The sequence below is a fragment of the Plecotus auritus genome (genome assembly GCF_963455305.1).
Source record: "Plecotus auritus genome assembly, chromosome: 10".
NCBI classification, from domain to species: domain Eukaryota; kingdom Metazoa; phylum Chordata; class Mammalia; order Chiroptera; family Vespertilionidae; genus Plecotus; species Plecotus auritus.
Window position 1 is genome coordinate 58,954,832 of NC_137785.1, and position 69,901 is coordinate 59,024,732.

At 60.1% G+C, this 69,901-nt stretch overlaps 1 protein-coding gene across 2 annotated transcripts; it reads right to left on the reverse strand.

The window, feature by feature from the left end:
• Positions 1-1,036: 1,036 nt before the first annotated feature.
• Positions 1,037-58,291, reverse strand: NKD1 (NKD inhibitor of WNT signaling pathway 1). Of its 2 annotated transcripts, none has more exons than XM_080643982.1 (10): positions 58,105-58,291; positions 57,942-57,974; positions 57,184-57,317; positions 21,753-21,819; positions 10,828-10,934; positions 8,055-8,150; positions 5,738-5,885; positions 5,235-5,319; positions 3,594-3,721; positions 1,037-2,617 (listed from the first exon to the last, which is right to left on the reverse strand). In XM_080643982.1, exons 1-10 carry the CDS (start codon positions 58,127-58,129, stop codon positions 2,025-2,027), a joined length of 1,416 nt encoding a protein of 471 aa, XP_080500108.1. In that variant the 5' UTR covers positions 58,130-58,291; the 3' UTR covers positions 1,037-2,024. The 2 variants fall into 2 exon arrangements, with proteins under 2 accessions (XP_080500108.1, XP_080500107.1); XM_080643981.1 differs by having other exon boundaries at positions 5,235-5,331; positions 58,105-58,285.
• Positions 58,292-69,901: the final 11,610 nt, after the last annotated feature.

Genomic DNA, 69,901 nt, shown 5'->3' on the forward strand with positions numbered 1-69,901 from the left:
ACACGGTGACAAAACACACTGGCAGGTCGGGGGGGGGGAGTCCTCCCTCCTCCCTCCTCCCGCCCTGCCTTGGTTACATTCCCATTAGTTTGTGTTGGACACTGACGTCAGAAGCCCAGACGCAGTAGTTAAGGGACCTCGGGGAAGACTGGAACCCCAGCTCTGCCACCTGCTGTGTGACCTCAGGTGAGTGACTCAGCCTCTCTGAGCTCCAGCTCCCCGAGCTTCCACGGGCTGGCTGCGAGGGCTGTCCTGAGGATGAACTGTGTTAATCCGTTCCCAGGCACACAGGTCACTAACCCAGTAATTTGGTGGCAACAAGTAAGCCCGGTATTTTCAAAAAGAACTCCTTACCGACCACATTGAACCCAAACCAGAGGCTGGGAAAGGGCGTGGCAGCGGGGCGACCAAGCATCAGACAGGCGGGCAGCTGGGCTCACTCCCCACTCCCTTCTCCGCCCTGGAAGGACCCCCGCCCGCCTGCAGAGGAACCCCCATCAGCAGCTCCCCCGCCCTCCAGCTCCCCAAGGCTTCAGCACAACAGGACGCAGGGCGGGCAGGAGAGGGAGGCCGGGATGGCAGGTCCCTGCAGGGTCCCCACAGGCTGGCGGCATCGCTCACAGCTCATTCAGGGGCCCCCCCCTTCTCCACCCCCTGCAGGGCTGGGAGTGACCCCCAGTGCTGACCTGGATCCCGCACTCTCGCCAGCTTTGCCCTCACTGGGTGGCCCTCTCCTTTATTAAACTTTCCTCAACTAGCGCCACGTGAGTTTCCCGATGGCTTGAGAGCGGTCCTTTTCCGGCCCCTCCAGGCCCCCATCAGACAAAAGCCAGGCCTGCAGAGCATGCTGCCCCGGCCAGCTCTGGCCACTGCCCCGCCTCGCTGCTCCTGCGTCCCAGCAGGCCTGTCCAAACCTGTCAGACCCCGAACCAAGAAGGGACCCCCCCGAGGACAGACGACCGGCTGTTCGCATCCGATGGGGCCCCAGCAGGAGGCACGCAGGGCCACGGCTGGGCTGGGGGGGGGAGTGGGGGTCTGGAGAAGTGAAGCAGGGACTCGGGCACACGGGGAAGGTACCTGAGAGTGTATATTTATAGAAAGATACATCGAAATGGACAGGTGGCGTCTAGCTATAGATACAGAGAGCCGGCAGGGAACCGCGTCGGGCCGCGTGGATGCTTGCCGAGGGTCGAACTCGAGGGTCCCGCATCTTCCCTCACCACCGGCGACACCCCGCTGCCCGGCCTGGGGAAGCCACGGTGGCTGCTGTGGCCGGTTCCCTCTCGGCGGTTTCCAGAGCGAGAAGTCTGGTTTCAGGGCGGCCTGGAACTGTGTGCGTATCTTTCTGAAGAAGCGAGGAGGAGGAGGGAGCGGAGACGCGTCTCTTCGGGCTGCGCGCGGCGGAGAAGACGGCCGCGTTCCGGGCGGGCGGGGCGTGATCCCACGGGAACGACCCCACGGAAAGGACAGCGAAGGCCTCTGGGTTGGGACCCACACACAGCAGCCGGGAAGGCAGGTGGCGCGGAGGTCCGCTGTCCGCAGAGATCCCCGGGGCGCGTTACCAACAGGCAAGGGCGGAAGAAAATCGGAATAACTCTAAGAGGTAGCAGCTGTGTATCTTCTGGGAGATTTCGAGGGTCTCTGGGATCCGGGCCCAGAAAGGGTGCTCTCTCTCCTGGGAGCGATGGGGGTGTGGCAGGGCTCTGGCCCAGGGGCTCCGGGGGAGGGGGGGGGAGGGGGCTGGGAAGGGCGTGGGCCTGCGAGAAACCACAGCTGGGAACCCGAGGGAGCCTCCAGGCCGCTTCCCAGCCCGGAGTCCCTCCTTGGGTGAGCGACGCAGTCCCCACGGCATATAAATAAAGGGTTAGTTCTGTGTGTCCATATATCGTCTACACGGAGGCTAGCTGAATATTAGTGGAGTAACAATAATTATTAATAACAATAGTCGTCATAATAACAATAATTAATAGAATAAGAATGCCTGGGGAGGGGGGGTCCTTCGCACGGCGGCGGCGGCCGGGGGCCTATGTCTGGTAGAAGTGGTGGTAATGGTGGTGGTGCTCGTGGTGGTGGTGATGCTCGTGTCTCTGGACCGCCTGGCCGGCCTGGCCGTCATGCGCCACCGCAGCCGGCGCGGGCAGCTCCCGCACGGGGTCCCGGCCCAGGACGGAGCCGCCGGCCAGCGGGGCCTGCAGCGCCCGGCACCCCTGCGGGCCGTCCTTGGCTCGGTGCCTGTGCTTCCTGTGCCCGAGGGGTGCCAGGGTGGGGAGGAGGCCTGGGCTGGCGGCCAGGTGGGCGGACGGGGACACGGCGGGGACGGCGGGTCCCGGAGGGGGTTTGCTTCTTGCCCCCCTGGCCGCGTGGCCCACGCCCACGTTCTTGCCCTGGGCCTTGGGGGACCTCACAAAGTGCTTGCTCCCGTCCTGGGCGCCCCGGAGCCGCTGCTGGACCTCCGGGACCTTGGCGAACGGGGTGTCAAGGCCGTGGGAGGAGCCTGGGTCTGCGCCTTGGGGCTTTCGGTGCGGGGCGTGGATGGCTTCTGGCTCGTGGGAGCGAGACCGCGTGGGGTTGGAGGTGCGGGGGGGCAGTTCTGACTTCTGGGCCACGGATGGGGCGCCTAGGAACCAAGGCAACAGATATGTCATGAGCACCTACTACGCGCGGCGCTGCACTGTGCCCCACAGATCACCTCCACCCCGGGTCGCGGAGACGGAGGAAGGCCGGCTGCTCTTTATCAGAGTCCCCGTCGTCCCCGCCTCCTCCCGGCCCCGGGGACAGCGCTCTGCAGTGGAACCCTGCCATCTGCTAGGAGGGAAGAACTGTGTCTGTGGGGGGTCGTTAAACAGAACTCCCCTCCCTAGAGAGAGCTGCAAAAGAGAGGGAGGCGGAGAGGGTGCCCAAGTGGGGTCGTGGGCATGAAGGAGACGTGCAGGCATGTCCCTCAACTTCCAAGGTAACCCCAGAAAACCAGCATGGAGGGGGTGGGGAGGGGCGGGGTGAAGTTACCTGAGCTCCGTTCTCATTGGTCTCAGCAAGAGCTGGGACGAAAGCTGGGGCAGCAGAGCTGATACAGACAGAGCTTAGGGAAGTGGGGTCCTCCCTGGGCGGAGAGGGGCGCAGGGCAGGAGGGCAGGGTGGGTGTGGGACGACTGGTCTTCACTGTGCTATAAGCTCTCAGATACTCTCTGATTTGGTTCACTTTGTGCAGGTGTTAATTATTTCTTTAAGTATATTTTTATTGATTTTTAGAGCGAGAGGAAGGGAGGGGGAGAGGGAGATAGAAACATCAATGAGAGAGGATCATGGATCGTGTGCCTCCTGCACCATCGGGGATCGAACCCACAACCTGGGCATGTGCCCTGACCGGGAATCAAACCAGCAACCTCTTGGTTCATGAGTCAATGCTCAGCCACCGAGCCACCCCAGCAGGGCATTACTTTACTTTTTTTTTAATGTTTTTAATGGCATTGCCTCCAGGAACATCTTGAACCTGTCCCATCCAAGCTCTGCCTTCCCCCAGCCCTGGGGGGACGGGACCCCTACCAGCCCGATGCACCTGCCGGCCTGGCCACGCCTCCCCTCAGCCCCCTTACCGGGCCCGAACTGGGACGTGTAGTTCTCTATCCCAGCGAGGTCTAAATAGTGGTTTCTCCTCTCAATGTTCTCATCCACGCAATGGTGGGAGCAGCCGGGCTGCTCCAGACGGCTGTCCCCCCGGAACCTGTCACAGGAAGGCAAGTGAGAGGCGGGTGCTGGCCAGGGCACTGCGGTGGGGAGGGGGCCCACAGCCTCCTGGGAAGCCACAGGACCAGTCCTCCTGGACCCTTTGCTGACTTCCCTCTGGTCCTGGGGACGGTTGAGGGAGGGAGCGGTGCATGGAGGCAGACCCTGCCTGGCCCCCCTGGGTTTTCTTGGAGGAACAGGCCCAAAGCAGGGGTCAGGGCTTACTGGTTGGACACTTAAGGATGCCCCAAAGCCAGGCTTCCAGCCACGCGTGCCTGCACAGACCCCAGACAGGTGGCCTAGCTCCCGCCTGGCTCCCCAGCGGGGTGGGGGGGGGGGCGGCAGAAGCCCTCCAGCCGGTGGACTTGAGGCTGGCACCTGCCCCAGAGCCCAGGGCCCAGAGGGGGCCTTCCCTGTGTGTGCATGGAAGGGCGGGGCGAGAGGCGCTGCCGGGGGCCACCTTCCTCCCACAGGGGGGTCCCCTCCCCTTGCAGGGCCTCCGTAATCTGCACGTACCCCCTCCTTGCCTCCCTCCCCCCAGCAGAGCCCCCCACCTGCAGCCAGCCCCGGTACCTGTGATCGTCAGCCCCTGCCCACATCACGCGGAGCCCCCTGCGTCCCCCTTCTCTCTGTGCCCTGTGCTGCTGCGCCTCAGAGTCCAGAACTTTCCTTCCATCTTCACTTAGGAATCAACATGCCTCCCGTCTCCGACAGCCCTGCCGCTTTACTGCACCGTGTGCCCCATGCTTTCTGAACAGCCCCCCTCTTCCTTCCCACCTCGCTTCCGTCCCTCCCGGAAGCTAAAGAACCAGGGGAAAGGGACCTGCAACCTCAGTGAAGGCCCTCATCCACAGTCCCGAAGTCCCAGTGCCCGCGAGCAAGGGTCTTCCCTAACCCACTGGGCAGCCACGCCTGCCCTAAACGAGGAGAGGGCAGCGATGGTCTCTATGCCACTTGGTGTGGGTACCCGTACATCTGCCCGCAGAAACACCCACGTGCAAAACCCCGAGGTGCCACCCACACCCCCAAAAGGAATATGCTGCGAGCACCTTTGCAAACCAGCAAACGCCAAACGCCAACCCTCTCTGGCCTAAAGCTTTTGGATAAAGCAATGTAGACCTATACTCAGTTCTTTTGTTACTTTTTTTAAAAAAAAATTTTATTGGTTTCAGAGAGGAAGGGAGAGGGAGAGAGAGATAGAAACATCAGTGATGAGAGAGAATCGTGGATCGGCTGCCTCCTGCACGCCCCACCCTGGGGATGGAGCCCGCACATGCCCGGGAATCGAAATGTGACCTCCTGGGTCAGAGGTCGATGCTCAGCCCCTGAGCCACGCCGGCCGGGCCGGACTCAGTTATTTTAAAAATCAAAGTTTGTGAGCCTGTCGTCTGAAATCGCTGCCCCCGAAGAGGGCGCAGACGCAAGCCTCCTGCTCGGGACCCCCCAGACGCAGGCACACAGTGGGTGCTCAGGTGCCCCGGGCGCCCGGCCCCCGCCCCCGCCCGCCGTACCTGAGCGGGGCTCGCTGCTTCTTGTCCCAGCTTCGCAGCTCCTCCGCCGGCTTCGTCTCCGCCCTGGGCCTGGTGCTCTGCAGGTCTGAATGCCGCCCTCCCAAGAAACAGCCCGATGAGCAGCTCCATCCTGCTCCCGACGGCCTCTGGGTCCCGCCCAGGTCTTCCAAGCTGCTGGCCCCAGCAGCTGCCCGACGGCTTGGTGGCCAGGCTTCTCAGAGCCAGGACCCAACAGAGGGGTCTCACAGCGACCCGACCCATCCTGCTCAGCTCCTCGCCACACTGCAGGGCTGGGCTCCACAGCCCGGCCCTCCCACCCCATCACCACACAGCCTCAGCCCTGGTGCCGGCCACACACGTGCCCAGCCGTGCTGTGCTCCCCCGGGCCTTCCACCTGGAATCCTTTCCCTATCCAAACCCTAACCCTTCAAGGACCCGCGACAACCCCACCTGCCCGCAGGGTAGCTAGCTCCCAGCGCCCGCGCCCGGGCCCCGCCCCTCACCGGGGTGGTTGAGAAGGATGCTCTTCTTGCCCTGGCTCCCGTCGGGGGCCACGGTGAGCTTCACCCGCAGCGTCTTGCTGGACGTCGGGGAGTGGTTGACGGAGGAGTCGACCACCTCGTAGATGGTGTGCAGCAGGCTGGTGATGTCCTGGGGGCGGGAGGGAAACAGAAGCCACGCGCGGCCTTAGCCACGGAGCGTCTGAAGCAGGGATGTGCGCTCTCCGGGCCACGGCCTCAGGGGGGCAGTTACCTGCCCAGAGACCCTGCCTGGACACACACAGACCCCTCAAGCACTGCCCTGGCCAGGCAGGGGTGCACCGGCCCCGCCCACAGTGGGTGGCCGCCCTAGGGCCATGCAGGCTAAGAGGCATCTCCGAGAAGCCAGACCCAGTCTCCTGTTAAATCTCCAGAACCTCTGATACTGGCAACTAATTTTTTTTTCAATTCCCCACTCCCCTCTTCCCCCTGCCCCTGCAGCCTGCATTCTACGTTGTCTCCGTGTCCGACCCCTCCAGGCAACACTTCTGAGCAGCATCACGGAGCATCTGTCCGGTAGTGACTGGCTATTGCCCTCAGCATCATGTCCTTGAGCAGGGGTGGGCAAACTTTTTAAACAGGGGGCCAGTTCACTGTCCCTCAGACCGTGGGAGGGCCGGACTATAGTTTAAAAAAAAAAACTATGAACAAATTCCTATGCGCACTGCGGGCCCGGGACGCGTCGGCTGCTAAGCAGGACAGGCAGCGGCCCCCGGCGGGCGGGATAAATGTCCTCGGCAGGCCACATGTGGCCCGCGGGCTGTAGTTTGAGGACGCCTGTCCTTGAGGCTTGTCACGGTGCAGCCAGCCGGCCCCGGAGCTCCTCCCTTTTTCAAGGCTGAGTAATATTCCACAGCAGGTACAGACCACAGTGGGTTTATCCACTGATCGGCCGACGGGCACTGGGCTGGTGTCCACGTTGGGGCTGTTGTGGATAATGGGGCTATGCACGTGGATGTGCAGCATCTCTTCAGGACCCTCCTTTTCAATGTCGGGGGACACATACTGAGAAGTGGGGGGCTGGAGCAGATGGGGTTCTGTGTATCATGGTTTGAGGACCCTCATGCTGCTTCTCTCAGCAGCTGCCCCGTTTGACGTCCCCAGCAACAGCGCCCAGGGTTCCAAGTTTGCCACTTCCCTGGCAACACTTACTTTATTTTCTCTCTTTTTTTTAAAAAAAAATACATATTTTTTTTATTGATTTCAGAGAGGAACGGAAAGAGAAAGAGAGAGAGAAACATTCACGATGACAGAGAATCATGGACCGGCTGCCTCCTGCACGCCCCCCACTGGGGATGGAGCCCGCAACCCAGGCACGTGCCCTGACCGGGAATCGAACTGAGATCTCCTGGTTCCTAGGTCGACGCTCAACCCCTGAGCCACGCCGGCCGGGCGGCACGTGCTGTTTTCTGTGTCTTCAGAGCAACCATCCTGGTGGTGTGAGGTGGGATCTCATGGCGGCTTCGACTTGCACTTCCCTGATGATCAGTGATGTTGAGCATCTGTTCATGGATTGGCCATTGGTACCTATTCTTTGGAGCAATGTCTATTCAAGGGCTTTGCCCATTTTTGATAGAATGACTTCGTGTTCTATGTTGAATTTCAGGCGTTCTCCATACACCGTATTCTGGCTGTCGTTCCCGTGTCAGATACACGATTTGCAAATGTTTCCTGCCTTTCCGCAGGCTGCCCTGCGCCCTGCGGGTCCTGTCCGTGGCTGCGTCACGGTTTACATTGCGATGGAGTCCCATTTCTCTACTTTTACTCTTCTTTTTTTAAATATATTTTATTGATTTTTCACAGAGAGGAAGGGAGAGGGATAGAGAGTTAGAAACATCGATGAGAGAGAAACATCGATCAGCTGCCTCCTGCACACCTCCCACTGGAGATGTGCCCGCAACCAGGGTACATGCCCTTGACCAGAATCGAACCCGGGACCCTTCAGTCCGCAGGCCGACGCTCTATCCACTGAGCCACACCGGTTCGGCCTACTTTCACTCTTCTTGCCGGATTTAATTTTTACCGAACCCTCTGCGGGGCGGGGCTAGACCAGCATTGTGGGAGCTGCCTGTTTGGGACAAGCCTCCTCCCAGAAGCCTCGGGGCTCAGCACCTGCCTAGCCTCGTTCCGCCACACCCGCTCCCTGCACCTCCTGTCTCAGCTCACCTGGAGGGACAGGCCCTGCCTTAGCAGAGGGGACGGGCAGAGTCGCCTGGCACAGGACCAGTGCCCTGTGCCCCAGCGCACGGCCCATGGCCAGAGGTCAGGCGGGCACACTCACCTCACGGGTGACCTTCCCGTTGTTGTCAAAGTCATACAGGGTGAAGGTCCACTCCTGCCGGCTGTCCTCCTCCACGGACACGTCACACTGCAGCTCCTGGACAGACAGACAGCACACGGTGCACTGTCACCCAGCGGCTGGGACACCTGGAGGCCAGGCCACAGGGCTGCCCGCCCCCCCTGCAGAGTAATGACCAAGATGCGACTGGCCAGGGAGAGCGGCCAGGCCGGGCGGGAGGTTTGGCCTGAGGAGAGACGCCCGCAGGGGTGCCAGACGGGCTCTGGGTCCTCACAGGCTAAGGGAACGCCGGGGCAGGGTCTGAGAGCAGGCTCTGCGGTCTTGGGAAGACTGAGCTTGGACCGAGGACTAGAAGCTACCCTTCCCATATGCCCACACACACATGCACATGCATACCCACACGTGTGCACACACATGTACATGTCTGCATGTGCCCGCACCTACACATGCATACCCACACATATGCACACACATGTACATGTCTGCATGTGCTCATATGTATCACACCTGCACCTACACATGCATACACGCACGTGTGCACACACATGTATATGTCTGCATGTGCTCACACCTGCACCCACACACGCATACCCAAATGTGTGCACACACCCGTACATGTCTGCATGTGCCCGCACCTACACATGCATACCCACATGTGTACACACATGTACATGTCTGCATGTGCTTATACATACCTACACATGTGCACACACTGCATGCACCTACACTCATGCACACCTATACACACGTGCAGCCCATGCACCCCTGCACGTGTGTGCACATATTCACATACACACACACCTGCACCTGCTTGCACACACACACACACAGGGCACTGTAACTGGGAAGCTGTGTCGCGGCTCCCAGGGTGGCCACGTGACCGGAAGGCTGGAGAAGGGTGGGCACAAAGAGCTAAAGGTCCAGTCACCTTCAGGTGGCAGCCCGTGTGCCCTCCACCTGGGCACGTCTGCCCTGCGCCTCAGCTTCCCCTGTGTAAGTTGTGGGAAAGGGCAGTGCCGCCCTCACAGCCGTGTCGGGAGCAGTCGCTGGCCTGCCCCCCCCACCCCCCGCCGCCCCTCGGTGCTCATCGTAGCTGTGGGGGACAGGACCCGACCTCCCTCCGCCAGCCCCTGGCTTCTGTGTCGAGGGCAGGCGGAAGGAAAAGCCAGCGACTGCATGCCCAGGGTCGGGGGCGAGTGGTGGGGGGTAATCCAGCCTCCATGCCCCTCCAGAGGACAAATCTGAGGGCACCCGTGGGACTGAGCCTCCGCTGCCCTAGCTGCGAGCCACCCCTTAACCTTCATTGGCTCCCCTCCTTCCCTGCTCCCTGGGATCACCCCCAGACCCTTGTCTCGGGTCTGCTTTGGGGGGACTGGAAACCAGTGCGGAGGCTGGTTGGCACCCAGAAAAGTCCAATGAGCGGCGGCAGCTACTCCTCGGTGTAAGGATCCCTAATACAGTGACGTCACAGTCTCTCCCGCCACCCGAGGTGTCTGACTGGGGACTCTGAGCCGGGCGTGGCGGGCTCTGGCACCGGCGGGAAGTGCAGGGGCCTGAACAGAGTTCTAGGAAGGACGGCTGACTGGGAAAGAGCGTCCGGAAAGGGCCTTTAAGATCCACAAGGTCCTATGAAAAGCAGCAGCGAGGCCAGACCACCCTGTTCCACGCCCTGCCCGGCCGGCGGGGCCTGCTGACAGGCTCAGGCCCCCAGACGGGTGGCACTGGCCCCAGGTCGCTGCAGAAAGCGTGGCCAGGCACCGCGCCCCGCCCCCAGCCTCCACAGCGCACGCCAGCTCCTCCCGCCGCTCTGGCAGCCACGCTGAGCTCAAAGCCGCTCTCCCCTCAGTTGTGACATGTCCGTCTGATACCTGCCAAGTGCCCGCTCTGCTCTCTGAGGAACTGCCTCAGGCGGCACAGTACTCACCCCGCACACACGTGCACTCACACACGCACACCTACAGACAGGCATGCACACACCTGCACACACACACATGCATGCCCACACAAATGCACACATGCGCACACACCCTACACACATGCACATGCACCTGCATGTACATATGCACAGGCTCACACATGCATGGCTGCACACATGTACACACATGCTCCCACACGCATGCATGTCCACACACTCACGCATGCACACATGGAGTTTAACTGACTCCCCCTCCCTGGCCCCTCGGATTAGCTCCAAAGGAAGCCGAGGTTTGAAGTTCAGAGACAGGTTAAGCAGCTATTGCCACCCCCCACCTCCTGGACTTCTCAGGGAGCCCTCCCCGTGGACCACGAACAGTCCCAGGCAGGCAGCCTGCCCCTCTCCAGAAACAGACCCCCCTCGGGCTCCCAAGGACGTGGGACGTCCAGGCCTGGGCCTTCCCTCTCCTGTCCACGCAGGAGGTGAGCGGCCTCCACATCTGGCCAGGCCTCAGCTTTCTCCTCGAAAAGCACCACCGAGCCCTAGCCAGTGTGGCTCAGCAGATAGAGCGTCGGCCTGCAGAATGAATGGTCCCAGGTTCAATTCCAGTCAAGGGCACGTGCCCGGGTTGCAGGCTCAGTCTCCAGTAGGAAGCGTGCGGGAGGCAGCCGATCCATGATTCTCTCTCATCAATGATGTTTCTCTCTCTCTCCTGCTCCCTTCCTCTCTGAAATCGATAACAATATATTTTTTAAAAAAGAAGAAGAATTAGAAGAAGAAAGCACCACCGAGAAGAGAAAGCCATTCTCTCCGGGCCCAGCGCCAGGAAGGGAAACTTACTTCCAATTTCAGCTGCTTCTTGGAGCCCGGACAGGATTCGCTCAGCTTCTCCATCCTCTTCTCATCGCCACTAGCCAGCCCGCTGGTCTTCTCGGGGGGCAGGGCCACTGTGGGGGAAGGCAAGGGAGGACGCGTGAGGCCTCGTGCTGGGGCCCTCCCTGCCCCCCATGTCCACCTCCTGGAGTCACAGTTGCTTTGCCCTCCAGGGCTGTCCACCTGCTCCAGGGGGGCCCCTTCCAGGGCACACCCATCCTCTGCCCATGGGGGACATGCTGCTTTCATGACCTGCAGCATCCTTTATTCACCCCCCGCCCCGCCCCCCGCAACACACACACACACACCGCTCCAGAGGGCGGGGTTGGGGGCTGCAGAGAAGAAAAAGGAAAGGAAGAAAGAGAAACAAAGGCCAGCTCCATCTTCAAAGCCGCTGCCTCCCTGCGCGGAGGTCCTGGCTGGAGATGTAAGCCGGCCAGGCTTATCGAAACCAAACTTCAAGTTCAAAGGGAAGTTATCAGAAAACCACCTTCAGGTTCAATGTTGCCTTTCAAGTTCCACTTGATAAAACCCAAAGAAAAGAAACCTCTGTCCCCGCTCTCTCCTCCGGAGCCACCTCCTCCCTTCGGAGCAGAAACAGCCTGTCCTCTGTCAGGTCCTCCCCTGCCTCTCCTCCTCTCTCCTCTCCCGGGAGGGGGACACCCCTCCCATCCCTCCCCCACTTCACGTCTTCTCTGAAGATCAGGGTGGCCTGGCTTGGCCTCCCTTTATCAGCAGGGCCTCATCCCCTCCTGGCTCAGAAAACCACCCAGACGCCCCTGGAGGGGGTCCTTCCCGGCAGGGGCCAGGCACACAGGGGAGGAGGACTGGGAGCCATCCTGCCCGGGGGCCAGGAACAAGGACAGTTAGCGCCCCCTTGCCCCATCAAAGATGGCCTTTCACCCTCTCACTGTCCCCTATCCAATGGCTAGAGGAGGTAGGTGGTGGGGAACCCACAGATCAAAGCCTTGCAGACCCCAAGGCCAGGGTCAGGGGCGGGACTCAGGGGTCATGCTTCTACTTCCACATGGACCCTCTGGAACCAAACCAGGCCAAACCAGCACCCGCCCCCAGCCATCCCCGTGCAGACAAATCACCCTCCACTCACCCACCCATCTATCATCCATCCATCCTTCATCTATATCTAGCCATCCATCCACTCATCCACCATCCATCTATCCATCATCCATCCTTCATCTATCATCCATCCATCCATCCACCCACCATCCATCCATCTACCCACCATCCATCCATTCACCCATCCATCTACCATCCATCCATCCATCTACCATCCATCCATCCATCCATCCATCCATCCTTCATCTATATCTAGCCATCCATCCACTCATCCACCATCCATCTATCCATCATCCATCCTTCATCTATCATCCATCCATCCATCCACCCACCCATCTACCATCCATCCATCCATCTACCATCCATCCATCCATCCATCCATCCTTCATCTATATCTAGCCATCCATCCACTCATTCACCATCCAGCTATCCATCCATCCATCCATCATCCATCTACCATCCATCCATCCATTCACCCATCCATCCTTCCATCCATCCATCCATTCATCCATCATCCAGCTATCCATCCATCCATCCATCCACCATCCATCCATCCATCCATCCACCATCCATCCATCTACCATCCATCCATCCATCCTTCATCTACATCTAGCCATCCATCCACTCATTCACCATCCAGCTATCCATCCATCCATCCACCATCCATCTACCATCCATCCACCATCCATCCATCTACCATCCATCCATCCATCCTTCATCTATATCTAGCCATCCATCCACTCATTCACCATCCAGCTATCCATCCATCCATCCACCATCCATCCATCCATCCATCCATCATCCATCTACCATCCATCCATCCATTCACCCATCCATCCTTCCATCCATCCATCCATTCATCCATCCATCCACCATCCATCCATCCATCCACCATCCATCCATCTACCATCCATCTATCCGCCATCCATCATTTGGCTCATGGGTGGGCTGGAGAAGGGAGAATGGTGCCTACCACAGGCTGCCAGGGTCCAACCTCAGTGAACAAAACTGTAATGGAGATAGGCTTTGGCACCAGATTCTGAGCCCATTCTCTGTCTCGTCCTCCTTCTTGTCCAGCTCAGGGACTTGTTTTCCCAGAGATGATCTCATGGGTGGGGGGGCACAATTTCAAGGGGAGTCTGATCATGCTTCAATGGCAGGGCACAGCCACAACAGGAGATACTGCTCATATGAAAGAGGAGAAAGGAGGGGGAAAGGAAGAAAAGGGACAGAGTAGGAGAAAAGCAAAGCCTGTCTCTTGCCTCTGGAATACCCCTGGGTGACGTACAGCAGGACTGGCAAACCACGCCCCCATGAGCCAAAACCTGGCCGCCTCCTGTTTTCATAAATAAAGTTTTATTGGGACACGGCCGCTCGGACACACGTTGTGTGTGGCTGCTTCCCGCCACGATGGCAGAGTTGAGTAGTTGCAACAGAGATGGTCTGGTCCACGGAGCCAGAAATGTGTCCTCTCCCAACCCTTTGCAGAAAAGACTGTGCCCCGCGCTGTAAGGGAGCGCAGCCTTCACCCGCACTGGGTACCCTGACCCGCAGGGCGCGGGCTGGGTTCCACCTGCCGCTCCCCCGCTCCACTGGGAGCCCTGGGGCACGCACACCTGCCCAGCCACACACGCAGCCAAGGAGGGACAGACATGGCGGCGCTGCCTCCCTCAAACCCGCTCTCAGCTCAGAGGAGTCTGGGGCAGTGGGTGGGGCTCCTCTTCCTTTACTAAATATTTAAATATATTTTTATTAATTTCAGAGAGAGGAAGGGAGAGGGAGAGAGAGAGAAACACCTATGAGAGAAGCATCATGGATCGGCTGCTTCCTGCACGCCCCCTACTGGGGGTCGAGCCCGCAACCCGGGCATGTGCCCTGCTCGGGAATCGAACCATGACCTCCTGGTTCATAGGTCGACGCTCACCACTGAGCCACGCTGGCCGGGAGGAGCCCCTTTTCTTCCGAAAAGGCTCCCCATCCCTCCTCACTCTGTCCCTCCTCACTCCGTCCCTCCTCACCCCGTCCCTCCTCACTCCGTCCCTCCATCCCTCCTCACCCCGTCCCTCCTCACCCCGTCCCTCCTCACCCCGTCCCTCCTCACTCCGTCCCTCCGTCCCTCCTCACCCCGTCCCTCCTCACCCCGTCCCTCCTCACTCCGTCCCTCCGTCCCTCCTCACCCCGTCCCTCCGTCCCTCCTCACCCCGTCCCTCCTCACTCCGTCCCTCCGTCCCTCCTCACCCCGTCCCTCCGTCCCTCCTCACCCCGTCCCTCCTCACTCCGTCCCTCCGTCCCTCCTCACTCCGTCCCTCCGTCCCTCCTCACTCCGTCCCTCCGTCCCTCCTCACCCCGTCCCTCCTCACCCCGTCCCTCCTCACTCCGTCCCTCCTCACCCCATCCCTCCTCACCCCGTCCCTCCTCACCCCGTCCCTCCTCACCCCGTCCCTCCTCACCCCGTCCCTCCTCACTCCGTCCCTCCTCACTCCCCGGCCACAAGGCGAGGAGCGGAGCGGAGCCGCTGTGTTTACCAGAGATGCTTCCCCACACTCCCGCAGCCTGGCATCGCTCCACCCCCGGCAACTGCCAGATTAAATGCATTACTTGACCATCCTCACCCGCTCCCTTTGATGTTCCCTTCTCAGGCTTGAGAATACCTTTTGGAGGGAGATCAGACAGCATTAAACAGAATTACTAATTAATTAAGCAAAGTTAAATTTTAAACACTGTTTGTTGTGTTAGCCAAAAGCCTGAACAGAACAGACTTTTTTCCTCCACGGAGATCAAAGACAGACTCTTCCCTCTCCCCTCCCCCCGTTTAAAACAAGGAGGGGCTGGGGAGGAAGAGAGAGAAAGAGAGGGCTGGGGACACCGGGGACAGAGAGGAGGTTTAAACACCCGTCCCTGCACCCCACCCATGGGCCCCGGGGGAGGCGGCCCCGGGCTCATTGAGGACGGCAGGCTGGGAGAGCCACGGCCACTTTCCGGGGACTGTTTACCCTGGCAAACAGCGGCGACCCGGGGAGCAGGATGGCACGGCATGGCATGGCCGCTCCAGCAGGAGGTGCTGACAGCGGGCACCACCCAATAGCAGGGAAGCAGGGCTGTGAAATAAAACAGATCTGCCGCTGCACCCCACCCTCCTCAGCAGGAGGAGCACCTCTGGGCTCTTCCTCCCTCGCCGCGGGGACAGAGTCTTTTGGGGTCACTGGGAGCCTGGCTGTGCCAAGCGGTACAGCTCTAGGAGGCGCGTGCCCGAGCGGGGCGGTATACATCTGCGGATGGTGTAGAACATTTTCTGAACAGATGGTGAAAGGAGTCGTGAGGAGGGGCCCCTTCTCCTGATTTGCACTAACGCTATTCGTCCCTAACAGGATGCTGTCTGAACGCATCCCATCTAGCTGGGCCAGCATGGCTCAGGGGTTGAACGTCGACCTATGAACTAGGACAGTGGTCGGCAAACCGCGGCTCGCGAGCCACGTGCGGCTCTTTGGCCCCTTGGGTGTGGCTCTTCCACAAAATACCACGTGCGGGCGCGCACGTACAGTGCGATTGAAACTTCGTGGCCCAGGCGCAGAAGTCGGTTTTCGGCTCTCAAAAGAAATTTCCATCGTTGTCCTGTCAATATTTGGCTCTGTTGACTCATGAGTTTGCCGACCACTGAACTAGGAGGTCACAGTTCGATTCCCGGTCAGGACACATGGCCGCGTTTCGGGTGCAATCCCAAGTAGCCGATCAGTGATTTTCTCTTTATCATTGATGTTTCTCTCTCTCTCTCCCTCTCCCCCTTCCTCTCTGAAATCAATAAAAAATATATTGTAAAATAAATAAATAAACTCCTCCCATCCAGCACTTGATCCCGTGCGGTCCTAGCTCGGGTCTTCTGATGGCTTCGCAGGGGCCCGCCACGTCCACGCAGCCACGACAAACGTTTCTGCGGGGCTGCGGCTGCTGGCTACGGGCCCTGGGCTGCCCACGCGGACGGCATGCGCCGTATGAGCACAGAGCAGACAGCCCACCACCACCACGGTGCGCTCACTGCACCAGATCCCCAGGCAGACACGGGCAAGGCCACGTAGCCAGCACACCACAAATGCTGGCTTGACCGAGCCTGGGACTGGCATGGGAAAGGGGATAATGGGAAAGGGGTAGGTTATTCCTGAATCCTGCACTTAGGCTAACATCCAGACCCTGGCCCGGCCGGCGTGGTTCAGTGGTTGAGCGTCCATCTATGAACCAGGAGGTCACAGTTTGGTCGATTCCCGGTCAGGGCACATGCCTGGGTTGCAGGCTCAATCCCCAGTAGAGAGCGTGCAGGAGGCAGTCGATCAGTGATTCTCTCTCATCATTGATGTTTCTATCTCCCTCTCCCTTTCACTCTGAAATCAATAATATATATATATTATAATATATATATATATATATATATTTTTAATTATTATTATTATTTTAAATCTAGAGTCTAGAGCAGCCTTGGGCAAACTACGGCCCGCGGGCCGGATCCGGCTGTTCTATCCGGTTCTCTTGCTCTCCCCTCCGCTCCTTTACTTTAAATTTATATTAGTTCACACAAACGCTCCATCCATGCTTTTGTTCCGGCCCTCCGGTCCAGTTGAAGAACCCATTGTGGCCCTCGAGTCAAAAAGTTTGCCCACCCCTGGTCTAGAGTCTAGACCCTGGATGGTACAGCTAAGGCCATAACTGTGATACAATCCAGAAAGGCCTGGTTGACATTAAACTTGGGAAAAAGACACAAATTAGAACACAGGGCAGTGCCTACCTGAGCCCCAGCAAAGACCAAAAATGACCAGGACACTCGGAGGCGTGGGGGGCACCTCTGCGGGCCCAGGTACCTGGTGTGCACTCAGCTGGCCCCGTGTCAGATCTAACACAGGCCAGGGCCTCCTCGCTGGACTCCGCACACTCGCCCTACGTATCCACCGCCCCTTCTTTTTTTTTTTTTTTTAATATATTTTAGTGATTTTTTACAGAGAGGAAGGAAGAGTGATAGATAGTCAGAAACATCGATGAGAGAGAAACATCGACCGGCTGCCTCCTGCACACCCCCCACTGGGGATGTGCCCGCAACCAAGTTACATGCCCTTGACTGGAATCGAACCCGGGACCCCTCAGTCCACAGGCCGACGCTCTATCCACTGAGCCAAACCGGTTTGGGCACCACCGCCCCTTCTTAATGGTCCTCGCGCAGATTATCCGCCACAAATATTTCCATCTCGGGGTGGATTGCCGGGATGTTTCTGGCTCCCCAGCCCCCCGACCGCAGCTGTTGGAGGGGAGGCAGATGAATTTAATATTAGCCGATGCCAAATATAATTAGGCGGCTAATCTGCTGCGTGTAAAAAGAGAAAGGTATCGTGTGTGCATTCCGAGCCAAATGGTTTCTTGCGTTTGGGGCAGGAGGCTCTCCCGGGGAGCGCGGGTCCCGGCGATGCACAGATCTGCCTGGCCGAGGGCTGTACCCGGGACCCGGTGAAGGGAGAGGGAACACGCTATTCCACCAGCTCCTCTCACTAACGCCACGCAGGGGGAGACTGAGCTTAAAAAGCAAACTTGAGCCCGGCCGGCGTGGCTCAGGGGTTGAGCGTTAACCTATGACCCAGGAGGTCAGGGTTTGATTCCCGGTCAGGGCACATGCCCGAGTTGCAGGCTCGATCCCCAGTAGGGGGCGTGCAGGAGGCAGCCGACCCATGATTCTCTCTCATCACGGATGTTTCTCTCTCCCTCTCCCTTCCTCTCTCTCTGAAATCAATAAAAACGTTTTTTTTTTTAAAGAAAAAAGAGGGGGAGAAGCCCTCCCCACAAAAGCTCTCTGGCCTTTTTTTCTCCTTGCAGCATCAGGTGCATGGCCTCTGGCCATGACATTCAAATCGTACTGAGAAGGGACATCTGCTCAGGGAGGGAGGGGGACAGGCCAGGGCAGGGACAGAGACAGAGAGAGAGAGAGGGAAAAAGCTGTCTTTGAGCTAAAAATATCATGTCCCTTTCCCCCTCCCCCAGCCCCACCAAGTTGAAAGCTGTGATGAAATTCAACGTTTCAAACCTAACCCTGAGCCGCCTGAAACCAGGAGCGCCTCCCCGGATGTGACACCGGCAGAGTCTCTGCGGTGCAGGCGGAGCTGCATGAAGAGGGGGGACCTGAGAGGAAAGGCCGTGGGGCTGAACCCGGGCCTCCAGGGCCTGCGGGGTGCCGTGAGCGATGGCTCTGAGCTGCGGGAGAGGATCCAGCGCCGAGCCCACCTGCCCCCTCTGTCGGGGGACAGTGGGCGTCCCTGCTGCTCTCCAGTGAGCTCCCCTCTGTCTCAGACTCCCAGGGCCCCCGCCTGCAGCAGGTGCTCAGTCGGTACCCGAATGAGGACTCCTCGGCCGGGGTTCTGTCCTCGGCCGGCTGTGTGACCCTGCTCCGGCTCCATCCCCGCTCCGGCCTCAGCTTCCCAGCTACACGTAGGGGACCAGAGGCCCCCCCGCCCCTCCCAGGGCTCCGCCACGCGGTGAATGGCCGAGCCCTCCCCCCTGGGAGTCTGGGTGGACTGGCCTGGGCCCCGAGGCGAACACACCGCCCAGCCTGGTGGCGGAGGGAGAGGGTCACCTGACGGGGGTCGCCTGCTGGTAGTGACTCCATCCTTCCAGTGAGTATTGATGAGCACTGACCGCAGGCCAGACCCGCGGCCCCCACCGGGAGGAGGAGATGTTCGGAGGTTCTGGTAGGGTTAGAGAGGCTTTGAAAAGGGGCCTTGCTCCATCTGGACGAGGAAATGACCAAACCGCCGTGGGCCCGTCATCAAGAAAGGTGGACCTGCCGAAGCCGGTGTGGCTCAGTGGATAGAGCGTCGGCCTGCGGACTCGAGGGTCCCGGGTTTGATTCCGGTCAAGGGTACCTACCTGGGTTGCAGGTTTGATCCCCCGTCCCGGTTGGGGTGCGTGTGGGTGTCTGTCCCCTCTCTCTCTTTCGCCCCCCTCTCTTCCACTCTCTCTAAAAGTCAATGGAAAAAATATCGTAGGGTGAGGATTAACCAAAAAAAATAAAATAAAAATAAGGAGGATGGACCCACAAAACAACACGATCCAGGACAGCTCACATGCACGGGGCACTGTCTCCTAACCAGGCTGTCCTCCGAGCTTGCACGCCAATGACTTCACTCTCTGCACAGGAGCCTGAGGCAACCGGCCCAGGGAGAGCACCCAGCTCACCCGAGGTCACACAGCGCGGGGTGGGAACGCGGGCCGGACCTGCGGCCTGACTTGCAGACCCTCAGGAAGCCAGAGTGGGAGGGAGGGAGAAGGGCCTCCTGCGGCCTCCGCTGGGGGAGGCAGTGTTTGGGGGCCCCTGCACAGTGGGACAGGCCCCCCGTCTCAGTCCCCAGACCACTGCCCTGCTGGGCAGGCCCAGCTGCTCCGGGCACATCCACCCTTGGGGCTGGGGAAGCAGAGATGCCACCGGCCCTGCCAGGCCCAACCCGGGCTGGGAGGTGGGGGCGGCAGGAAGCAGCTGGACCCCCAGGGAGAGGGCCCCCTAACACTAGTGGCTTTGAGGGCTCCTTCCTTTCTTTTTTAAAATCCTCACCCGAGGATACCTTTCCCATTGATTTCCAGAGAGAGCGAGGAGGAGGGAGGAAGGGGCGAGAGAGAGAAAGAGAGAACCACTGATGTGAGAGTGAGAAAGACACAGTGATCAGCTGCCCCTCCACACACACCCCCCCCCCCCCCGCACTGGGGCTGGGGAACCTGCCACCGAGGTACGTGCCCTTGAGTGAGAATCGAGTCCAAGACCCTTCGGTCCAAGCGCTGACGCTCTAACCACTGAGCAAGCCGGTGAGGGCACGGCCCCGTCCCGTTCTGAGCAGGACCAGCATGCCGGACTGGGTGCTGGGAGTCAGCTTTCTACAGACCCTGCCAAGCGGACTGCACTCTGCCTGCCTTTACTCCCAATCAGAGAGGTCAGAAGACAAAAAACAGGTACTTGAGGATGCTAAAGGTCAGGGGGCACAGGCCGAAGGGTGAGAGGCAGGAGTGAGCGAGAGGCTGGGCAGGGGGGCGGGAGGGAGAGAGGGGTCCCACTTACAGGTCTTTCCCTCCCATGGGCGCAGAGCAGGAGCTATTGCCTGAGCTGGGTCGGGAGGAGAGACTGCGGGGGTGATGGGTCTGCCAACAGGCCTGGCCCCACTTTGCACCTCAGGCCACAGGCCACCAGCCCCAGGCTGCACCCCCTCCCCGCCCCGGGGAGGCTGGAAAGTCCAGCGGGTGCTGGAGGGAAGTGTGGGGCTGACCCACCCGGGGCCCGGTCAGCCAAGGGAGGGCTCCACTCTCCTGAGCCCCACTCCAGCCACGTGCCGCCCCCGCCACACCCAGCCGGCTGGGGCTCGGGACGTTTGATGTTGACTTTGTTCTCCCCGCCGTTCAAAAGGAGCTCCACAGCCCGGCCGCGCACCCGGCCCGGCCTTAATCTCCCATCCCGCGTGCGTGCTCCCAGCTGGCCGGTTAAGGCGGTTAAGACGCTGGATTAGGGCCGGCTTTACAGAACAACGCAGGAGCGAAAGCCAGCCTCTCCCGGGATGGCTAAAAGGCTTCTTTTTATCTTCCTGCCTCAGATGGCCTTTTCTTCCTCCCTTGCGCTGCCCTCCAGCCCGCCAAGAGGCAGTGAACTTGGCCAACAGGAAGACAAAGGAGAGATTCAGGATTCCACGAGCTGCCCCTGGCCGGCACGCAGAGGGACACCCACCGCCTCCCACCCCCACCCGCTCCGGCCAGGTGGGTGCTTCCCCGCGGCCAGAAACCACAGCACCTGCCTGGCGGTGCGGCAGCCTGCGGGTCACAGCCCGTCCCCCGCCCTGGGCTGGGCGCCGGAGAGCCACAGCCCGCGCAGGGCCCAGCCTCCCCCGGGGCCGCGGCCAGAACAGCCACCCACGGCTTTCCTTACTTCTGTGTCCCCCCCGTTCATGCTGCCTCTCGCCTGGCACCTCACGAGGAATCTGGGATGGTATTCCCGTGAAAGTTAAACCGTCGGTCACAGCGAACGCCATCGTCCTCGGGGCCGTTCTGTCCCACGTGGGGCTACGCCTCCCGGGCCCGGGAGCGGCTGCTCTTGTGTGTCTAGGCCTCGAGCTACACAGCAGCACACACGAGGCATCTACACAGATGCACAGGGATGGGTGTCGGGCGGCCCTTGCTCCATAAAGGATAACGTGCCATCTCTACGTGACGTGTTTCTGCGCCTGCTCTAACCGCTTTCTGTCCCGGGCTCCTGCGTGAGCCTTCGTTGGAAGAAAGGGACCGAACAACATGACCACCGACAACCCAGTCCAAACCCTCCTCTAGGTCCTAGTTCCTTCTTCAACGCAGTGCTTCCCCTGGAGGAGAGGAGGCGTGACAGTCGAGAGGAGGGAGGGGAGGCGGGGGGGAGGGGAGGGGAGAGTGCCCACACGCGTGTGCTCCGGGTGAGTGGACGAGTGGAGAATGGGGAGCAGAACAGCTCCGGGAGGGAGCGCTCACAGCATGCCTGACGCTGCGGGAGGGGCCCATGAGGAGCCACTACGCTCACTTCCTCCGGAGCAGCTGAGGTCAGACAGCCCCTCCGAGGCCCCACACGGCTGGGCCGGGCCGGGCCGGGGACCCACGTGGCCCGGCTCCACTCTGGGCCCGGACTGTGGGAGCCACACTTCCCTCTTGCTCCTCAGCTCTCCCCCTGGAGTCCTGCCTTCTTCCTGGACCACAGATTTCTGGAGGGTGTGCAGGGCATGTGGTAGATCAGATGGCCCCATCCCCTCCGCCCTGCCCCCTGGGAAGAAAGCAATGGAGGCCAGTACCTTCCAGTCGAAAGTCTTCCTCCTCCTCCTCGCTGAGCGTTTCTCTGAAAACCTCGCCCACCAGCTCCTAGAGGAAGGTAAGACAGGGATATGAAGGACGCCCCGGGGTCACCTGGCATCGGGGCAGAAAATGTGGCATCGTGAGCATGTGCCTGCCTGGTCGCAAGGAAGCTGGGGCCCCACTCTGATTGTTCCGATGGGAATGTGGGCCAGTGGAGGCAGGTCCCCTCCCACCTGGAAAGCTGATCATCAGCCCGGCCGGTGTGGCTCAGTGGGTGAGCATCAACCTAGGAACCAGGAGGTCACAGTTCGATTCCCGATCAGGGCACAGGCCCGGGTTGCGGGCTCCATTACCAGGGTGGGGCGTGCAGGAGGCAGCCGATGGATGATTCTCTCTCATCATGGATGTTTCTCTCTCTCCCTCTCCCTTCCTCTCTGAAATCAATGCAAGTATGTATATATATATATATATATATATATATATATATATATATATTTTTTTTTTTTTTTTTTTTTTTAAATTGACCATCACACTGCTGTGTAGGAGGTAAGTTTTCTCAGCCTGTAGCCCACCACGAAACACGACACGGGACCACACTTCTCCCTCAGAAAGCGAGTTCCACCTCCACCTCAGCAAAAGGCAAAGACCAGATCATGAAATGCCCCCCATCTCTCCCCTGGAGGGGACAATAAGCCTGCACAGTGGCCTCAAGAAGAGATCTCAAAGCGGAAGCTTCCTCCCACCGCGGGTCCCGGGCGGCGGTCCCGGTGGTTCACAGAGGGCGGTGTGCTCGGGGTGGGCTCCGACCGCCCTTCCCCTAAACCAGGCTCTTCAGCACATGTTGGACCTCCATGCTCCGGCTTCCGTACGCCTCCCTCATCTCCCGACACACACACCCGCCAGTAACCCGCCGGTCCCTGCACAAGCCTGGCCTGTCCCCTCGCGTGGGGTAAGGATGTCTGGTAGCCCGCCCTGGCAGGTGCGCTCAGTGGTTAGAATGTCAGCCCATGAACCAAAGGGTCTCGGGTTTGATTCCTGGTCATGGGTACGTACCTGGGTTGCAGGTTCAATTCCTGGCCCTGGTCAGGGCACGTGCGGGAGGCAACCAATCGATGTGCCTCTCTCACATCCGTGTTTCTCTCTCTTTCTCTCTCTAAAAATCAATGGGGGGAAATTTCTGCAGGTGAGGCGTAACAAAAAACAACGATGCCTGGTAGCTCACCCCCGAGGGCAGCGCTATGGCCTCAGCCAGTCCGACGGCTGCCCTGTGGCTGGGTCGGGCTGCCCCGCGGGGCTTCGGGTCGGCCAGGGAGCATGGTCAGTCCTGAGGCTGGGAAAAGGCTGGGATACCCACAGAAGTCCCACCTCTCTGCCCCCAGCCCAGCAGGACGAGTCCACACAAAAGGCTAAGACGAGTTGTCAAACTGTCTTCTGTATTTATTGGTGTTCTGCCAAGGAGAGTTCTGGGATCAAAAAAGATTATTTTAAACCAAGTTAAACAAGGTCCCTTCCTGCAGGACTTAGGATGGCCACGGACACCGTGAATAACCGTATCACATGGTCCTCTCGCGGCATCCCTCGAACCCCATCAGACCACGGAGTTTTCCTTCTCAGAAGCATGCCGTGGGACCTGTGTTCCAAGGAACCCACTTTGAGAAACGCTCCTCTTGGCCGGGAGCGGTGAGTTTGGGGGGGGTGGGGGGGATTACGCTGCCTTATCGCTCCCGGTGCCCGCCGTGACACGCGGCAGCGCTCTGCAACCACGAAATGACAAGCGAGAAAATGAGCCCAAACCCAGCGCTGTCCCCAACTTCCCTTTTGAGAACCATCAAAAGGCACAGGAAAAGCACCCTCTCCGAGAAAAATTAGGGGGAAGGTCCTGCCTCTCGGATGCTTAACAGAAAAATCAGCGCTCATCTCGATGAACAAAAAAAAACCATTAAACGTTTATGCCGAAACCGGTTTGGCTCAGTGGACAGAGCATCGGCCTGCGGACTGAAAGGTCCTGGGTTCGATTCCGGTCAAGGGCATGTACCTTGGTTGTGGGCACATCCCTGGTGGGGGGTGTGCAGGAGGCAGCTGATCGATGTTTCTCTCTCATCGATGTTTCTAGCTCTCTATCCCTCTCCCTTCCTCTCTGTGAAATATCAATAAAATATATTTTAAAAAAAAACAAAAAACTATTAAACGTTTAAAATCGCTTTGCAGGGTCCATCCATCTTATCCGCTGGACTCAGCCGGGGGCCACTCTCCTGTTTGCTGTTGTGGGGAGGATACACAGCTAGCATTCTAGGGATTGGCCTTCTCTGTTCCCTTTTCTTCTTTCAGATCATCCGGGGGCACTGCCTTCTCTTCCCTAAAGGTGGCTACCCGGTGGCCCTTCAGACTCGGGGCCCCACTGACTCAGCACCAGCCCCTGCCTCCTGGCTCAGGATGGCTCCCCACCCCTCCCCTCCCCCGCCCATGGCCGAACCCCCGAACATCTCCTGGGCGTGAAGACTGGCTGTTTGTGTTCACAGAGCCGGAGTTGACAGGGGAGCTGGGAGGTGGTGACAGGAAAGGGACACGCTCAGGTGGCATCAGCAGCAGCGGGGAGGCCCGGCAGCCAAGTAGGGCCCATCCTTCATGCCAGGGGAAGGCGATGCCGCCTCCGCCGAGAGGCTGGCGGGCGGCACTTCCTCGCAGGAGCCGGGACTGTCCTCAAGGGCACCCCGGACCCCTGCGAGCTGAGGTCCTCCGGAGCACCACGGGGCTGACCCGGCCGCCACCCCGGCCGCTCCCTGCACGGCGGCTCCCGGCCTGGCCGACGGCGTCTGCGAGACAAAGGCTTCGGAGCGCGCGTGTCGTTACAGGCACTCGGAGTTGAAAGACTCCAGATGTCACCACCTACAAAGCATCTGTCTGGGGCCCGTCAGGATGCACAGCCTCCTCTGATGGCGGCTTCGGTGCTCTCTGAGAAGCACTGTCTGCTGGGAGGACCAAGCTCTCTGATGTGTGAAAGCAGAGTTCTGGCAAGTTCTGGGGCCGGCCTCTTCCTGCCAAACCCTGCTCAGCTCCTAGGACACTTCGCAAGCTCCTTGGCGCCATGGTCCGCTGACACAGATACTCAACTGCGGGGCACGCTCATCCCGGCCACCGCGCCGGACGGCCCAGCGCCGTGCAGAGCCGTGTCCGCGGACCTCAGGCTATGACTCGCTAGGCCAGAGGCAACATGGGACAGCGTCCGGCTCCATCACCTCCCTCGCACCTGGACCTGGAGCCACGGCCTCCTTGGAACCTCAGTCTGCCTATCCCTTACACGGGCACAGCGATAAACCACAGCAACGCCAACAGGACCGCTGACACTTCCTGTGCATTTCTTGTGTGCCAGACGCCGTGCCAGGCACCTTACAGAACTAGTGAGTCCTTTAAGCGACACAGGCCCCCGCTCTTTCCATCCCTCAAGGAATAAATGCCCGTAAAAAACGATGTGCAAATTGTAGTGACAGGTAACGATTGTGATTAGGTTTTTTGCCTACAAAGAAAGTGCCCTCAACCCTCAGGGACCATGTGAGACGGGAAAATGATGCAAAGGCAGCCACTCACATCCCTTACCAAGTATTCATGGAGCCCCCACCAGAGTCTCCATAGAAAGGGGGTCCCACTAGCCCCGTGTTTCAATGAGGAGGAGGCTCCAAGAGGCCAGGTGCCTGGCCCTGGAGTACCAGCCGATGAGGGGCAGGGCCCCGGTTCCAGTCAGCTCCTTCGATGCCCGCCTGAGCTTGGACAGTGGCATCAGGGCTGCTGTGGGCACAGGGGCAGAGGTGGCCCAGGGACGTGGCACTGGCCAGGGACCAAGGATCTCGCTTAAAGAAGTACAAGAAAACCAGAGGCCAGCAGCTCTTGTGGGTCAGTGGCCACGCAGGCCCAGCTGTGGTCTCAAAGGTGCCCACAGCCCTGATCCACGAAGTGTGGGACGTGGCAGAGCCCTGGGCGGGAGCCCTGCATGCAAGGTCCTGGGTCCGGTCCTCGGGGCCACCGCACAGGAGACACTCGGGCCCCTAGACAGCCAGGAGCCCCCTGGAAGCCCTGGTGCAGGGGTGCAGGGCATGGAGTTGGCGAGATCGCAGTTCAGATCTCAGCTCTGCCTCGCACAAGCGGGGTCATCCAGTGAAGGAACTTTATCCCCAATGTGTGCACAGGGAGGGGGGCGCTCATGCCATCTCGGGGTGCATGTGAGGACCAAGTAAACCACTGGATAGCAAGTGCTTAGCATTCTGCCTGAGACCACGCCTGGGGCCCAAGAGATCAGTGGCCTTCTACTCTTTTTCTTTTTTCTTTTTTTAATCCTCACCCAAGGATATTTTTCCCATTGATTTTTTTTAGAGAGAGTGGAGGGGAGGGAGAGAGACACAGAGAGAGAAGCATCGATGTAAGAGAGACCCATTGATTGGCTGCCTCCCACACTCACCCCAACGGAGGCCAGGGATTGAGCCTGCAACGGAAATACATGCCCTTGAACAGGAATCAAACCCGAGACCCTTCAGTCCACGGGCCAATACTCTAACTCAGGGGTGGGCAAACTTTTTGACTCGAGGGCCACAATGGGTTCTTCAACTGGACCGGAGGGCCGGAACAAAAGCATGGATGGAGTGTTTGTGTGAACTAATATAAATTCAAAGTAAAGGAGCGGAGGGGAGAGCAAGAGAACCGGATAGAACAGCCAGATCCGGCCCGCGGGCCGTAGTTTGCCCAAGGCTGCTCTAACTACTGAATCAAACTGGCCAGGGCGTTACTTTTTCTCTCGTTGTCAGATGGCCACCAGATCATTCCTGGGGGAGGTGGAAAGGCTCCCACAGACATCTAGACACACGTCCCCAGCCTGGCACGCCCTTCGTCCTGCTCTGCATTTTAGCCTTCACCGCAATCCCTTTGAGTGGTACCATTGCTGCCCCCACTTTACAGATGAGAAAACTGAGGCACAGACATTAACGACCTGTCCAAGGTCACTCAGCCAGTGTCAGAACCAGGACTGAAGGCAGGCCGTCTGGTTCCAGCGCCCACGCCCTTCACCCCCCGCCCTGTGAGAAGCCATCCCCTGCCCAGCCCCCCACCGCTGATGCCAGGCCCGCTCTCCTCTGGCCGCCAGGACAGTGAGCCTCAGCCTCTGCTCCAAGTTCTCATCAGACACCTCCTGGATCCTCGGACCCCCTGGGCCCCCCCAGACCCTCTGCCTCCCCCAGACAGCCTGATGCCGGGCTGCCTCCCACCCAGTGGCCGGGCCTGGTGGCCTCTCCGGCCACAGGGCCCAGACCTGCCTCCCTCCCGAATCCCAGCACTGCCCTCCTCGGCCCCACACGGGGCCCCAGGAAGAGGCCAGCTCCTCCGGGCTCCGGGTGTGCAGCCAGCACCAGCCCGAGCCCAGAGGCGCAGGCAGGCTGCCTTATAAGGCCTCCGGGGACGGGAACCACATCAAAGCGGGGCCTTGGGGAGCGGGCTGGAGTTCAGCCGGGCTTTTTCCTCTTTGTCTCTGCAACTGGCTTCGTGCTCCGGAGCGTAATGTCTCCCCCGCCTGCCCCCAGTGCTTTGTCAACCTCTCTGTGCGCTAAGAGCTAACAGATGTTGGTGCCCCGGGTTTCAAAGGAAACTCCTGGTGCCCACAGAACCAGGGACAGCTCAGAGGCCCCAGGAATGCGCAGGGCTGGGCCCGGCCAGCGGGAAGCGGAGGCTGGAGGCAGGACCCGGCCACCCTGAAACCCTTCCCTCCAAGCAGTCTGCCCTGGAGCCACCCCAGGACATTCCTGGCGAGCTCTCCCCTCCCTGCGTCCTGGGGAGCCCGTGCCTCGCCTGGGGGGCGGGGGCGCTGAGCGGCCTCCCGGCACCCTGGGGGTCCAGCCCGACTTGTTCTCTGGACTCCAGGGTCTGCCTGTCAGGAAGGTGGGTCTGGGTGGGCGGGGGGGGGGGGGGGGGACGGCAGAGCTTAGGAAGGGCTTCCGCCCTGGGGCCACAGGCAGCCGGGTCAGCAAAGTCTACTTCCTGGGCGTCCCCCTCAGTGAGCCCTCGGCAGCCACACACCCTCCTCCCAACTCACCCCTCGCCCCAGAACCGGGTCCCATGTGGGCTGCCACAGTGGTGTCTCTCTCTCTCTCTCTCTCTCTCTCCCTCCCTCCCTCCCTCCCTCACCTACTCTGGCCATAAGCAATAAGATCAGTGAAATCATGGGTGTGTAAGGTCCTAGCGGGTTTTTTAAAAAAAATAACGCATGCCCTGACCAGTATGGCTCAGTGGATAGAGCGTCGGCCTGCGGACTGAAGGGTCCCGGGTTCGATTCCGGTCAAGGGCATGTACCTTGGTTGTGGGCACATACCCAGTGGGGGGTGTGCAGGAGGCAGCTGATCGATGTTTCTCTCTCATCGATGTTTCTAGCTCTCTATCCCTCTCCCTTCCTCTCTGTAAAAACATCAATAAAATATATTTAAAAATAAATAAATAAAAATAAAAAAATAACGCACGCCCTGACCAGCATGGCTGGAGCATCGGCCTGTGCACTGAAGGGTCCCGGGTTTGATTCCTGGTCAAGGACACGTATCTGGGTTTCAGGTTCGTCCCTAGCCCAGGTCGGGGTGCATGCAGGAGGCAACCCATCAATGTGTCTCTCTCATTGATGTTTCTCTCTCTCCTCCTCCTCCTTCCTCCCCTCCACTCTCCCTCAAAAAAAAAAAATAAAATCAGCGGAAATACCCTTCGGTGAGGAATAAAGACACGTGCGCTGCCCACCATCCCCCCACGCCCGTGTCCTGTGGAATGTGGGTCACGCTTTGGGAACCAGGCGCTTTAAAGAGTCCAGCACGGAGGTCCCCTCCGCCCACCCCCACCCTGAGCCACCGGGCTGGTTCCAACAGGTGGGAAAGGGTGGGGAAGGGGGGACATGGGGGGGGGCGGTACCTGTTGAGGAGGGGGGAACGGTGTTCGCAGCCCAGTGGACGCTCCCCGCACCCGACCACAGGCCCTCCTCGGAGGCTCCGGTTCTAGAATGTGATTGCTGGGCACGGAGAAACTGGCTAATGCCAAAGGAACAAGGCCAGGCTGGGCATTACCCAGAATCCTCCAACCTTTGGATTTCTGAGCTGGATGACCCAACGCCAGGCAGACTGTCCAGGGATGGAGGCCCGGGGGCCTTGGCGTCACTGGGGTTCCCCTCCCCTCCCGGTGCTGTGGTAGACAGCAGGGTCCGACGGGCTTGGGGCAGTGACTGAGGTCATGAACTCAAACGGCCCAGAGATAGAACGACCTGCACTTCTTTACTGAGGGCCTGGCCCACGCCGCGGGCCCTGCTCAGCACGTGAGGTCGTGGCCAAAGTCTCCGACGACAGGGGAGCCGGTGCTCTACCCCGAGGAAACCGAGGCCTCGAGAAGGGAGCTGGCTGGCTCGAGGGTCTGATGTTCAGCCCCGGCTCCTGCCCCAGCCCCTGACCCACCCAGCACTCACCCCCGCCCTGCCACTGCCCGCCACACGGCCAGCCGCCACCAGCTGGCCTCCACCCCGCCGCCTCCCGCACCGCACAGCCGCATGCTGACAACGGGAGGCCACAGGGGCCAGGGTGGGCTCCGATCTCCGAGCAGCTGGCACTGCCTCTGCCACCAGCTCCTGGCCCGGGCACAGGCCTGGCGCTGCCGCCAGGGTCCAGCCTGTGTGCTCTGCTGAGCGGGGTGGCCGGGAGCCAGGCTGCTAGGACGGACAGCGCTGTCATCTGCCCCCCAAAGCACGGGGTCCCCACAGACACGGCCACCTGCGGGGGAGGGTGTGCACCCCTGCCGGGCACAGGCCCGCCCCCGGGAAGCAGGATGCTGTCTCGGCCTCCATCAGAAGGAGGCGGGGCTTCCTGAGCCTCCTACCTGCACAGGGGAGGGGTCCTCTCCTCTCCCCGCCCCCAGGAGCCCTCACTTTCAGGAGGGGGACACGGAACAACGCCTGGGCCGGATGCTGCAAGCCTCCTGCTGTGCACGCACACAGCACACGTCACACACAGATACACACACGTGATACACATTCTCACACTCACACACACTCTCGCGGTCACGCACACACTCACACTACACACGCCTACCACACGCCTACAGTCAGAGCGCGCTGGAGAAGACACCCGAGCGAACAGAAAGCCGCCCCGGTTGGTCCTGGAAGGACTCGCGCCCAAACGCTGGCGGGACAGGACGCATCCTGGCGGTGAGCTTGGCAACGTTCCAGTAAAACAGGTGATTTTCTGACTCCAGCTGGGCAGCAAGGTGTCCCCAGGCCCCAACACCCCCTCCCACAGCCATGCCACACATGGACCATGGCAAGACCACGGCCTCTCCCCGCTCCTGGCTGTCTGTGCACACGTGGGAAGCTGGCGGCTGGCAAGACCCCTCTCTGTGGCCGTGCGATACAGACAGGCCTTGATCTCCGAAATGGCAGGAGGCCAGCTGAGCATGTCTAACGGGCTGTCCCTGGGGGCAGAGAGGGGACAGCTCTCTCCTCCCCACCCCACGGCGCACCAAGTCCACCTGTGCCCACTCTCAGGCAAGCAAAGATCTAAACCCAGATTTTATTACTATTTTTTAATCCTCGCCCGAGGACCTTTTTCCATTGATTTTTAGAGAGAGGGAAAGACAGAGAGAAAGATCGACATGAGAGAAACACATCGATGGGTTGCCTCCTGCACACATTGATGGGTTGCCTCCTGCACGAATCCTGACCAGGGCCCGGGCTGAGGAGGAGCCTGCAACCGAGCTACGTGCCCTTGACCGGAATCGAACCTGGGACCCTTCGGTCCTCAGGCGGACACTCCATCCACGGAGCCAAACCGGCGAGGGATAAAAAACACATTTTTAAAAAGGGACTCTGTCACCGCAGAGTGGTCCCCTGGGAGGTCACAGAGGTCATGGTACGACCTTGACCTTCCTTGGAGAGCCACCGCCTGAAGCTCGCCAGACTTCCCAAATAAACATGCAGGACACGCGGTCACATTTGCATCTTAGACTCCATCATTGCCTAGCATACATACGGCCCCCCATGCTGTATTGGGGAAATACGTTTATGAGAATTGTTACTGACCTGAAGTTCCGACGTAAATGGGTGTCCTGTGTTTTATCTGAGAACCCCGGCCCTCGGCACTTCCATCCGTGAGGTGTGGACAGGGCTGATCGCTCCCCCTCACCACCGGGTGGATGCATGTCCTGGGCCTGACCTCTGGGGACTCTGCACATCCCTGGGCACGAGGCTGGGCACGAGGCCCAGGCCGGGCCAGAGGGAAGCAACTGCAAGACAACTGCTCTCCTCTGCCGACATGAGCGAGACGTGACCTGGCACCGAGGGGAGCCGCTTACCGCCTTACCTTTTTGTCCAAAAAGAAAAAAAAGCCAGCACAGAGGAAAACAGATCCAAAAGGGGGAGAGCGGTGGGAAATGGGTCCTGAGAACACTGTCTGAGCACCTGGATCCAGCCGTACCTGACGCTCGTGTCCCCTGGGCCTTTCAAGGAAATGAGCCACTAACTCGCCCCCTGTGCTTGAGCCAGGGTGAGCCTCTTTTCGCTTACGAACCGCCGAAGGGGTGCTGCCCACTCCCGCCTCCTCTCACCCCACCCAGCCCTGGCACCACGCGGGGCGCAGAGCCCGCGCTCGGAGGACAGTGAGGTGGCACATGTCTGTAACTTTATTCCGTCCTGTGGACGGCAGCGTGGGACTATGGCAAAGGCTGGGCTGTGAGGTCAGACAGGCTCCATTCCCACCCCTGCTCCAGGGTCCTACACAACTAACTCAAGTCTCTGTGAGCCCCAGTGTCCTTGTGGGTAAAACAAAGACACCGGGACCTGGGTCTGGGGTGTCCATAGAATTTTACTGCCCAAACTGGGACACTTTGAACAGTGAAAGGGGGCACTGTGACCAGGCGTGGCTCAGTGGTGGGGGGTCGACCTCTGAACCAGGAGGTCACAGTTCAATTCCTGGTTGGGGCACATGCCTGAGTTGCAGGCTCGATCCCCGGTGTGGGATGTGTAGGAGGCAGCCGATCCATGATTCTCTCTCATCATGTTTTTATCTCTCTCTCTCTCTCCATCCCTCCCTTCCTCTCTGAAATCAATAAAAATATATATTTTTTAAAATAACCAGGCCAGGACAACAGGAGTGACTGGGGCTGTCGTGGGTGAGTGGGCCACCGGTAGCCCTGCCCAACCCCACCTTCCCCCACAGTCAACTCCTTCCATCCTGTCTCCCTCCCCTCTCCCCATCCCAGCCCTCTGTCCAAGACGCTCCCCTGATTCTCTCTTATCGACTTCCTAATGGCTACTCCCAGCCTCAGCTGTGATGATCTGCCCCTCCCCCGGACCCCCCCCACCCCGGGCCCCCAGACTCAGTATGGCGCCCCCGGCCTCCTGTGCTGGCCACGGTCGCCCCAGCGCTCAGCATCATTGTTACTTGTGGATCGCCAGGCTCCCCGACGTGGGTGGAGAAACATCGAGGACAGGGGCCGTACCGTCTCCCTCATCACGGAAGGCCCTGCGGAGCGGCGCAGCGTCTAACACAGACACGGCCAAAACTCAAAGCACCCCCTTTCCCTCCTCCCGCAGGTCCCGCGTTTTCTCTGTGGATAGAAACATCCAGGGTGAGCTGTCCAGCAGGGACCCGAGTCGGAGCGGGGACGGATGGGCAGGGGGGCTGAGTGGGGGAAGGAACGGCCCTGGGAGACCAGGACATGCTGATAACGTTCTCTGAGCTGGTGACTCTGGGGACAGCCACCCCGCGAGGCCCCGCCCAGCTCGGCGGCCGTGCGCTGGCCCTGTGATGGCTTCCACTGATCTGGGGCCAACACGGCTGGACGCGGGCCGGTTGTCTGTTCCAGCATCCAGCCCTGGCTCCCGCTCAAAACACAGGCCCGGCGTCGCCTGCGGCCTCACCAGCTCTGCCCGCGGCCGCGGCCAAGTCACTGCCCAGAACGCAAACTGGACAGGTGCAGAGGCCTCTCCGCCCCGAGGCCCCGGCCGGGATGTGCCACACGCAGACCAGGCTGCTGCGCCCGTGAGCAGACAGCGGCCCCTTGGGTCCCTGGGCCCCGTCCCACGCAGCTGCCTGGCCTCCCAGGGCAGCCTCCCCGCCTGATGTCTTGGTTCAGCCAGGCCCGCAGCCTGAGGTTGGCTACCTGAAGAACTGTTTGCCACGCCGGGCCCTCGGCTCACACCCATCCCACGCCTTCATTTTCACAGGATCCCTCCCTACTCTGCAGCCCTCACCGCTCCCTATTTCCAACCAACTCAGTCCCCGCTGTGGTCTGGCCCTACCTTCCAGGCCTGCTCCTGGGAGACAGGTGGTGGTGGGGAGGGAAAAGGCCGGCTCAGTTTCCCCACTGGGCAGAAGGGAGGAGGCAGGGCAAGGGGGTGTCTCCAAAGGCTCTTCTGCTCTGACAGGATTCCAGGGGCTCATGATGGGGTCCGTCAGCCAGGCCCTGACCTCCGTCCTGCGGCTGTCTCAGGCCCCCGCCCATGCACAGGACCCCGGGCCAGCCTCCCAGGACCGCCGGTCTCAGGAGCGCAAGTGCTGTGGGGAGCAGGGAGGTCATTTGTGGATCTGAATGTGTCCCCCAACCAGGCCGTATCAGCCCTGCACCTTGCTCTCCAGCGCCCGCGTCCAGCCCCACAGAGACGCGCAGCCCCAACTCAGAAACAGCAAACGCACACGTGCGTGGAGTGAAGGGCGGACACACAGCTGCATGAAGCACCCAGGAAGGACCCCACGGCCGTCACCGCACAGGAGGTTGAGTGCTAACGGCCTTGAGCGCACAGTGGGGCCACGGGGAGCCGGCAGCATCGCAGAGGGGCCATGGGGCCCAGCGTCCGCCCCGGGCTGCCTGGGGTTTGGTCTTGGCTCTGTCACCGACCAGCTGTGTGATGCTGGGCAAGGTATTCCCCGCCCCGCTGCCTCCGTTTCCTCCTCTGCAGCACAGGGCAACTTTACCCCCTCATGGAGGTGGCGGGGTGACTGGCCTAGGTGACATTTGCACAGCACTGAGGACAGTGCCTGGCTCGTCGGAAGCGTTCTAGACATGTGTGTGTGATAAATGGAAATAAAGGTTCGTGTGAAGGACGTGAAGATTAACAGAAAAGAAGGACGACCCGCCCCCCCCCCCCCCAAAAGGGATGACCGCTCGTGAATGCCATTAGTGTGTGTCGGTTTGGCATGCAGGAGGCATCAACATGTGGGTGTTTCTGCTTCTCCCATGGGGCGCCTGCCAGGCCTGCACGAGGGGCGCTGTGCTCTGGAGCCTGACCGTGAGCAGCGATCGCAGCTCCGCATGTGAACGGACCCCTCGCGTGAGGATAGTGACAGCACCACAGAGCCGGGCACACAGCGGGACCGCATCCGATAGACACGCACACAGCGGGACCGCGTCCGATAGACACGCACACAGCGGGACCGCGTCCGATAGACACGCACACAGCGGGACCGCGTCCGATAGACACGCACACAGCGGGACCGCGTCCGATAGACACGCACACAGCGGGACCGCGTCCGATAGACACGCACACAGCGGGACCGCGTCCGATAGACACGCACACAGCGGGACCGCGTCCGATAGACACGCACACAGCGGGACCGCGTCCGATAGACACGCACACAGCGGGACCGCGTCCGATAGACACGCACACAGCGGGACCGCGTCCGATAGACACGCACACAGCGGGACCGCGTCCGATAGACACGCACACAGTGGACAAAGGTTCCCCACCACACAGAGCAGCGGAGAGCCCCCTGGGCATGTGCGTCCAGCAGCCAAAGACGCAAGGAGACACTGACCGTAAGGGCTCAGCAGTCTGTGGCGCATGGATACACGGTCGCTGTTACTGCTGCTCTTGTTTTCACTGTTACAGGTTCTCATTGGAGAGAAGGGAGAGAAATCGATGCCGATGATTTCTCAACGCAGCCCAGGGGGAGGAGAGGACGGAGGCTGAGGCACAGAGAAAGGGATGAGGGATGGGCGCCTGCAGGGGCGGGGGGGGGGGGAGGAGTGCTGGGAGAGGGGAGGCCTGGCTGAGCAGGCGCTTGGCGGCTGGTCTTGGAGGCAGGAGGCCTCTGGAGAGCCAGCCCGGCCTCAGAAGTCAGGCCAGCTTGCAGTTCCCGGCATCCCGGCCCCAAGTCCCCACTCGGCCCGCTGCCCAGGGTGCTCAGACCCTTCCAGGGCCCGGGATGTGCGTCCAAAGCAGCTTCATCTCAGACTCGGGCCCAGAATTCCTTGGCCGCGGGGACCACGTCTCCAAGAGGCTGACGGAGCCCAGCTGCTGGGCGCCTTCTCCCGCACTCCCACCCCGGCCCGGCCAGCCCCGCCGGCTCCCGAGCAGAGGAGCCTAAAACTGCCGTTGTCCCAGCCCCGGTCCCAGCTGCAGATTCGGTACAAACGCCAGTGAAGGCCTTGGCCCCTCAGCATCCGAATGGTGGCAGCCACCACCTGGTCCAAATCTGAATCGAACGACAGGTCTGCCCGCCCTGGAACGAAATCTCTGGAAAGGCCACGTTTTGAAGGAAAGGGAACAACAGCAGCAAAAAGAAAGAGACCCCTCTCTGTTCTCCAGAGCAGCACCTCCTGAAGGGAGCAGCATGCCTGACCCTGCAGGGGAGCCAGGGAAGGGGCCCCCCAGTCTGGCAGGTGTGAGGCCGCCACGCTCTTTGCAAAGACTTGGGTCTGGAAACGGTCACCTGTAAGATCTAGCCTCCCTCGGGCCCGGGAGGGAGCAGGTCTCTCCCAGGACAGAGAGCAGCCTCATCTTGGCAGACGCTCCGGGCAGAGGCCCGAGGGGCTGCTGCCGGGGAGAGCAGCGCTGGGAGGGCCCTTAATCGTTTAACTGAAATCACATCCGAGGCATAATTAGCAGACAGCTCCAAATTCATGATCTGAGGCCCATCGGCTCTAATGGACTAATTAGCTGAGACATCCTTGGGCGGGCAATGCGCTCTGGCCTTCTCAGAAGCATCCCAGCTCCACAGATCAAGGCTGGCATCTGGTCCGGAAGCGGCCTCGCTCCGGCTGGGCAAAGCGACGGAAGCATTGCTGGGCAGGGAACGCACCTTCCCACACGCTCAGCTCAGGGCGACCGAGCTGGCAACCTCCCTCTGCGCGATCCCACCCCCGCTCCCCGAGATCCCACGCCTCGAGCCCTGGAGACTCACGGCCACGGAGGGGTGTTGCAGAATAGACCAATATCATCCCGGATCAGAAAAACAAGCCACTGGCTCTGTGGGACCCCACAGAGTACCCAGAGCCACAAACCGACCACAGAGTGGGCGCTGGCCGTGCCGCCAGCTCTCCCAACCCAGTTGCTTCTGAGCAAGTAGCTGGGGGGGGGGGGGGCGGGGGGGGCTCCCACACAGCAAGGAGGACTCAAGACAAAACCTTTGCAAAGGCAGAGTGTGCATCTTTTGAGAGGCGCTCAAGGCACCTGGCAGGAGAGCAGGCACACGCATCAGGGTGGTACCCGTGCGGAGTGAATGCAAGAGACAGTGACTGCACCAAACCCGGGACTCGCCGTGGGGCCGGGGCAGCGTTAGATACCTGCGCCAAACACTCACTCTCCCCCTTCCACAGCGCGGGCTGTCACGGGGAGGTGGCTGCCCAGATGGGACTACATTTTCCAGCACCCCTTGCATCATGGGGCCATGTGATTACGTGCTATGATGCGCCACCTCGCGCCCAGGAGCCATAAGAAGTAGGTGGAGATCTTCCATTCGCTCATTCCCCTTTCATCAGCTCAAAGCAGAGAACTCAGACGCCCTGGCAGGTGAATGAGCCAGAAGATGGAAGGAACCTGGGCCACTAAATCAGTACCTGGGTGACAGTCGCCTTCCAACCAGGACACCTGTTTCAGACAGGTATGTGAGTGGGTACATATAATTAATTCTAGTGTATTAAGCCACCGTGGTATTGAGATTTATTTGCTACTAGAGGCCCGATGCACAAAATTCGTGCCAGAGCGGGCCTTCCTTCCCCCGGCTGCCGGCACCGGCTTCCCTCTGGCACCCGGGACCCAGGCTTTTCTCGCAGCCCTGGCTTCGTCCAGAAGGACGTCCAGTCTAATTAGCATATTACGCTTTTTTTTATTATTATTATTATAGATAACAACTAGGGTTACCCAATCCAAATCAGAAGAAAAAAAAAAATGCCATGAGTCTAGAAAACAAATCCTCACCAGGTGGGCAGCTCAAGGCAAAAGCAATGCAGGAAAAACTCGCCTTGCTACATCAGATCAGCCGCTGCCTCCTACACGCAGCCCACCAGAGTCTCCAAGCACAGGTCAACTCTAAGACCCCTGGGTGCTCAGTTATGCCTCCTACCTTGATCAGGAATGCGTTATAGAACTTATTTTGGGAAAAAACAGTTATTCACCAAATGTATTCTGCCCATCCTCCCAACGAGCTGCTGGGGGGGGGGGGGGCAGTGGGGGGCAATTCGTCTCAACTTTGAACAAAAGGCAGGAACAAGCCAAGGAGCTAGCAACCAATCTCGGGAACTCAGAATCTTCCAGAAGCCAGGAGTGGGTTTGGAAAACTCTGAAGCCAAGGGGAACCCACCGACCTTGGCACTATTGATGCGGGGAGGCGAGGGGGGGGAGCAGGGCCGTCCCGTGCCATAGGATGTTAAGCAGCACCCCCGGCCTCTATGTACCAGGTACCAGTAACAGCCCCCCACCAGGCTGTCATAACCAGGAACGTCTCCCGCGTGAGCCCCCTGCTCCCCCTGAGCAGCCCTGCTCTACAGGGCGCCCCCTGGTGTCCACGCCCACACGTAGGCCCGTGTTTGCAGATCTCCCATCCTCTCATATCTGGACTTTGATGTAAAAATGTCCAATGTCTAAATGCTGGCAACTAATGGATTAAAAACAATTATTTTATCCTGTAAGAGCCAGAACCACGTGTGCAGGTCACCAGCTGAGCCTCTGCTGCTACATCCAGGGGGGAGACGAGACAGGACAGGGCCCCCTCCCCAGCAGGGAGCCCCTGAGCATCCTAAGGCGGAACTGGGCCCCACAGCCCTGGGAAGGAGCCCTCAGACCTGAGACACACAGACACACACCAAGGCAGAGACGATGAGGATCCGAGTCAGTTCTGGGGGAAAACTGAACACTGGCTGACTGACCCGGATCCCCCCCTTGGCTCCCCAACGTCCCCACCCCGATCCGCCTAGGCTCCCCCAAATCCAATCACCTTTCCGCTGCAGGGCCCCAGGGCCCCGGCCCGGAGGTTCTGGTCTACGAAGCAAATGTTCGTGAGCCCAGCCTCTGGGCGCCGCGGGATCTTTTATTTTTATTTTAGTTTATTATTTTAATTTTTAAAAAATATCTTTTCGTTGATGTCAGAGAGGAAGGGAGAGAAACATCCATGATGAGAGAGAATCATGGACCGGCTGCCTCCAGCACACCCCACACTGGGGGTGGAGCCTGCAACCGGGGCATGTGCCCTGACCGGGAATCGAACCGTAACCTCCTGGTTCCTAGGTCGACGCTCAACCCCTGAGCCACGCCGGCCGGGCCACCGCTGCACCTTTTAGAGCTGACGTTCGCCTAGGACTGGTCCCCCTGTCTCCGAGCCCCTAGTTCAAGGACTCGTTCGGAGCCAGCTTCCTTCACTTCCAGCGAAAATCTGGGTTACTAGGGGGAGGGCAGTGGAGAATCTAATAAATCTTAGAATATACTTCTTGGCTAAAGGGGTAAAACACACACCCTACTTACTGGTGTCATGAAAGGCCTCTCCGCGTCTCTGTGAAGGGAGCGGGTTCAGAAGTTACTATTGTATTCAAGCTGTATTAAATCAAGCTGTGAGCAGCCACGGGTTATGCTTTTAAAGAATGCCCTGAGCCAATTCTGATGTTTAAAGGGGAAAGGAAAAGTTTCCAAGCCTTCCATAAATTCCGACAAGAGGAAGTTTCAGACCTGGGTGTTCGGTCCGGGGCCCCCGCATGGAAACAGCTTGGTTTCATGTAGTTGGTTTTACTGTTCAAACTTGAGGGTCTTTTAACTTTTTATTTTTACAGGGCTCAGAAGAAAAGGGAGAGAGAGCCATTTGCTCACCGGGTGCCAAAGCAAACCCCGGCGCCTCCGTCGGAGGGCCCCTGCCTGCGCGGCGGGGAGGGGCCCCCCTGGCTGCCGCACCCCCCAGCGCGGGCCCTCCTCCCCCCCCACCCCCACCCCCCACCCCCGACGCCAGGCCCGCGCGCCCGGCTGCTGATGAACTCAGCCGGATCGATTCAGGCCGAGCGTGTGCGTGGAGCCCGGGTAGGACAGTCCCCTGGCCGGGTCTGAGCTTGGGCTGGAGGAACAGAATGGAGACTTTCCAGAAACAGGCCACCCGCCGAGGAATCCTAAATATAGCCCCCCGGGAAGGCTGTGTCAGCTCGGCCAGGGCACCAGTGAGGCCCAGCATCGCGCGGACATGTCCATCCACGCAAACAGACCCTCCCACGACACCTCAGCCCCAAGCCCTGCCTGGGGTAGGTAGCACCCCTTCCATCGGGAGGGGTGACTCATGCACCCCAGTTTCCAATGCCCAGCTCCACTTGCCAAGTGCTGTCTGCCCAGGAGGTGGTCCCGGCCAAGGCCGTGTACCCATCTGACGGGCGGGAATACCGAGTCTCCGGAGAGGGCACGGGAAGCGGAGGGAGCACAGGCAAGTCCTGAGTGAGGACCTAATATCAAGTTCGAGCGCTCGAGCCCGGGCAGGGTGGCCCAGGGGTTGAGTGTCAATCTATGAACCGGAAGATAGCAGTTCGATTCCCGGTCAGGGCACAGGCCCAGGTGGTGGGCTCCATCTCCCATGGGGGGGCGTGCAGGGGGCAGCCGATCCATGATTCTCTCTCATCATGGATGTTTCTCTCTCTCTCCCTCCCTCTCCCTTCCTCTCTGACATCAATAAAAATAGATTTAAAAGAAAAACAAAGATCCAGCACTTGATACTCATGACCTGGAAGGAGGGCCTCACTTTTACCTGCTTTAAAATGGGAGCGAGGATGTTTACTTCAAAAAGCTGGAATAGGGCGCAAATAAAATTTAGAAATGTATAGGTATGTATACACATGTAACATTCCCATATACATATGTAAACATACATATGTACATATATATTCGTGTGTGTGTTAAAAGGAGACTCTTGGGCCGCACCCCAGATATAGATAGTTAACAGCTGTTGCTGGTGCCGCGGAGCACCCCGCCCCCATCTGTGCCAATGACACCCTGACACTCTTCAGGTCGCCACCCCTCCCCTCTCCGTCCCCGTGGCTGCGGCAGGCCTGACACATTTCCATAAGGGACCTGGGGCACCTACTGAGTGGGCGTTGCCAAGGGTTGAGCCCAGAGGTTATCTGGAGAAGTCCCCCAGGTCACTCCGCTGCCCGGGAGGCGGCCTGGGAACAGGCCCAGCTATCGGAGGGGGGCTCAGCGCTACGCTCAGAGAGGGTTAATCCCCGGGTCTCAGATCCCAAAGGGCTGCAGGTCGGACCCTCCCCCAGCCCATCGCCACGAGGGCAGCCCATGCAGGAGGTCCGTGAGGCGGGTTCTGATCCGACCCAGGAAAGCACTGCCTGGCTCCGCAGGGCAGTTCGAGGGGGGATGGAGGCCCAGACTCCAAACGGAGCCGCCCCCGTCCCCTCAGTCCTTGACCGTAGCCCCTGGGGGCGAGAGGGGTGGTAACAGGACATCCACCCATCCACAGGCAAATGCAGCGTAAGGACGTCTCCATAGCAACCCTCCACCTGGAGAAACTAATGAGCTACCTGGTGGCCTCACCGAGTGCAGGGGGGCCAGGGGAGGGACGGGGAGAGGGTGGTGCTGAGGGCAGGGGGTTCCCAGAAGGAAGGAAGTCACAGAGACCTTTCCACAGGGGTGGGGGCGGGGGAATTCCGGAAAGACTTCTGTCTCCTTCTCCCTCACAAGGACAATGTCATTAATTGTAACAGCGCGGCCGGACGGAGCGCCTCGCCTACGCCAGGCCACGGGGGCTCACGGGCCGGGTCTAATGGTTTCACACACCAGCCCCAAGAGGGAGGGTCAACTCTAGTCCCATCTACCGATGGGGAGACTGAGGCCTCCGAGGTTAGGAAAGCTGCTTAAGGTCACAGGAGTGGCAGGTAGCAGCCCCCAAACTCTCCCGGTTCCAGAGCCGTGTCCCCCTCTCCTGCCCGGCGGTCGGCACCCTCGGCCTCTGCATTCTCTGGATCCCTACCCAGGCCTGCCTGACGCAGGCTCGCTCGAGCCCCAGCGCCATGCTGCGCCCAAGCTGGTGGATAAGAGGAACCTTGGGGGTGCTGAGCACCCACATTTAGGGAAGGACCAGTGGGTACACAGAGGATTTCTTTTTTTTAAATAATATATTTTTATTGATTTCAGAGAGTAAGGGGGTGGGAGGAGAGAGAGAGAGAGAGAGAGAGAGAGAGAGAGAGAGAGAGAGAGAGAGAGAGGCATCAATGATGAGAATCATCGATCGGCTGCCTCCTGCCCGCCCCACACTGGGGATCAAGCCCGCAACCCGGGCACGTGCCCTGACCAGGAATCGAACCGTGACCTCCTGGTTCATAGGTTGATGCTCAACCACTGAGCCACACCAGCCAGGCCACAGAAGATTTCTATTTCCCGGGGTCCCCACAGCAGACCCCCAACCTTGTCCAGCCGGAACACAAAGGAAGGGGGTGGGGCACATGACCCTGCAATACCCAACCTTCCACGTAACCCCTGGGGCTCAAGACAAAGCCCAGGGTAACTCCCAGAAAAGTCCAAGATGGGAGCAACTTAGAGGTGCCTGGGTCCTAGCACCCCCCACTTACAAACGGGAGGCCTACAGCCGAGAGGGCGGAGGGGCCTCGTCCAAAGCGTACAGCAAAGCAGCTTCATTCTGCACAGATTCCTGGGCCTGTGCCCCACGGCGCCAGGCCCCGGAGCTCCGGGGTAACTGCCCCACCCCACAGGGTGGATGCTCCTGCGGGCAGTGAGCGGTCACTCAGTTACCACGTGAATAAATCACTGATGAGCCCCGGTGGCGAGCACCTGAGGATGAGAAGGACGAGGACGGGGACGATGTGCGTGAGCAGGAACGATGGTGAGGAAGGAAGCTGGTTCTGAGCAGGGCCCCCGGGAAGCCTGCTCCGAGGTGCTGATGTGGAAGTTGAATCCTGACGGGTGAGCAGGGGAGAACCGGGCAAAGAGTACGGGGAAGAGCATCTCCAGCAGAAGGAACAGCACGTGCAAAGGCCCTGGGGTGGGGGTGTGCCCGAAAAAAGAACCCGAGTGGTGAGGAGGAGGCCGCAGGGATGAGCGATGGGAACGTCTCGTAGAGTGTGGGAAGGCCCCCACGCCGCCCCTGAAGGTCGCGGGGAGTCGCTGTAGGGTTTACGTAGGAGTGCGATTCTGTAAAATCCTATCCGCACGGCCGGAGCAGCCTGGCTGAAATACAGATCAATCCAAGGCTGTGGAGTCCTCCAAGCGTGTTCGGATGGGGGCTGAGACCAGGTTGGGGGCAGCCGCGAGCAGGGGACAAACTTGAGACTCACTGAGTCACGGAAATGGCTCTTCAGTAGAGGGGGGGAGATGAGCCCCCTCCAGGCTCTGAGCGGAGCAACAGGTGGAGGGAGGGCCAGGCACCGAGCCTGGACCGCGATGCTCACGGTTCCGCGGGGAGGGGCAGAGAGAGGTGCAGGCAGGTTATGTTGGGAGCGTGTGAGTGACACCCAGAGGGGTCTCAAGCCGTAGGGACCAGTCTCAGGCGCCTGAAACTCCCAAGACCCCCACCCACCCGCCAAGGCCGCCGCACCCATCAATCCTGGTGCTGCGGGCAGTGCACCAGCCTCTCCATCGCCTCCTCCCCCAGGAAGAGCCTCCGAGTGTCCCTCACACTGTGATCTCCGAAGAGGGAATTTGGTTTTGTTACTGGAAGGCGGCCACGCACGGTCCCCATGTCACCAACGATTTCCAAGTCCTTGAAGGTCTCCTTTAATCCAATTGTCTGTGTCGAGCAGCCAACGGGCAGCCCCTCCGTCCGCCTCGGCCTTCCTCCCGGCTCTCCCTCTGCGGGCGGCCCCAGGGAGGCGCAGCCCAGCCGGGCCCTGGCAGCTGAATGCCCGCACGGCCCGGAGGGTCTGCCATGACCCAGCGAAGGCCTCCAAGACCAGCTCTCCGTGCAGAAACCCCCGGTCCTGGCACGGGGCCTCCAGCCACATCCACGCTCGGCACACAGCGCTGCACAGGTCTTACGTCCGTCCCAGCAACCCATTGTCCAGATGGCAAAATCGAGCTCACAGACATCACCGTCACTCTGTCAATTCCGGGAGAGAAGCCCTGCCTGTTTGCCTTCCAGATGCTGAATATCAATTACATTAATTTTAATTGCTTCAGGGGTGGGGGTGCTGAATGAAGGTTGGAGGCTGCGTGAGAAGGAAGAAAAGGGGCTCCGAGGATAAAGGGGGGGCAGGTGTATTTGCAGGGAGTGACGCAGTCATATGCGTGGATTCCCGGGGGCGGGGGGCCCTGACGAGGCAGGAATCCTGGGCGCTGAGATGCTTCAGCCCGTAGCCGGACGCTGTATGAGCAGAGTCCAAGTCCAGCCATCTAGTCCCGGAAAAGCACCCACCGCCCAGCCCCTGGGCCCCGAAGCCGGCGGAATCCAACTTCCCAAAATATTTACCCGAAGGCTCCGGGCACCAGACTCCGTTCTGTAAACTTGGGACGCCGTTCCCAAGCCGGAACGACAGATCTCGCCCGGAACAAGATAAACTCTGCCTCGCATTCGATAGAGCGAAAGGGAGGTGAGGAAGAGGACGGGATAAATCAAGCCTCCCGGACGGCCCCACTGGAAAGGGATCGTGGTCAGAAGCAAGAAGGGGGCAAGGATGCGCCTCCTTATCAGGCTCAGGGCCGCTCCAGACACAAACAAAAGCCTTGCAGGCATCCTTCCTCTGCCACGAGGGAGGGAGGGAGGGGAAAGGGAGGGGGCAAAATCTTCATCCGCAAAGGTCAACCCCCCCTCCCCGAGCACCCTCGAGCCGGCACGTCTTCCCCTAACTTCCCGGGGGGAGTGGGCCCTCCGTGGACCGCAGTGTGTGGAGGGAGGCCCGCCCATCCGCCACGTGCTGGGGTGGCCCAGGTCCCCAATCCGCTGCATCGTCAGATGGAAGTCTTCGCTCGGGGCTCGGGAGACAGCCCCCTGCACCAGAGGGCTCCAGCCCAGGAGCCACAGGACAAGCGGGAGCTGGGATGTGAATGGAGGGAGGCCCGTCCGCCGCCTCCCGCAGTCACCAGCCCGCACACGTCAACGGGAAGCGCGTGACAGGGATGGTCCCGTTTAACACCCACGACACGCCCGTGGGACGGAGCGCTGTTATCCCCGATGCACACGTGGGAAACTGAGGTTTGGACAGGTGGGGACCCACAGTGACACTAGTAAATGGAAGAGCCCTCCCCAATGGGGGGCCTCACATACTGGGAGACCCTCTCCCCTCCCTCCCCCTCACCCCCGTTTCTCCCTCTCTCCACCCTGCATCCCCGGCTCACAGCCCAGCTCTGCCTCTTCCCTTCACTGCTCTGCACCCGAAGGCTTCCCCTCCTGCCCCAGTTCCCCGGGGAGGGTTCTGAGAAAGGGCCCTGGGCCCCCGCACCATCTCACGTCCCCCGATCCCCACTCCAGAAACGCAGCCCGGCCCGTCCAAGAAGCGGGCCCCCCAGCATAATACTTGCCCCCCCACGGAACGCAGAAAGAACGGGCCTTCGCCATCAAGCAGCCTCCTGCCCAGGAAAAATATTGCCGTAAAGCTCGGTAACTCTATCTGCGGCTCCTTTTCTGAAAGTCAGAAATCTTGGAGAGTGGAACATGGCAGGGCCGACTGCAGGGCAGCCCATGAGGTCATGTCTGCCCACAGTCCCTCCTCAGCGCTCCGATTAACTGGCCGCAAACCACAGGGACTTTGTGTCTTAATACCCTCAGAGCAGAGAACGGTTCATATTTCTACAGAACAATACCCCCCCCAACCCTGGACCTGGGGTCCCGCCAGGAGGGCCGGGGACCTGCTGGCTGGGGCTCAGGGCCCGGGAAGGAGGACACCATCAGGCACAGGGGAGCTGTCGCCCGTGGCCTGTCCTTGTCCAGGCAGGAGGTGCCGATTAGACGTGAGGGGTGCCCTCCCACCGGAGTGGAAAGCCACTCACAACTAACCCAAACGAACCCCGAGACCCCAGGCCTCATCTCCCCATCGGGAAGCGAAAGAAAACCGTCGCGTGGCAACTCCTGAGCGTAAAGGCGGCCTCTCCTCACCCGTCTCGCAGCACCCGAGCGTGGCCAGGTGCCGAGCCGGACCCGGACAGAGTGCGTTTCCCGGGAACCGTGCCGGCGGCCCGGCAGCCCCGGAGGCTGCTGGGGGCGCTCACTGAGCGCTCGCTGCAGGCCGCGGCCGGCCATAAACCGCTAGACCAGGGGTGGGCAAACTTTTTGACTCGAGGGCCACAATGGGTTCTTAAACTGGACCGGAGGGCCGGAACAAAAGCATGGATGGAGTGTTTGTGTGAACTAATATAAATTCAAAGGAAAGGAGCAGAGGGGAGAGCAAGAGAACCCTCCGCTCTTTCGGCTCCGCGGGCCAGATAGAACAGCCGAACGGGCCGGATCCGGCCCGCGGGCCGTAGTTTGCCCACGGCTGCTTGGCGCATTCTTTCATTTAACCCCTGAAATGACTCCTGGAGGTGGGTCGTCTTTCCCTCATTTCGCAGGTGGGGAAACTGAGGCCCCACACCAACACAAACAAACCAGACCTGAAGCCCGGGTTCAAAGCTCGGTGCCCCGGCATTGGGAGGAGACCCACACGGGGGGAAAGTTAATAAAATCAGGTCTAACAAACCAGCCACACAAACTAAGACAGGCCTTGTTAACCCTGGGGCTGCGGCTGCCCTGAAACCGGAGCGAAAGGTGTAGGAGCATTCACTTGAGGGGGACGCCGTGAGATTTAGCGGGCTCCCCAAAGGGTTGGTTACCCGCCCACTGAGGGTTGAGAACCTCGGATCCTCCAGGAGAGGCCAGGAGCTTGAAAGTAAGGCTGTGACCCATGTGGGCTGCATGGAGGAGGTGGCAAACCGCGTGGGCTCTTCCAAGATCCACCGTCAAGGAGCGGTTCTCTGGGATGGTCAGCTGCCTTGCTCCCACCTTGCTCGCCAGCTGCGGACCGGGGCTGCGGGCAGTGAGCCCCGCGCCGCCGGGGGCCAGGCTGTGCAGATGTTCGTCCCATCCACGCAGCGTGCACGCCACCGCCTCCTCCTCGCCGGTGGTTTTTCTTTCGGGAACCACCCAGCCCTCACCTCCCTGCCCTTGAGGTTTGGGGGCGCTGATCCCAGCCCCCACTCCATGAGGCCATGTGCCCCAGGACCGCCAGAGGCATGGAGATCCGTTATGGGACGGGCATGTGACCCATCTAAACAATGGAGGCCCAGCCTGGACTTCGGGGGCACTCTCTCTTCCAGCCGGAGGTGGAAGCCCGCACTGGGGGGGAGCGGGGGGAGGGTGCCGCCCCCTGCGAGTCCGTCTGAGAATGGAGCCGACCCAAAAGAACCAGCGCTTAAGGCACCGACAGGGGCCCAGGGGCAGAGCCAGAGCCGGCGGATGCAGCGGTACCTGAATTCAGTCCCCCTGCGAACCTCCCCGTCCCATGAGCCAATCACATGCCTTTGTACAGAACAGCTGAGAAAGGCCACGCTTAACCGCACACCCCTCCGCAGCCACTTCCCTCCTGGGTTTTGAAGGCAAAACCCGGGGGAGACACTGGCTTTGCCAGGAAGGTAGTAAAGCCACCCCCGGTGACGGCATCGCGGGGTGTGAGTGGCGGGGGGTGGGAGGGTGGAGGGCGGCGGGAGGGGGTGCAGAAGCACAGCCACAGAAACGCACACCGTTGTTCTAACGCGGCCCAAGGACCGGGAACCGGGAACTAAGGCGCGGTCCATCCTCACTGGGAGGCGTGAGCGCTGCAGAGCAGTGAGATGATGTGCGCGATGGAGAATGGTTTCCGAGAGACACTGTGACGCTGACAGAGCCAGGGGCAGGCAGAGCCAGGGGGTGACGCGCTACAGAGGCTAAAATGCGCTGGGCCTCATCGTTTTTTATGGTTCTCCATCTGCAGGGGGCTTTTCAGCGGGCCTCCCCACACCACCCTTCCCGGGCTGCGGGCTGAGCGGGCGCCCGCGGTCTGCAGGGCACGGCGAGGAACACTCGGACCATGGCACCTGGGAGGGGGCAGTGGGAGGCCCGTGGACCCGGTGGACGGAGGGGCCTCCTCTCCTTGCATCCCCGAGAGGACTGATTTGAACTGCCTTCCCGTGTGCTTTTTGCCATGTACGTGCCTTCCTCTAGTCACCGCCAGGGAAGCGCTCAGGGGCAAAGCGAGCAGGGTGCTCCTTTAGGGCCCAGAGCGGCAGGAATCTGAGAGAAGCAGCAGGGACGTGAGGGGCCAGGACCCGAGTCCCTGCCCCCTCCGAGGCTCTGAGCCCCCCGGCCGAGCCACCAGGCCCCTCCGAGACCCACTCACTCACCTGACGAACGTTCTCTAGGCCCTGCCCCATGCCTCGCAGCACAAAAAGCCTGAGGCTACGGCAGGAGCCACACACAACCTGCCCCACAAACCTCGGACCCGGACCCCGGACCTCACAGCCTGCGTTTCCCCAGGGGCTGACGAGGGATCCGGTTTCTGCCAATAGCAGGTGGTTTGTCTGCCTGACCAACCACCGTGAGGAAGACTCCGCAAACCACAAAGCTCCGCATACACGCCAGCTCCCGCCCGTGGAGAAAAGCTGGCCCCGCTCGGCGCGGCTCCAGCCCCAGCCAGGGGTTTGCCTGCAGCGCCCAGACCACAGCCAAGGGGACGAGTCCTCACCCAAGCACCCAGAGGCGGGCGCCACGCAGCACCTCCAAGGTCAGAAGGCCACAGTTTATGACACCAGGAGAAGGTGCTCCAACCTGCCCCCCTGGAAGGAGCCCCACGACCCTTCCCACCACTGACATGCTGGTGACCGGCCGGGGCTGCCTCCTTCCACGCGGGAGCAGAGCCGTGACTCCAAGAGGCTGGGTCTGGGAAGCACCCCAGAGGGTCTCACCAGGGCTTCCCAGGGGCGGAGCTTTCTTCCCACCACCACCTATGCAGGCACCTCCTCGGACGGCCCTCAGGACGGGGGTTCGCTGCGCTGTGGTTACAGTTAGGGTGTGGGTTAGGGTTAGGGTGACAGTTAGGGTCAGGGTTAGCCAGCGGCGCTGCGGTGCCCGGGTCTTCTCCGTCGGCCAGGAGCTGTGCTATTTAAATGTACAGTTAAACTGATCCAAATAAAATATATTTACATTCAGTTCCTGGCCGCAGGAGCCGTATCCCAAGTGCTCAGAGCCACGGGTGGCGAACAGCTCCCGTCCAGGGCGGAGCGGACAGGCAATTCCCACCATCACAGGAGGCTCTGCGGGCGCGCAGTGCAGCGGGCCTGTCACAGCCCCTTCCTCCAGGCCTAAAAGGAGGGGCCTGCAGCCCGTGGGAGAGGGCCCGGGTGTCCATGACGGTCAGGAAGGCGCTAAGGCCACGGGTAGGTTTAAGGAGCCACAGCCATGGGGAAGGGCATAGGAGGAGACGGACGTTGCCTGAGAGCTTGGCACAGCCAGGAACTGTGCCAGCTTCTCCACGGGGCCACGCGCTGGATCCGCAGTCTACACGTGGGGAGTGTCATCCCCGCCCGAGCCCTGCCCCCAGCCTGCATCCCCTTTCCCCCCGCCCCCAGCTTTCCTACCGGGTCCCCATCAGCTGGTACAGAGAGGCTCTGACTCAGAAGGCTTTAGGGACAGGGACCCATAGCTCATGGCTGAGCAATGACCTATGAACCGGGAGGTCTCGATTCGATTCCTGGTCAGGGCCCATGCCTGGCACGCTGGCTCCATCCCCAGTGGAGGGCGTGCAGGAAGCAGGCTGTTTGGCTGGCCTGCCACCTGCTGCCCAAGGCCCTGGCCTTGAGTACAGAGCTGGGGCCCTGGAGAGAGCAGAACAGAGTGTATAGGGCCCAGGATCAGGATGGGCCCGTCCACCCTCGGGCCGCAGGTGAGGGCGGGGAAGACCACGGCCCCCCGAGGATGTTTTTCTAAGTCCAGAAAGCCACGTGGGCTGGCCCCCTGCACAGAAGCAATGGCTCGAGGCGGCTCCATGGAGTGGGCTTAGAGGTGCTTGGTTAGGGGTACCCCTCCATGTCTGGCTTGCAGTAGGAGCCTGGTCACGGGGAGGTTTGACCTTGACTCTGTTGCTTTCCCCTCCTTAGAGGCCAAGAGCAAAAAGAGGATGTAAGGAAACTACAGCATCTCAGACGTACCGCTGCCTTCCCCAAGCGCTGCCGGTCGACCCAGCAGACACTCCGCGTGCTCTTCCCCTCCCTGGCCCTCCCCTGGCCTTGCTCACCGCCGCCCCGCCCACGCTCACCTTTGGACTTGAATCACAGCTCCTTCGAGACCACCTCTGACCCTACAACAGTTGCCACTTGCGGCTCTAGACCCTCCGTGTCCCCAGAAGCGTCCTCTAGTCATCCCTTAATATGGCCTTCGTTGCTCCATATCCATCTTTCCAAACTATGAGCCAAACCATCTAACATGAATGTCCATACAAAACTCCAACGTCACGTATTAGCGGATCAAACCCAGAAACATTGTAAAACAGCGACCTCTCATGGCAAGGGTTTAGGCGTGCAGACAGCTGAGCGCTAGGAAATCTAGCGATGCCCGTCACGCACACAAATCACACGTTTGGCAAGAACGGCGACCTCCCTCGACACCCCAGCAGCAGTTCATAAAATTCAATAAGCATTCCTGCTTTTAAAAGCTCTTCGCAAGCCAGGCGTTGAAGAAGGCTTTCTCAGGTAGATCAGCGGCGAGCATCACCCTTAACGGTTACTAAGCAATACAGGAGATTGTAACCAATGCAATAAGATAAGAAAAATCAGCGCGAGGCAAAGACAAACGTTCAGTCCCACTGAACGCTAAGGTCTTTGAGGCAGGAACGATGTCCTATTCCTCACGGTTTCCACAACACCCCCACGCACCCTCGGAGATTTGTGGAATGAATAGCCACCCAATTAGGTCTGATCCCCGTGAAATGTTCTCCACACACCCTAAGTACTTCTCCTTTGAGGCACGTATATCTCCACGTAGACTGTGTCATTTGTTTTTAGAAATACTTCCCCCTGGAGTGTAAGCTCCATGAGGATCACACTCGATTGAGAGAGCCAACGTGGACCGGGCCAAAAGCTGGTCCTCGGTGTCTCGCACAGACGCACGCACAGACGACCTGAATGAAGCGTATTCAATCAGAGTTGCTGAACCATAATGAACGCTTTCTCCTGCTTCTCAGCTGGAAAACCCTAACCCAAAGGAGGGAGGGCCCCTCCAGCCGATGCCACCCCACTGAGAAGCCCACCCGCTCCCTGGGGTCCTCTGAAAGGCGTCGGCCACACACACACACACACACACAAGGCCACACACACAGGCCGCAGCCCACGCGGCTCACCGAGTGCGGAGGGCGAAGCCTAGACCAACTGCACGGTGCCCTCTAAGCAAACACACCCGGGGCCAGCCCTGGCCGGAGCCCGCGGGCGCCACCTTCCTCGGGCCGAGGATGACTTCAGCGGCGGCACCTGAGGCTCCGCTGCGAGGCCCCGGCCGGGGGGGCCCCCTCTGCCTTCCCGGGAAGTTATCAAAGAATCACTTATGTCTCTGGGCACACTTGTTTGGAAAAGGCCCTCCACCCCACCTGGGCTTGGCAGGAGCGGCGGCATCGCCGGCCCGGCCTTTGGGGACGGAGCCGGCCGCGCTTCGGGGGAGAGGCTGAAGCCAGCCATAAAGGAGCAGGCAGCGTCCCAGCATAAACGGAGCACGGTGACATCAAAGGGCGCCTTCCAGATTAAACAACCGGGGCCTTCAGCTCGCGCTGGCGTGTCTTCCAGAGTATTCTGGGCTCCTGCCTCAGTTCTCCCTCACATGGAATGGCAGATATTTTGTTTGTGCGAGTCTGAATTTTTTCCTTCCTCGGGGAGTGCGGCGGGCGGGGGGGGGGGGGGGGGGAGGGAGGGACGGGAGGGGGAGAGTGAGAGCGAGAGGAAGAGAAAGAATGTCTGTGAGAGACAAGAGCCACAAAAAGAACATGTGTGAGTGAAAAAAAAGGGAGAGGGAAGTCGGGGAGGCAGCCAGAAGTGCCTGCTTTGGAATCCAACAAGCAACCTAAAAATTCCAGAAGTTTCTAAACCAAAGCACACTGTGAACCCACAGCCAGCCAGCGAGGCTGCAAGGAGCCCCGGACTCGGAGGCCGTGGGGCACCTGACGCCAGAGCCAGCAGATCTCCGACAGCGGCGCTGCCCAGGGGCCCGAGGGTCGCTCCGCACCCCCATTTCTCGGACACATCGGATAAACCAAGGCAAAGCCCCTCTTCCCTTGGGCTCACAGCACTGCTAGGGTGGGGTGAGCTCTCTCTGGGGTTGGCTTGTCACTGCCTCTAGTCCCCTGGCCCTTGGCCAGCCAATCCCAGCCCCTCAGGCCCCCCCGCCCCCCGCCCCTCTCACCCCTGCCAGCTCTCCCTCCTCCTTCGGCTCCCCCTCCCCCACCCACAGGGCAGCGGCGGCGGGGGAGGGGGGGGGGGCGGGCGATCACCAATCCATCTGAACAGCTGGAGGAATGCCCCCACGCCCATGACACTCCCCAGTAACCAGCTCTGAGGCGCCTGCTGGTGGCTGGGGCGGCGCGCTGACTGGCCACCTGCTCGACCCCGCACACCTGTCCAGGGGGACAGCGCAACGTGCCGAGAGCCACAAAGGGGCAGGGCTCTCCAGAAAGACCAAGCACCAGCAGAGAGGTCCAGTCCCCCCAGGCTGCGGAGACAGGTGGACCCCACATCCTTCTGGATGCCCAACCGGACCCACACCCATTCCCACGGAGGAGAGCGCGCCGGGGCACCTCCCTGCCCACGTGCCCGCCCCTCTGCCCACAGCGGCTCCTCGCAGCTCTCAGGGCTGGGCTGAAATGCCGCCTCACGGCTTCTCCTGAGTGACTGTCCGTCAACGGGCCTGCTTTCTTGCTTCTTCTATTTTAGACCGGAAGCCGCAGGAGGCCAGGGACCACACCTCTCCTATTCCCTGCTCTTCCATGCCCGGCACGGGGAGGGAATTCACAGTGAGTGACAGTTCATTACGGGCTGTGATTGATGAAGAGCTCAGTGCCTGCAGGAGAAGGCCTAACCCCGTGACTCCTCCATCCAATGCCATCGGGCAGGGGAAGAGGCTGTGAGGGGAGGAGGCAGGGATGGTGACCGAATCTCTCCTCCGCTCATTCATTCATTCATTCCCTCGTTCATTTAGCAAATAGTGCGTGAGGGCCCACTATGTGCGCTGGGGCTCCCACAGGGAAGGCGTGTCACCCAGGAAGCCATTCTGTCCTCGCTGACAGTTCAGCCTTGCCTTTTTAAGCTCACAAGGGGACAGTTCAGTCCCTGAGCGTGGTGCCTGAGCTTCCTGGGACAAAGAGGCATGCCTTCTGTCCATCCATCGCCCACCTTCTCCCCTCCCTGTCGTCCCCACGGGGAGAGGAGCTCGCGCGACACGCAGTGGCTGTCTCGGGTTCAGCTTGTCCCCGGGTTTATGACAGTTTGTACAAAATGCAAATGCATGCCCTGTCCGGAGTGGCTCAGTGGCTGAGCGGCAACCTAGGAACCAGGAGGTCACGGTTCGATTCCCAATCAGGGCACATGCCTGGGTTGTGGGCTCAATCCCCAATGTGGGGCGTGCAGGAGGCAGCCGATCCATGATTCTCTCTCATCACTGATGTTTCTCTCTCTCTCTCTCTCTCCCTCTCCCTTCCTCCCTGAAATCAATAAAAACGTATTTTTTAAAAGCAGGGGACTGTTCCTGAGTCCAAGAGACTGAAATACGCACACGGCCTGTCCCAGGGAGCAGGCCTCCTCCTCAAACGAGAACGTTTCCAAAGGAGGATGGACACCCCTCCACGCCTACGGCTCCCCGACGGGGACGGCGCCACACGCAGCATCCTGAGGGGCGCGGGCTGCTGGAAGCCAGAAGCCACCCCTGGCACGGTGCCCAGCCCAGGCTGCCCGTCCCTCCTCCCGACCCCCCGGGGGGGAAAGAGAGCTCCCGGGCGGGGCTGCGACGCTGGCCTGGGTGACACGGGCAGGGGAGCCCCTCCGGGGAGCACTCCAAGATGCCAGCGCGCGGAGGCCCGCATGCCTCCGCCAGCCTCAAAGCAAATCATCTCTTAATTCCAAAACACCAAATATTTAATTTATGCTTTACCTCAAATGTCAAGTCCACCTCCCGGCACATAGCTTTGAAACCACGTAAGGAGGCCTAACACTTTCCATATGCTGAAGACATGGGGCCTTTTAATTGTGCCAACTGGTATCATTCAAGGGTAATTCCCCGGGAATCCGGAGATCGGGCAGCAGCTGGGCCCGCCTCCAACCTCAGCGCCCAGGCCCACGGGGACCCCGCGGGCCCCAACCCGGCCTGCGCCCTCCCGATCTCCCCCAAATAGCAAAAGGCACTGGGTGTCCCCTCCTCACACCCCCACACGGCCTGGCAGTACCTCTGCTCGAGGCAGCCCCGCCTGCACCGGACTCGGCTCCCTTCACGGAAAAGAACAAAAGGGCCACGCGGGCGTGGGGAGGCGGCCGACTTCGATCCGTGCGCACACACACGAGCACACACGAGCACACGTGGCAGGAGCGTGCACACAGGCGCACACGCCCTGCTACTCAGGGCTGCTCCAGCGACGTCTCTGTTGCTAAGCTTTCTCCTTTCGCCCAGTATAGCTTCCAGACCCCAACGCTGCAGCTGGCTTCCTTTCCCAGCTGCCTGTTGCTGCCTCCTGCTTCCAAGACCATCCCGTCACCCCTTTCTGTGCTTATTTTAATCCTCACCGCGGAGCACGCTGCTGGGGGGCACATAACCGCTCGCTTTATTGTTCCTCTCTCTGAGGATCTGTGCACCTCCCGTTCCTTATTATTTCTCTCCCCTGAGCTCATGTTCCCTTGGAGTGGACCTTGAACCCACAGAGAGGACGGAAGCAACAGCCTTAGCCTGTGTCCCTCCAACGGTGTCTACAGGGTTAAAGGGTGGGGGGACTCTGCTCTCATAATCTGGGCCCCCCCCATCTCCACCCCTCCCTGTGTCTCAGTGACCCTCCCAGTTTGTCAGCTGCCGGAAGCCGGCCAGGGATGAGGATGTTCTTGGACCCATTTTGCAGATGTGCCCAGCAAGGTGTACGAAGGCGACGTGGCTCGTCCAAGCTGACCAGCTCCTGTGGCAGAGCCTGGCCCCGTTTCGTTTTCATTCGGGAAGACGGGCTTGGGTTGGTGCCAGTGGGGCCCCCCTCTGACACCCCAGACCTTGCATGTGACTCGGACATACCCCTGGACGCTTACTAAGCCACTCAGACCCCATCAGGGAGGACGAGGGAAAGCAGGGGCCCCTCCTGCTTCTGTGCACCCCAAAACCTGCCTCACCCAAAGCACTCGCAGCTGGCAGGCCGCCACCTCTCTGGAGGCAGCAAGTGCGGTGCCCTCCGGGCAGACGCCGGGCCAGGGCTCCACCACACGTGGCTTCCGATGTCCCAGAAAGGGCTCCGGAAAGGGACAGAGTCCTCACCAGCTGGCTGCTAACCCCACAGGTTACGGGGAGGATTAAGATAACGTGGGCCAGGTGCCTGACACAGACAGACGCTTAATAAGTAGTAGTTATCATCGCGATAAGAATCGTAAGAGGAATTGATGAGCCACCACTGTGTCCCCAGCCACTTTGGTGAAAGGCCGGTGAAGGGGCTGAGACAGAGGCCACCCCCAAGGCAGGCCTGGGGCGGGCGGGCGGGGGCACCCCTGCCAGCCCTCGGAGCCGCAGACATTGCAGCCCACACCTGCCACGTCCTGGTGACGCCACGGGAGAACCTGCAGCCCCTCCCCCTGCCTCTGGGAGTCACGGAGAGAAACTGGACGGCTCGGCGGGCTGCCCACCCCCGTCCTGTTCGGGGTCTCCGTGTCTCCCAGGCTTTGGGCACTCCGTTCCCACAGTCACCATTTTGAACTCTGGCACTTCATTCTTTGTCTCGGAGTCACCTTTAGACTATCTCTTTCAGCTTCGTCCGAAGCAAGAATGTCTGTGGCATCCTGGGTTTGGGGTCCTAGTTCTTTTTCTTTAGATAAAAGAAAACGGAACTATCAGGATTAACCATATTCCTCCAGGTACCACCTGAAATCACCGGGCCGGACCCCCACCTTGGGCTCACGTGACCTCTCCCCCCAGGTGCACGCGCCACGCCCCCCTCTGCAGGCTCAGCAGCTGGGCCTGGGCCGGTGCAAAGCCAGGTGTCCGGGTCCCAGTCCCAAGCACAACTTCAAGGAGCAAAGGTCCCCTCCCCTTAATATCTAGAGGGCAGGGCCCACCCTCCCCCCTCCCCCTCCCCCCTCCCCCCACCACCCAACATATGTCACACTCATGGTTCTATGTCTCACATCTTCAAAAGTGCTTTGAACAAACAGTAATGACCCCTCCGTGTTTCTCTGAGATGGGGGGTGGGGGGGGGGTGAGGAAGGGAGGGGCAGGCCGTCCCATGCTGTCCTCAGCTGGGAGAAAAAAAACAGGCAACACAATTCCGTGACTTCACCAAAGCCACCAACTTAAGCTGGGGCCCCTCCCTGCCCTCCCTCACGTCCCCCCATGGCAACTTTTACTGGCTCGCATTCCTTTAGCTGGGAACACCACCATTTAATTAAAAACGACAGACTTTTGTTTTCCTCTCCTTCCTTCCTCCTCCCTCCCATCCTCCAGGACTGCATGCCAAGGAGACCCACCAGAAACATGCGGGTAACATTTGTTACGGCTTTGAAGATGAAAGTCGGTTGAAGTAAGCCCTCGATGTATTTCAAGTTCCCCCTAAAGCATGGAGCAAGCTGCCTGGCCGTTTAGGAAAAGGGGGGGTTTTGGGGGGGGGGCAGGAGGGGAAGGGGAGGGCCGGCAAAAAAAAAAAAAAAAAATGTCATTCTGCAGGAATACTTTGTAAAAATAAACAGGCGGGAAAAAAACCCCAAACTTGATGAATGGAAAGCCACTCAGTTGGCCTCTGTCTTTGGGCCACAAACGTGTTTGTTCGTGTGGCTCAGTCGGATCGTTTTCATTGGGCTTTAAAATAAAGATGTAGATCATAAAGTCGAGATGCTGCGGGGGGGGGGGGGGGCGGGTAGGGAGGGGGGCGGGCAGATGCAGGTCTGTTTTCAAAGGGCCCTAGCGACCGTGCCCTACCCGTCACGTTTTGACCTGGACCAGAGGACAGCAGCTCCGGTTCCCACCCAGCCTCGGGGTGCAGAGAAATGGGGGCGAGAAAGGCCGAGTTAAGTAAGTGGAGGCAGCGGAGGGCAGGTGGGAGCCTCTCCCAGAGTCAGAGGTGATGCCAGATGTGCCCGGGGGGGCGTCGGCTGTCTCCACAGGCTCACCTCCCGACCCTGGTCCCTGCCACGGAGCTGCACCCAGCCCAGGTCCCACCACTCTCTCTCTCTCTCACACACACACACACACATCTGAGAACTCCACTGGCCCCTCCCCAGCCCCCGGACAAGACCAAAGAACTAACCAGACCTGAGACTCAGCCTGTTCCCCTCGAAGTTAAAAAAAATTAAATGTCACATCAAAAAGTGGATCCACGCTTTGATCTGGGCTCGCCGGAGTCGCACGCAGACCATCTGAAAGCCCTTGCGGCGCGCGGAGCTCCGAGGGCCTCTGTGAACGCCAGTCCCCGGCCGGGCGCTGCGCCGGACTCACTCCCCGTCACATCTACCGCTGGCCACGAACTATCCCACGGCAGGGACCTCAGGAGGGGGCCCCCCCGGCGAGAGCCGAATGCGGGCCACTCTCTCTCCTCCTGGGCCCAGCTGGGGGTTCCACCAGCTCTCAGTGGCCCCCAAAGCTCTGCCACCCAGATGGCAGCCTGACCTACTGGCTCCCGGGCAGACGGGACTGATGGATGCACAGACACACGGATCCTATTTGGAAGCCAGCACCGTCCTCAACACCCCTCCATATCTGCTCTCACCCCAGCCCCACCATTAAGCCCACCTGTGAATGCTGGCCACAGAGGTGGTCAGAGCAGCCCCCCAAGTCCCCCAGCTCAGACCAGGTCCCCATCAGCTGGACCTGCCCCACCTCCTCACCTCGGACCTGTCCCCCACCACACAGAAGACTGCCACCTGTAAAGTTCCTGCAGGTCTGGGGGTAGGGGGTCATGTTGGGGGGCAGGGGCAGCTGAGAAGGGATTCTGGGCTTAGCTGTGCCGAGAGGGTGCTAAACGTTGGGGTGGGTGGGTATGGAGACCCGTCTCCGAGGTGGCAAAAGGGGTGTGTGGGGATCGTACCCGGGTTCCTCTGCCGACAGTGCCCGCCGCCCGCAGCTGTCGGGGTCCGGAGCCGCCGCCCGGGCAGCGCTGCCTCCCGATCCACTCCTCAATGCCCTTCCGAGCCCAGGCAGCGCTCACCGCGAAGCTGTCACCTGGGGGAGGACACAAGCCCCTGAGTCCCGCCCCTGGGCCTAAAGTTACCCAGAGAGGCAGGGCTGCGAGGGGGCTGAGAGCTGGGGCACAACCCGAGAGACCCACCCAGGCAATCAGAAGGGGGTTCAGAGAAGCCCCGAGAGCAGGGACCCAGAGGGGAGCGCGAAGGGGGAGCAGTGCCCTCCCAAGGAGGGTCTGGGGAACAGAAGAGCAAGCCTCCCAGAGGACAGGCCCGCTGAGACGGGGGAGGGTCTGAAGACGGGTGCATGAACACGGGGCGCGGGGGAGAGGTGAACTGAGGGTCAGCGGAAGGGGTGCGGGGGGCGCAGGAGCCACCTGGAAGAGAGGGGACAGGATTTGGGAGGAAAGGGCTTGGAGGTCTGAAGAGAGGGCGCAGCGAGCGTGGAGGGCGGGGACCGCGAGAGGAGGGGTTGAGGCTCCGAAGAGGGAGCGCAGGACCGCGGGGAGGGGGTGGGTGGGACAGAGAGGGGGCGCGAAGGCTGCTCCTGGAGCGGGTTTGCGGGACTGGTGGCCAGAGCTGGGGTGGGGGTGGCCCTGGTAATGAGATCCCGCGGGCTAGGCCATTCCATCCATTCCCCCGTCCGTGCCCCGCGCGCCCCTACCTTCCGGGCTCTCCCTGCGCTTGCACACGGCGGCTGCAGGCACAACGCGCGCGGCGGCAGCGGCGGCGGCGGGAGCCGGAAAGAAAGGAGAGGCAGAGAGTTAGCGGTCGCGGAGGCGAGGGCGGCGGGGGCCCCGGGGCCGGCGCGCGGCGGGGACACTGACCCGGCTTGGAGTGAAGTTTCCCCATGCTGGGGGCGCGGCGGGCGGGGGCGTCCCTAAGCCATGCGCCCGGCCCGCGGGCCCCGCGGCTCGCCGTCCCTCGCCTGGCTCTCCTCCTCCGGGAGCAGCTCCCGAGCCGAGCGGAGCTCGAGGCGGAGCCGGGACCAGCTCCCGCCGCCTTCGCCGCGGCCCGACTGACGCCCGGTCGCGCCGAGCCCCCAGCCCGCCGCCGCGGCCCGCGCCTCCCCGCGCGCCCATTGGCCAGGCGCGGCGCATCAAAGGCGAGGCGGGCCGCCGAGGGGGCGGGACATGGGCGTGGCCAGTGGTGGGGGCGTGGTCATCGAGTTGGGGGCGGGGCGCGGCGAGACGCTGCGAGCCTGACACAGCGCCCCCTCCAGGTGGCAGTGTTCGTCCCCCAGGCGGGTGCCGGGGGCTAGGGACTCGGGCTGGGACCTGGGTCGGAGGCTCGGGCCAGCAGGCTCCTTGGGACAGACGCCCTCTGAGGTCCTGCGCTCTGGTCGCTCGGTCCATGCCTCCCTCCGCTCTGTTCCCTGGAAGCGGCTGGGCGAGACTCGGAGGCTCCAATTTGCAGGTGATGAAACTGAGATGGGGAGAGGGCCGCCGCTTGCCAGTCTTCCCACGACCTGCCTGCGCACGCTTCTTACTGGCCGCACGCCCGGGGCACCCCTAGGTTTGGATCTGAGAGTCCAGGCGAAGCTCCCACCGCGCCCACAGCCAATTGTGCACCCAGCCCACTCCTGGCGGCGACAAGTGTCTTGAGAGACGCGCGTTGCTAGCCAATCGCTCGGATCCCCCCAGCCGGGAGGCCTGTGGGTGCCCGCCTGGGGTCAGGGCGCGCTGCCAGCTGCGCAGCCCGGAAGGGGGTAACCGCTGGGTCTTTGATCTTCCTTGGTTTCCGCTCCCTGCTGCAGTTCGCCAGACCCAAGGGCTTGTTTGTTTTGTCTGGGGAGGTCTCTGGCGAGGGGAGGGCGACATCAAGGGGTTCCACCCCACCTTTGTGGTTCTCGGAGAGAACGCCCGCTCTGCTGGGGACATCGGAGGCCTGGTGTTAGGCTCGTCCCCGGAACAGGACAGCCTGGGTGTGGGAAAAGAAAACCCTGTGCTGGGCGTGAGACCGGCTCTGCCCTGGGACTGACCTCTCCTGAGAGCCTCAGTTTCAGCATCTGTGAAATGGGGACAGGTCTTCCCTTCTGCCCACTCCTGAGGGTGGCCCTGTCCACTGGAAAGATAAGGTGAGCCACAGGTGTAATTCTCAATGTCCTAGTTAGCCACCTTTTTTTTTTTTAAGTTAAAAGAGCCCGGCCGGTGTGGCTCAGTGGTTGAGCTTGGACCCATGAACCAAGAGGTCATTGGTTCCATTCCCTGTCAGGGCCCAACTGCAGGCTGGATCCCCCAGTAGGAGGCGTGCAGGAGGCAGCTGATCCATGATGTTTCTCTCTCATGGATGTTTCTCTCTCTCTCTCTCTCTCTCTCTCTCTCTCTCTCTCTAAAAATAAATTTTAAAAAAAATTTTAATGTGTGGGGCATGCAGGGGGGGTGGTGGCCAATGGATGTGCCTCTCTCATTGATGTTTCTCTCTATTGCTCCACCTTCCTCTCTGTCTAAAATCAATTTTAAAAAATATTAAAAAGAAATAAACCAGCCAGTGTCGCTCAGTGGTTGGGCCACACGGTTCAATTCCCTGTCGGGGGGGGGGGGAATATTAAAAAGTTAAAAGACACAGAGGAAATTAATTTTAATACTATATTTCACTTAGTCTACTATATTCAAAATTTTGTAGTTTTAACATATAACGAGAGATTTTACATTCTTTGTTTCGTGCTACATGTTCGAAATCGGTGTGTATTCTACGCTGAGACTACATCGCAACCCAGGCTAACCACATGGCAAGTGACCAGCGGCCACAGGTGGCTGGTGGCCCCTGTACTGAGCAGCTCGGTTCTGGGGCTTCCACGCGTCCCAAAAGGACTTTGGGAGCTGCCTGGCCCTCCGGAGTCATAAGGAACCTTCACCCAGCAGAGGCTTGGTGCCCTCCTCCACACTTCCTTTGCTTACACACCCTTTTTTGGTGGGAATGAAGGCCAATCTTATGAGCAAGCACATCGCTGTCCATTTTATATTGCAATTCTTTATCCAGTACCTACCACATGCCAGCCATTGTCTAGGTCGGCGACTTTCAACCGGTGTGCCATAAGAATTTTAACAACATGCAGTACCTGACTATTTAGTCAGGGCCACTGACCTCTTTTCCCTTAGCTGGTCAAATGAAAGAATGACAACGGCCAACATCACAATAGCCATCTGGTGTGAATGAATCAAAATGATACCTTTTTTTTTTTTTTTGCCAATTGGCAAAAGATAGATTTTTTTGGTGCGCCGCAGAATTTCAGTGATTCGTTTATGGGTGCCATGAGATGAAGAGGGTTGGAATTCGCTGGTCTAAGTCACGCAGTGCCCTCCCAGCGGACCACTCTCTGATGCAGGCTTGTCTTTGGCCTACAAAGGAGGGAACCTTCTCGGTTCAGAGCTAGGTGAAGTCACTGGACCAAGGTCACACAGCAGCCAGCGACCTGCTCAGGAAAGAAACCCAAGCCCCTGGACCCCACTGCCAGGCGGTTCTCCTACATCAGGCCGCCTAACACGGCCCGAACTTCACAGTCCGCCATCAGAGAGAGTCGCCAACCCAGAAACAGATCCGGAGCCGGTGCCAGCGATGCGACAAGCACTGTGTTGGGCACTTACGGCACATCAGCCAACAAAATAGACCACCCCCGCTCCCAGGCCACCCTCCGCTGGGAGGAAGGCAGACAGGAGACAGTCCAAGTCAAGTATCCCGTGATCTCACTCATATGCGGAATCTAAGTAACAAAATAAACGGATGGACAGAGTGGATCCAGAGACCCAGAAGCATGGACCGGAGTGCGGAATCTCGGAGGGAAGGCGGGGAGGGTGGGTGGGTGGGTGGGAAGTAATTAACCAAGAACCTTGTATGCATCTATGCACGGCCCACGGCCCAGACAATGGGGCCGTGAGGGCCTGAGGCGGGGGCGGGCTGGAGGGGGCCCCTGGGGGGGGGGCGGGGGGGCATATGTAATACTTCCAACAATAAATTATTTTTTAAAAAAAGAAAGAAACAGCCAATGTGGTGCACAGGCAACAGAGGGGTATGTTAGAAGGCAACACCAGCTATAGCCACGGTTCTCAACCACCGGCAATCTGCACGCGCGCGCGTACACACACACATGCACACACACGTGCATGGGGACAGTGGGCGATGTCTGAAGGCATCTGGCAAGAAGAAGCCAAGGTTGCTGCTAAGCACCCCACAGTGCCCAAGACGGCGCCCCGAAAGGAGGGAACATCCAGCCCCAAGTGTCCGCAGCACCCACGTGAGCAGCCCTGGGCTCTGGCGAGAGGGAAGAGCCAGAGCAGGATGGCAGGTGCGGGTGGCAGGGAGGTGGGGGCGAGTGTCCGGATCAGACCCCCGCCTTCGGTGGGAACAGCACTCGGTGGGGGTTGCTGTGTGTCTCTCTCACCCCCACCCCACCCGCCACCCCCCGCCGGTGCCGGGGTGCGTGGAAACGAAAGCCACCCTCTGCGTGTTCTTTCTCACGGCGCTCAGCGCCCGCTCCTTCCTTAAACCGGTCGCGGCTTTCTTCTTTCATGAGAAAAAAGGAGCCCCCTGCCCCTGGGGAGTCCCTTTCTGCAGTTCAAAAAGAGATAAAAGCAACAACTAAAACTCCCAGTTACCAGTCTGAGTCTGGGGGGAAGTAAATCCCCAATGTCCAGCACAGACACAAAGGCCGCCCTTCCCCCCCCCGCCCCCCCACCACCACCTTCAGCCTGGCCCTCCCCAGCCCCGCACGTGCCCGGGGCCTGGCTGTCTTAGAATCGGGACACCCCCACCTGGCCCAGGGCAGGAAACCAGCACGATGGGCCTCACGCCGAAACCTTAGCCTGGTTAGGGCTCTGAGGAGGGGCTCCCGGGGGCCACCAGCCCACCACCCACCGGGCGTGGCTATGTGGTCCCGGCTGGCTTCCCGGGCCACGACTCGCTGTCTTTTTACGTTTTAATAATTCATCTGGGCCACTTCTTGGGCTGTATACGCACAGGGACACATCTTTTTCTTTGAAGATGTGCCATCCTTGGGGGAGGAGAATGGGGAAGGAAGGCAAGGGAGCGATAAGAGACAGATTACAGCAGAAACCGTTTCACGGGGCTTGAGATTTGGCAAGGCTGGTTTAGGTGAAGTCTGTCAGACGCGGAGCTGGAGGCTGGGGGGGCGGGGGGGATGGCACGGGACACCACCCCCACACTTGTCCCCGTGTAAACCATCTGATCTGGCCCCCTTCAAATCCACTTCCTATGGGAAGCCCTCCTTGACCTTCTAACCTAGGAGCTCTGACCACTCGGAATAGACTAGGTCCCTTCTCCTCTTTCTCCACTTGGCGCTCCTCTGGGTGGGGTCTTGCCTGACCTGCGGCTCTAGATGCAGTACCCAGCCCTGCCCATAGGGGGTGCTCTACATAGAACAAGAGGATCCCGCCCAACCCTACCTACGACCTTGGGTGTGCAGTGGTCAACAAGAGAGGGGGACAGCTGCCGAGAATATGATCTGGGGGCCTGGCTGGTATGGCTCAGCGGTTAAGCATCGACCCAGGAACCAAGAGGTCACTGGTTTCGATTCCCAGTCAGGGTAAGGGTGCATGCCCGGGGTTGCGGGCTCCATCCCCAGTAGGGGTGGATGCAGGAGGCAGCCATGATGTTCTTCTCATCGATGTTTCTCTCTCTCCCTTCCTCTCTCTCTAAAAGTCAATAAAATCATATTTTTTAAAAAAAAAAGAAGAAGAAGACTACGGCCTGGAGTATACTAAAGAAAAATGTACCGTCCAAGCATGCTGGTCCCTTCCGGCCCCTGGAGCGCTTCTCTCCACAGCCCCCGACGCCTGTAGGCAGGACTCGGGGGCCTGGTTTGGGTGAGGAGCGAGTGAAACTGCCCTGCCTGTGAAGGCACAGGGACTTTGGAGATGGCGACCAGGAAAGGGAAATAGAGTGAGAAGAGAGAAAGGAAAAGGGGCAATCAAACACCTCCGACACAGGAGGGCTCCCGTGGGTCGGGGACTTCTTAAAGCCGCAGCTCAAGGTGTGAGGAAGAGAGGCCACTGGAGCGACGCTCGCAGTCTCTGCGCCTGCCTCACCTGCCCACCGTGAGAGCTTACCTTCCTCTCCTCCTCCTCCTCTCCCTCCTTCACCTCCCCTCCCCACCTCACAGAGCACAGCCTCACCTGCCTGCCCTGAGAGCTCACCTTCCTCTCCTCCTCCTCCTCCCCCTCCCTCACCTCCCCTCCCCACCTCACAGAGCACAGCCTCACCTGCCTGCCATGAGAGCTTACCTTCCTCTCCTCCTCCTCCTCCCCCTCCCTCACCTCCCCTCCCCACCTCACAGAGCACAGCCTCACCTGCCTGCCATGAGAGCTTACCTTCCTCTCCTCCTCCTCCTCCCCCTCCCTCACCTCCCCTCCCCACCTCACAGAGCACAGCCTCACCTGCCTGCCTTACCTTCCTCTCCTCCTCCTCCTCCCCCTCCTTCACCTCCCCTCCCCACCTCACAGAGCACAGCCTCACCTGCCTGCCCTGAGAGCTTACCTTCCTCTCCTCCTCCTCCTCCCCCTCCTTCACCTCCCCTCCCCACCTCACAGAGCACAGCCTCACCTGCCTGCCCTGAGAGCTTACCTTCCTCTCCTCCTCCTCCTCTCCCTCCCTCACCTCCCCTCCCCACCTCACAGAGCACAGCCTCACCTGCCTGCCTTACCTTCCTCTCCTCCTCCTCCTCCCCCTCCTTCACCTCCCCTCCCCACCTCACAGAGCACAGCCTCACCTGCCTGCAGTGAGAGCTTACCTTCCTCTCCTCCTCCTCCTCCCCCTCCTTCACCTCCCCTCCCCACCTCACAGAGCACAGCCTGGGGCGGCCTGGCTACCTTGCTGGGACCACAGGCCCCCTTCACTCCTTGGCCACAGCTGACTGGATGCCTGACCCCGAAGCCTGACCCATCGGCATCTCTCCGCGGAATTGGGATGGAGAGGCCCAGAGCCTGGGTCCCAGCCCTGGGGGTCAGGGCAGCTGAAGAGCTCCTAGTCCCAGCGCTGGAGCAGCCGATGGAGTCCGCGTGGGCTGACGGACCAACGGGGCAGGAGTAGCAGCGGAGAGCAGGAGAGCTAGTGAACCAGGGAGAGAGAGAGAGACAATCCCCCCCCAACCCCCGGCACAGCCAAGGCCCAGGTCCAAGCCTTGTTCGGCTGCCTGGTGTTCTGAGCCTGGGTTCCTGACAGAGTCTGGGCCCCCTTTCTTGCCTGGGGTCAAAGAGCCTAGATTAGGGCTGCTTGGGGTTTAGGGTGGCTCCCCAGCTGAAGGCGGTCCGGGCAGGGCCTAAGAACCCGCATTTCCAGTCAGCTCCAGATGAGACTGTGCTGCTCCTCTGCAGACCACACTCGGAGGCTCTAGAGCAGGGGTCCCCACACTTTTTAAACAGGGGCCCGTTCACTGTCCCTCAGACCGTGGGAGGGCCGGACTATAGTTTAAAAAAAAACTATGAACCAATTCCTATGCGCACTGTGGGCCCGGGACGCGTCGGCTGCTAAGCAGGACAGGCAGCGGCACCCGGCGGGCCGGATAAATGTCCTCGGCGGGCCACATGTGGCCCGCGGGCCGTAGTTTGAGGACGCCTGCTCTAGAAAGTTCTGCCTTCTAGAAAGTTCCACCTTCTCCGCAGCGACTAGGGTGATAGAACCAGCATTTCTAGTCAGCTCCAGATGAGACTGTGCTGCTCCTCTGCAGACCACACTCGGAGGCCCTAGAAAGTTCTGCCTTCTAGAAAGTTCCGCCTTCTCCGCAGCGACTAGGGTGATAGAACCAGCCTCTTCATTGGGTAAGTCATGGTACCGGGGAGGAGGGACAGAGTCAGGGAGGAGGGGCCCAAGAAATAGAGGTGTGTCTCTTTCAGTGATGAAGTCATTCAGCAAAGACTGGTTGAGGGCCTAATTTATATGCAGCTCTAACGTTATCTTTGTCTCTTAGACAAGAGTAAATCCGTGAGATGTAGGGTGTGCCCATGGGGGGAAAAATCAAGTGGGAAAGAGGGAGAAGAAATGCCAGGGGAGGGGGTCGCCACTTTAGGCGGAGGGTCAGCGCGAAGGCTTGCAAAGGAGGAAGACGCCAGGGGAACGCGGGTCCAGGCAGAGAGAACCGCAGGTGCAAAGGCCCTGGGGTGGGCACATGGGTGACTCTCTGGGGAACAAGGGGGCCAGTGGCTCCGAAGCAGAGGGAGGGAGAGGGGCTTTCAAGGAGGAGGCGGGGGTGAGGTTGGAAGGCGGCAAGGCTCAGTGGTGAGAACCCCAAAGGCCTCACTCGGCCAAGGCCGCAGCTCTCACGGAGGGAGGCGATTGGGCCGCCGTGTTGCGAGCTGAGTGTGAATCAGAGGGTGGTGGCCGGAGACCAGGCAGAAGGAAGGAGACGGGCAGAGAGGGGACTGTGACAGTGGCTCAGACCTGGGCGACAGCCTGGAGGAGGTGAGAAGGCCGATGCCGAATGTATTTGGAACTTAGAGCAAATACATTGGAAGGTGGAGCGGGAGAGGGGTCACAGAGGAAAGACGCCCAGGTTGTGGCCTGAGCCACTGGAAGGGGGGAGCGGCATTCACTGAGCCGGGGGTACCTGCGGGGGCGCTGGTCTGCGGGGCAGGCTAGCGCCTCCGGTTTGCACACCTTAGAGAGGCCTGTTGAATGTCGGAGCAGCGAGATCAGGGGCGGTGGGATCTATGAGCCTAGAGTTCAGGAGCGAGTGTGGCTGGAGAGGTGCCTGGGACTCACAGCACATAGAGGGCACTTAAAGGCTGATACTGGGTGAGACCCCCGGGGAGTGAGTGTGGACAGGGGGCCCAGGACAGAGGCGTAGGGGTCAGCAAGCGTCTGTCCCTCTGCTCCAAGTCCACAATGACCTCTTGACCTCCATTCAGGCCTCAGGGGTTCCCTCTTAGAGAACCCCCTTCTCAGTAAATCCTTCTCATACCTGCTCACTGCCCACCCCCCACCCCCAGCAGGCAGGATTCCTGGCTCAGCAGCTAAACTCTCAAAGCACTTCTTTGTTCAAAGCAGCAACCTGGAGATAAACGAGACAATGCGTGTGAGACGCTTGGGGCGTCCAGGCCAGCGCAGGCCCCGGGGGTGCCGCTGGCCCCAGATGGGCTGGGCACAGCCGAGCACCCTGCCCGCCCTGCCCCCGAGTAGTTGGTCATGCTGGTACCCACCTCCCACCACGCGGGGCCTGGCACACAGTAGGGACTTTAGCAATGTTAGCTGTTGCCGAAACCGGTTTGGCTCAGTGGATAGAGCGTCGGCCTGCGGACTGAGGGGTCCCGGGTTCGATTCCGGTCAAGGGCATGTACCTTGGTTGCAGGCACATCCCCCAGTGGGAGGTGTGCAGGAGGCAGCTGATCGATGTTTCTCTCTCATCGATGTTTCTAGCTCTCTATCCCTCTCCCTTCCTCTCTGTAAAATATCAATAAAATATATTAAAAAAAAAAAAAAAAGAAATGTTAGCTGCAGGCAGGAATGGCTGAGCAAACGGGCCACCTGACCGGAGGTGACACTGTCCCCCACGACGCCGGCAGCCTTCTCAAGCCCACGCCACCTTGGTTCCCTCTGCCTCTGTGCCCAAGGGCAGGCCCCTGTCACCCTCGGGCTCCACACGGCTTTCACCCATATCACACGCACGCAGGGCAGACGGAGGCCGCTGCGGGGAGGCCAGCCGCCGTTGTCCCTTCCGCTGACGCCACACACAGGGCCCGTGTTTCCTGAGAATCCCGACTGGCCACTTCCAGCGGCGCGAGCTGGGTGCATCCCCCTCCTGGCGCCGCTTTTAACATCATCGTCTGCAGGCCTCGCTGGGTGACAAGTATCTTTGCATGCGCCCCCTTCCCAGCCCCTCCTCTCTGCCTGCTCCTACCTCCTCGCAGGCTTCCGTCCGCACAAAGGGACCATTGAGAGGCGGCTGTGGGGCGCCGCCTTTGATCTGGGGTTCCAATAACGTGTGTATGTTTGCGCCCCCAAACAATGGCTGGCTGGCGGGAGGCAGGGGAGGAAGAGAAAGCGGGCAGGAGGGTGCCGAGGAGGCCCGGCCCTGGGCGCTGGCACACCGGCGGGCACACTTGGAGAGCACGCGGGCACACTTGGAGAGCACCTTGGCAGGTTCCCTTCGGGGAGAACACATCCCCCACACACCAAAGCCCTGGCCTGGCCCTGATTTGCCAAACTGAGACCTGAACGGTCACCAGGACTGCCCACAGGCTCCGGAGAACCAGGGGGAGGCGCAGGAAAGAGAGAGAGGGGGGCTTGGGCCAGATAGATCTGGGGGCACATACCCAGCCAAAAGGGACAATGGCAGCTCAGTGACCCCCTGAGGGCTCGGAGTTGCTGGATCTTTTGATTTTTCAAGAGCAGCTGGAAATACAGGTTTCTAGGTGAAATCGCCAAATTTGAATATTGGCAACCAGTTTTTTCAAAAATCAAGTCATGTTTAAGCCAAATAAAATGTGCGTCCCTGCTGGAACCCAGCCTGTGGTCACCAGTTCCGCCCTCTGCTCCGTAAACGCATCCCACGTAAAAGGTACGCGGAGGTGGGGAAAGGGCGGGTGGGCTCTCACATCGATGTCTCTATCTCTCTCTCTTTCTTTCTTTCTTTTTTTTAAATATATTTTATGATTTTTTTACAGAGAGGAAGGGATAAGAATAGAGAGTTAGAAACATCGACCAGCTGCCTCCTGCACACCCCCCACTGGGGATATGCCCGCAACCAAGGCACATGCCCCTGACCGGAATCGAACCTGGGACCTCTCAGTCCACAGACCGACGCTCTATCCACTGAGCCAAACCAGTCAGGGCACTATCTCTCTCTCTTTCTCTCTCTCTCTCTCTCTTCCTCAATCTCTCTCTTTCTCTCTCCTCCCCCCCTTCTACTCTCTGAACAAGCAATGGAAAAAATATTCTCGTGTGAGGCTCAACAAAAATAATGATGGAACAGGCACCCCCTCTTCCAGGCTCCCTTGCAGCTACGAGTGGCCACGTGTGGACGTGAGGTGAGCAGGGACGTGTGCCAGCCCTTCGCCTCGTCCTTCCTCCTTTGCATGCACGGGTTTAGCAGAGACACGGTGCAGAGGTCCAGGTTCAACTGTGGGGACGGGCAGAGAACGAGATGGCAGTCGCTTGGGCCCTGAGCCACTTCATGGGGTCCAATGGCACCCCACTCCCAGGCTACCTCTTAACTTGGAGTCTTACACGAGAGGAACAACTTCTATGTTGTAAAGTTGCTACGTTGAGAGGAACGCTTCTTACAGCAGCTTACCCTGTGCCCTAACTATCCCTCCTCTCCCGGCTCGTGCTAAATTCTCAGACCTTGCCAGCCAGGACCCAGCGGCTAATCCCGTCGAGAAGAGGGGAGGAAGGGGAGAGATGGGGAGGGGAGGGGAGGACAGCGATGATCGGACGCTCACTCTGTCCCAGGCATTCGTCGCCATTATTTTGAAAGCTTGAATGTTATCGTCGGCAATAAATAGCCTCCATTATTGTCCTCGCGGTGCCAGGCACACTTCAGCCCTTTTCAAGAAAATGTCTGTCAAGTCCGAATAACCATAATTTCTCTCCAAGTAAAAATGCATTCAGCTCGCGAGTCAGACAATGGCGCAGGCCCTGTTCCTGAGATAACTATTGTGTCTCGGCGTGCCGGAGAAATGCTGGATGCATTGGTCACACGCAGTATTAAGACAGCTGTATGCAAGGACGGAGAAATTAGCAAATCAATCCATGTTGCTGCTTTCAGGACATTTTTTTTTAATCCTCACCTGAGGATATTTTTTCCATTGTTTTTTTTTGTTTGTTTTAGAGAGAGTGGAGGGGAGGGAAGAAGGGGAGAGAGAGAGAGAGAGAGAGGAACATTGATGTGAGAGAGACACATCAATTGGTTGCCTCCCATTCGCACTCTGACCGGGGCTGGGGATCAAGCCTGCAACCAAGGTATGCGCCCTTGACTGGGATTGAACCCATGACCCTTTGGTCCACAGGCCAGCGTTCTGACCACTGGGATAGACCGACCAGGGCCATGACATTCTTAAGTGATGCCATCTCTTTTTCTGGTTTTCATCCTGCACGTGCATGACAGCCTCACCCATATGTACCAGCTCCTGCACCCCCAGCTCCTGCACCCCCGTCTCCTGCACCCCCACCTCCTGTACCCCCGGCTCCTGCACCACCAGCTCCTTCACCCCCGGCTCCTGCACCCCCACCTCCTGTACCCCCGGCTCCTACACCACCAGCTCCTGCACCACCAGCTCCTGCACCCCCGGCTCCTGCACCCCTGGCTCCTGCACCCCCAGCTCCTGCACCCCCGGCTCCTGCACCCCCACCTCCTGCACCCCTGGCTCCTGCACCCCCACCTCCTGTACCACCGGCTCCTGCACCCCTGGCTCCTGCACCCCCAGCTCCTGCACCCCCAGCTCCTGCACCCCCACCTCCTGCACCCCCACCTCCTGTACCACCGGCTCCTGCACCACCAGCTCCTGCACCCCCAGCTCCTCCACCCCCAGCTTCTGCACCCCCAGCTCCTGCACCCCCAGCTCCTGCACCCCCGGCTCCTGCACCCCCAGCTCCTGCAACCCCCGGCTCCTGCACCCCCGGCTCCTGCACCCCCAGCTCCTGCACCCCCGGCTCCTGCACCCCCAGCTCCTGCAC

Bases quoted from the DNA above. Each gene is read 5' to 3' on its own strand.
- NKD1 (XM_080643981.1), bottom strand. From the start codon at position 58,129: ATGGGGAAACTTCACTCCAAGCCGG. The intron at 8,151-10,827 runs GTAAGTTTCCCT...CTGTCTGTCCAG, and splicing joins AGAAGCAGCTGAAATTGGAA to GAGCTGCAGTGTGACGTGTC. The intron at 2,618-3,593 runs GTAAGGGGGCTG...CTTGGTTCCTAG, and splicing joins CACGTCCCAGTTCGGGCCCG to GCGCCCCATCCGTGGCCCAG.